At 35.8% G+C, this 72,089-nt stretch overlaps 2 protein-coding genes across 2 annotated transcripts; one reads left to right on the top strand and one right to left on the bottom strand.

Annotated features, from left to right (window-relative positions):
- Nucleotides 1-5,877: 5,877 nt before the first annotated feature.
- Nucleotides 5,878-6,780, bottom strand: CAPZA3 (capping actin protein of muscle Z-line subunit alpha 3). Its single transcript, XM_074869457.1, is given in 2 exon segments — nucleotides 5,878-6,300; nucleotides 6,303-6,780. Coding segments are annotated over 2 exon segments (876 nt in total). The 3' UTR covers nucleotides 5,878-5,902.
- A 337-nt stretch (nucleotides 6,781-7,117) lies between these two features.
- Nucleotides 7,118-59,565, top strand: PLCZ1 (phospholipase C zeta 1). The gene is made up of 13 exons (XM_074869458.1): nucleotides 7,118-7,131; nucleotides 7,769-7,892; nucleotides 11,750-11,984; nucleotides 19,219-19,420; nucleotides 21,033-21,177; nucleotides 24,165-24,317; nucleotides 34,675-34,902; nucleotides 37,072-37,228; nucleotides 38,854-38,970; nucleotides 51,349-51,521; nucleotides 54,547-54,679; nucleotides 56,174-56,323; nucleotides 59,483-59,565. Exons 1-13 carry the CDS (start codon nucleotides 7,118-7,120, stop codon nucleotides 59,563-59,565), a joined length of 1,914 nt encoding a protein of 637 aa, XP_074725559.1.
- Nucleotides 59,566-72,089: the final 12,524 nt, after the last annotated feature.

Below are 72,089 nucleotides of genomic sequence, written 5' to 3' on the forward strand. Positions count from 1 at the left end.
GACAGACTATGTCTCAGAAGTCAGATAACAGTGAAATTACATAAACAGCACTGTAGTCAGTGTCTTGTCTTCCCTGGGCCTCTAAACTTCTTGTGTTTAAGAATAAACAATATGTGTTTAAGAATAAACAATGATTAAGTGAATAAGCAGAGACTTTTGATCCCTTGCTTCACCGCCAGTCTGCCCCTGAGGGCTGTTGCTACCTAAACACGAGCTCCCTGCCAGCGAAGCTTGAGATGAGCATACCTAAGTAGCTGTAGGCTTGCAAGGGCTGGTGCACTGATCTGTGATCTGTGTAGGTAGATCATGAAGCTTTGCTGGTAAAGAAAGATGTCATACATGAGAACACAGCAGTGTGCTTGGGGATATAAATTTATAATTCTAAATTTCAATAAGGATAGAAAATATCCTGTTTCTTAATGCTTTGTTGTTTTGTGCAACAAACTTTTATTAACTATGAGAGAGTTTCATTTGGATTCATGGTTACTTTGCACACATATCACATATAATTCAATTATTCCCTATCTTAGTTATTAAGAGCCAACTATTGTATTATTTATTTACCATTTTAACACACTCTTGTAGGTTACCTATGAGATCGGGAAGAAATGTTAGCTTTCCTGGGCACAGAAACACTGAAGATCTCACATACTGGAGTACTGATTTGAAATCTCTAGGAATCTAGATCCATGTGACTTTCCCAAAAGTTAAGGAAGGAAAGGCAGTGAGGGAGCTGAGATTTCAGTCCTACTCTTCTGGACAGTCTCCTCAAGTTCCAGAACAGTGGGATTATAATACTGGTCTCTTTTTTCTTCCTTTTTCCAATTGTGAATTTGCTTTATTCACATTTTTCTTCAACATTCCCCCACTTATGCTCTTTCCCTTATTCTTCTTGTTCCAGGTTGCTAGTTCTCCTCTAATGTCATACTAGACACTGGACTTCAATTGCCCTAAGGAGAGAGATTTGTCTCATATGCAATTCTGGTGAGATACATAGGTAGAGCCTTACAAAGGTCTGTTCTGCAATCTGTATTTTAAAACTCTGATGTTATATCACTATCAGCAAACTTTGAAGAGATGACTATGATTATTGTCATTCAGACTTTAAATTTTCAGCCTTCTGATTCTGGAAGAATATTTAGAAAGGCTCTCAGCTGCTCTTGCTACCAACACAGTAGTTATGAACGCCATTTAAGAAGCAGTGTATATGAGTTATGTACCTTAGCAAGCAAATAGAAAATACAAACCTTTAATTATGTATAAAGTTCAGGACTGAAAAGCCTATACTTACATCTAGAAAAAAGCTAGGACCCATACACCATTTTCTTCCAAATGTGTTATATGAACAATAATATAAAAAGCCCCCACCAAAACCAATCAGGTCCTATTATTAGGATCCTGTTATCTCAGGATATTTTCTGGGTGTAAATTTAAGGATGTGTAGTAGTTCCTGCTCCATTCAAAGATAATCTGCTACATAGATGACTTAATATAACATGGGTCATCTGTTTTAATTAGTATTATTAGGTCTCTTATTCCCTCAGTTTTGTATGGTGACAATTCATAAGTTTTAGTATAACCAATATCACTTGCAGCTTTGAAGAATCCCAGGATACTATGATTTGAATAGTTCATAATAGTTAATTTCTGAAATAGTGACTTTTTGAAACTACTCCACATTTTTAATAACTCCAAATCTTTCATTAACAAGAGTTATAAAATACACTATTTATGTAAGAATGGCATACTGACATACAGACTTGGAAGATATCTTGCACTTGGCATGTAATAAATGTGCTTTTTCATATTTGTTGAACATACTAAGCCATTCTTACTGTAGAAGGGAAAATAATCCTTGAATTTGGTCTTACTATAGCTGGATCATTAATGCATTGGTTGTTTGAAATCAGTGAGAAATACACTTGACAGAACACTCATTGTATTTCCTTCACTTACATTTCCTCTGTTTCAAAATCATATTTTCCTTTCTTCTCCACAACTTGGTAAGGAATAGGGAGTAATGAGTACAGTGAAGATTTTAACACAGACTACAGTCTGGAAAACATACAAGTAGAAGTGTTTTTTTTTTACAATATTGTGTTTTCAATCCATGAATGAAGCAAAGAAAGAATTAGTACTGCTTTTGGATACTGTAAAGGGGGAAAACATGAATTTCTTCCGATGACTAGGAGTATTGATAGACCTTGCTTTCTGCCAACAGATGACTTGAGTCTTTAGTGACTGTTAAAGATTTATCCATTCTGAAACTACAAAGAAAGTTGCTTTCAATTCAATACATATATTTGAAAATGAAATTATGAAACTTGTTTTGCTAAGTGTCCTCATTTTGAAAGGTTTTTCACCTGCTGCAGTACTAGCAAAACATGAAGTAAGCTTTATAATGTGAACATTAAATATTCAGCCTAAATACTAATATTAAAGTGCTGATTTTCTTCCAATTTTAATGCAGCTGGAGGCTCACAATGAAGTCCAAGCTAAGCTCTAATGTTACTGGTGTAATAAAAATGATAATTTTCTTTGCAGTAACAATTAATGTTAGATAGAAAATTATTTTCAGACATCAAAAATTTGAGCCAATTTGGCTCAGGTACATTTGTGCCAATTTTATGATTCCAATGAGTCTGCAAGTCTGTAAATGGAGGCGCAGAGTTCCAAGAAAATTCAGATTTTGTTTTGAAAGAAAATTACATCTCATTGTGTAAATGTTCTGAACTGATAGAGTAGGTGATCTTTTCCTTGACATAAATAACCATGGCTACTCAGTAACAACCAAAGATAAGAAGAACTTGAAAGCAGTACTGGAAGCATACTACAGAAAGCTACCGGATGATAAGGTATTTTTGCAGGCACAAAGCAAGTCTTTAACAGTACATAGTTATGATTGCAAATAAGTAGATATAGCTTTAATTCTAGATATGCAATACTCCTGGCTGCAGTAGAAACCTATTGTAAGATACAGTTTGACAACTTTAACTTTTGTTTTAGTTATATATGCCTATTCTTAATTTATTTTCTTAAAATATGGGGTACTGATGCCAATAAGAGATGGATTCACAGGCAACTATAAGAATGTGAGTGGTTTTCGAAGTAATAGACAGAAAAAGAAGGGGATTTTAAGAATAAAGAGAATGTGAGTTGGAATGTATTCCCTATACAACAAAAAAATTCTGGTATGGGCAAAAGAGTAAGAAGTTGCAACTAAATGTCAAACATATTTGGAGTCATGGAAGTGTATATGTAAAAGTTTAGTAAAGTTTTCAATGGAGTTGCACACCTTCACTTCTCATAATGCTTAATTCCTCCACAAGTTTCAACTTTCCAAAAGAAAAAAAAAAAATCCAAGCCCATCATGGAAAATGTAGAGGGAGAATTGACAGTCTGTATTGTAATTACCTTTTCCAAATTAATTTCATAGACCTTGCAAAAAATGAGTAAGCGTTTTCAGCCAGATCAGAACATTTACTCTGCCCAAACTCCCTCCCTCTGAGCAGCTTTTGTTGCAGATTCTGGTATCACAGATTCCCTCTTTTACAGAGAAAAGAAATTGAAGGAAAATGGTAAAGGTAGACTGATAGGGAAGATAGCAAAACTACTTAATACTACAATATTAAATGTTTTTTTGCAGTCCTTGCTGCAGTTTTGCCATATCGAAACTCCATTTTAAAGAAGAGAGAATTCTACATAACAGAATAATATATTGAAAAATGTCACGTATTTGCATCTCATAAGGGATTGATCTGGTGGAATAAATGTTGAGATTGAAAGTTATCTGACTGCTCAGTCTTTTCCATTGCTGTCTACTGTTCCATATTGTTAGTTCATGTTCCATATTTTATTTGAATAAAGTGCTTTTTTTACAATCCAGAGTTTCTATTGCTATGTCCCTGTTTCTGTTAGCACTTAAATTTACATCCAAAATTTCATCTATTATTCTGTACTGCAGACATGAACTACACTCACAACAGGCGATCTTCATTATAGCAGCCCTGGGTTGTATAACATTTTTAATACAATCACTCTTATTTTCAAAAAAGAAATGTTCACATATTCAAATAAATACCATGTAAAGACAGCTGCTTGCTCCTTGAATGGTCTCCAGCAGCAAGATAGGCACTAAAAGGGCTGGATGGATCTCAGTAGCAGCTGTGGGGTGAAAAGAGAATGTCCCATAGGTAATGCAGCTTTCTGTGAAAAACTGAAGGACCACAGAATATACTCTCCATGATCCATCATTCTCCCTCTTCAAGTGCATGATGCAGATTCTGTAACAAATGAGCAACTGTAAAAGGCATTGTCAAGGGACATTGTTACAAGGGCAGCAGTCTGCTTTCTGCTTGTGGGAAGGAAACTGCGTGATGAGTGCCTTTCTGCACATAAATTAGTACAACACTCCCAGAATCTTTGTGCTGAGTGACCATAAAGATGAACAACCACATGAAAAATGTGCTGTAGTCAATGGAAATCTAAAGAAATTCAGTATATATCAAAGGAGCTACTTAATTTATTTCTATTTCATTCAAATATTTGCAACACTACCACCTCATCTTCTGCAATAAAGCTTTGTAAATTAGTATGCTTATTAATAAAAACTGAGCATATGACTATCATCAGCAATATAGAATGATGTAGAATGATGGTTTTTATATTAGACACTTTTTTGTTATTGATTTCTCTGGGTAACTAATTACAATATCCAGATGTATAGAGTAAGGAACCTCCCAAATCAGGTGTGAGTACAGATGCAAAATCTTAGTTTTGCATCAGCAGAGTAATCTGAAGATGGCATTTTTGCACAATGTTTGTTATCCCCAAATCCATAACAATGCATAGTTCTTTCTTTACTACATTTTAAAACAAAGACAATGAAAGCAATCATGGCCAGTCTGAGCAGTGAATCTATAAAGCCACTGATCAGTATTTGTAAAAGGGCATGTTCAACCCATGTGACAATGTAATCGCCACCAACAGTGATGAACAAAAGCAAAACCTTATGTTTACATTATATATATATCTAATATTTGTAGGAATGTTTAAATTTTCATGTCAATATTTTTAGAAAGTTTAATGGTCACATTATGGCTTGAAATCAAACTTTGTTTCTAATAAAACTCTGATTAAAAGGTATGTTTACAGAAAGCAGCAAGTGTGGTAGGCATTTCATTTATTGTAATAAACGTGTTAGCAAAATATCACTGTCATAGTTTGAAAGTAAAACAAAATCACATACATTCCTTTGGCATTAGTAATAAACATTGGGAGAAGGGAAGTAGCATTGTTTTATTTTGTAATGCTGCAGCTCCCAGTGTACATCCCTGGTCAATCCTGAAATATCTTCTGTGCTAGCTATAAGAAATTTATTCCTCCCATGTACTGATCTCCCTTGTTCATGTGACTATGTTAGGATTGTCTCTTGTGCATACAGAGAGGAATGCAAAGCAAAGCCTGAAGGCTGAATTTCCTGGGTTTCAGTATCAATGAAAATATCTAGATATAATGCCTCAATATTTTTGCCAAACTACCTTACCAATTTCCTTGCCACCAATGCTACATGTAGTGTGAAGTTACAGAAATAATATTGGGCAAAACTGCAAAGGGAAGTCGGAGTATGCTTGTTAGCTCACCTGTAGCACTGTACTGCTTTTGATATTTTGATCATTACTAGAAGCAGTTGAAAAGTACATGAAGAAAACAAAAAAAAGACAGCAGATTATTTTCAGTCACTACAGACTTGAATTATTTTCAAACTGGTGTTTGACTAATGACAGTTTCTGTGCTCTCCTGAGTAATTCGGAAATAAATCAACTGAACACCCCCATTTCATCTTTTTCTTCCTTTTTTTTTTTTTTTTTTTTTAATTTAGGCCACCATATCAAATAGTGTGTTACAGAAAGCATGGAGGCACATCTGTATTGCAGATATTGGTGTTCAGATGCTGATCATTAAATAGTTTATTCCCGTTCATAAAAATGTGAGTAACAGGGAGTTTCTTCTGCAGATTTTCCCCCCATATATCCTCTGACAAAGCCTGAATGTTTTCCAGAATGGCAATATGAAACTTGGTGTCCTCAGCTTTCATGAATTTCACAAAATGTCTGGCAAACTGACTTTGGTCTATCACATTTAGAGTCTCACGCACAGACTCACTGACAGCTACATGGAGGTTGGCATCTTTGAAGTAGTGTATCTGGAGGAGAAAGATCCCTGTACCCTGAGTGGTAAATGCAGCCAGGGCAAAAGTCCAGTCTGACATCCAAAGGCTGTTCCAGTGATTTGATGGTACTGATGAGCCTCAATGCAGGCCACAAACAGCTGCCTCTCCCCCAGGCTTTTTTTGAACATGCAGCAGTTCCCTACAGGAAAGTGGCAGCTCACACAGGCCTTCAAACCCTTCTGGAGAGCCCCTCACCACAGTTTTCCCACATCTAGAATCACACTGTGCAGCTGGGGTTTGATGGTTACCCCACACAGGTGGTCAAACTCAACAGAGAATTTGTCCTGTGAGTCAAAGAAGCTGTTTCCCCCTAAATTGTTGTAGTGGGTCAGTAGCACAGTGCGCCCATTTATTTGGATGGGGGTGAAGTTGTTCTTGTTGTGACAGGCTCCCACGCAGGCAGCCTCCTGCCTGACCGGCTTGTCATCTCTGACCAGAGCAGAGAGATCTTGGACAACCTGGCCAAAGTCCCCAGGAGGAGACTGGCACAGTAGGCTGCAAATGAGAGACGCCTTCTCCAGTTCGTGCAGCTCCTTCCTCATGCACATGCTGGGGTGAGGGCTACCCAAATAGCTGGAGACTGCAGGCGAGGGGAGGGCATATGGGTCGCTTTGTGCTGAAGGCAGAAGGCACAAGATGGAGGCAGGGGTTGTGGGGAGCCATGGGGGGATGGGGCCTATGCTGGGGCCTGCAGTTGGTGACCTCACAGTAGCTCCGGGGCAACGTTGCTAGGGGACCAAGGTTGGGGACTGCTGAGAGGGAGTAGGAGGATCGAGGGTAGGGAAAGGTCCCTACCAGGAACCAGAGCAAGCTCAGCTGATGTCCTGCCAAGTGCTGCCAGCGACACTGCAGTGAAGAGACCAGACCAGGCATTTCAGAGGTGCCATGGAGGAGAACAGATATCCTCCCTTTGCTCTACCTCCTCCTCCTTTTGCTGCTCTACCTCCTCCTCCTCTCCTCTCCCTGCCCTTCAACACCTGTCATGGTGTGACCTCCCCCTGCATGGCTCTTTCCCCACAGGCCTGGGCCTGGTATGCATGAGACACCCCAGATGGGTGGCAGAAGAAGGCCTGGGGCAATCAGTCCAGTCTGGTCTGGCCTGGTCCAGCCGGGGCCAGTCGAGGCTGGTTGGGTAGGCACAATGCTGGGCTCACTCACCTTGCTGAGGTTTGCTGTCGGCAGTCCTCTTCCCGCCATTGCCCACAGCTCCTGAATCCCCTCTGCCTCCCCACATTTCCTTTCTCTCACTGCTCCCCTTTCTTCACCCTGACCACCCCTTGTTTTCCTTCACACCCTCCACTTTCACTGGCTATTTTGTCACCTTTTCCCTCAGAGTGTCTGGGCATAGAGCAAAAATATCTTCCTGCATGCCTCAGAACCTGCTCTGTCCTCAGAAATCAGACAAGGATGTTCTAGAGTATAAGAAAATCAGAGTGCGAGCTTTTTAGGTTTAGAAACATTAAACCTCTCCTCCTCCCCCTCTTATTAAAAGGAAATGACATGGGCCAGAATTTTCCTTAACTTGATCTCTCATACGTGGTTTTTGTCCATGGTTCAGAATGAGTTCAGGACTGGGAAGATTGATTTAGACAGCACAATGAAGCTGCTTGAAAAATTTCATATACCTTTTGATTTTGAACATGTGAAACATGTTTTCAAGGTGAGGAATATGTAGATTAAGCAATTAAATATGTTTAGAAGTCCAGTTACATAAGTGTTTTATATCTGCTGACTTTTTCAAACTAATGTTTTGAGAAATTAATATCATGCTAGTAGGGTGTGCAAAATCAGCAAGTAATTTGGCTCATCCAGGTCTTTTGTTTCTGTGTAAAATAGATAACTGAGTTGTTGCATTAGAATCATAGAATAGAATCATAGAATCTTTTAGGTTGGAAAAGACCTTTAAGATCATTGAGTCCAATGTTAACCTAACTCTGGCAAATCCACCACTAAATCATGTTCCTAATCACCACATCTACATGTCTTTTAAATACCTCCAAGGATAGTGACTCAACCACTTTCCTGGGCAGCCTGTTCCAATGCTTAATAACCCTTTCAGTGAAGAAATTTTTCCCCAAATCCAATCTAAACCTCCCCTGGCGCAACCTGAGGCCATTTGCTGTTGTCCTATTGCTTGTTACCTGGGAGAAGAGACTGACACCCAGATAACACCATTTCTTCACCACACCAAAATAGTGTAGGATAATGGAAAATATGTAGATCTTGATTCCCAAATTTTTTGTAACATGGCCTCACTTGAGAAAAGTTAAAACATTCTGGCTTCATCCCATCCAAGTGCTGTGACAAAGCTAAGGAGCCCAGACATGCCTGTCTGATGCTGGCAGAGCCTTAGAGTGACTTCCTAAAAACCCTTTTGCCAATATGAGGACAATATGGAGTTGTCCGATCTGCTCAGGCTTCAGGTCAACATAGATCCAGAACACTTGCTCATTCAATTTTCCACTATATCTCTCCTCTGAAGTATTTAAGGGGTATGTCCAAATGGATGGGAATTGCACTCTAACCACTGGGAAAGGATGTGGCCATGAGATATGGCAATGTTTAAGAGATTTCTATGAAAGTTACATGATACAGATAGAAATTGGACTTACTAATATGTTAATTTAGTGTAGGTAAGCAAACTACCATCAAATGGATGCAGTCCCAGTGAGGAGCAAATACTGCAAAACTGAGTGCCTTTGGATAAATTGGGTTTTCATGTTCTTCAGGTCCCCCCTAGTAATTACTCAAAAGATGTATGATTTTTCTTTTTACTTCTTTTTTTTTTTTTTTTTTTTTTTAACTAAAAATAACTTTGGTAAAGCTGTTTTCTTAAGGAAATGAAGCCAAGTGGCTAGACATATATGTGATTTCTTTGAGAATTTTGTAACCAGATGGTTGACTCTGTTCAGATTCAACAGAAGAGAATTAACTATGGCAAGTCAGAAACTTTTAGATCACATGCTGACAGGAAGGCAGGCAGAGGGAAGACTTTAAGATTTCCTCATTCTATTGTGATCCTCTCTCATTGTTCTCTGTCTTGTCAAGCCAAGGTAAAACTGGCAGTGTGAACTCAACCCTTCTTGAAGCGGTTGCCTGTGGTTTTTGAACTTGCACTGCAGTGAGAGAATTGACAACCTTGAAGATCTCATGAGAACTTGAAATTTTTGTTATTGTTTCCTGTATTTTCTACCTACTTGGCTTTATGACAGAAATTTGAGAGAGATGATCAATTGTGGGTAGAGAGGAGAGTAACTATTTGAGGACGTGACCTGCATAGAACAAGTCTGATCTAGTTATATTTAACAATATAATATGCTAAACAGTTTGATCTAGTTATTTGTAGCAGTACTGTTAGATATTCTTTGCTATTTGAGAGACATTTGAGTATACTCAGTTTTGGGGCTCAAATTTTCATCAGTATAATAATATGTAAAAATGCAGAACAGTCTGGAAGGAAATCTTACTGGCATCGTCAGTAAGTATACATCAACTGTTAATTGAGTGATTATACATGACTAAATTTTATAGAAAACAGTTTTTAAAGAATAAGCTGGTTTGTTCTTGTCTGTTCTCTTTGAATTTATTTTACTGTAATGCTCCTTTGAGCAATATCAGAATAATGGACATTAAGTTTTTTAAGGAATAATACATTTTTATATTATTCCTCTGAAGACTGTCAAGGTACTTCTTTGTCTGAATAGCAAAGATTTGATATTAGCAAAGAAAATAAAGATCTACTAACAAAAATTTTATAACAATCTTTTTTTATATCAACATGATTTTCATAACTTTATTTTGAAAAGTTTTCCTGTGTAGTAGTATTGCCTGTATTTCATCAAGCTATAACCAAGATAGAAAATTTAATTTTTTGCCCAGCTTCACATTGTGCTAATACCTAAGTGAATGACTCTTGAGTCCTGATAGATTGTTTAACTCCAAAATAAGTTGTTATTTTCTCTTTCTGTTTAAGTTATGAGTAAATTTGCAGTTTTCTTAAAGATGTTAAAAATTAGATTGAGGATATCAACCTTAGATGTGGGATTTCTCAAGCAGTAATGAAATGTGTATTATTGGCATTTACATTGAATTATTTTCTTGCTGGTAATTTCTGTTAAAAATGATCATTACAATTCTCTTTCACAAACTCAAAGAAAATACTTAAGTAAAATTTTTGCCTAGAATTCCTTACAAAATTTACTTTTGTACTTGTTTTGGTTATTTAAGGTACTGCTTTTATTGTACTTATTCAGACATCTCTTAGTAGGAACTGTACTGCATAGGAAGAAGCTAGTAATGTATCGTTAAGCTTTTAGCTTTTATGGCATCTTTTCAAATCTAATCTAATTTAGTATTGATCAAGAGTCTTCATCAAAGAGTAGCCAGAGCTCAAGTAAGTCATTCCATATTTATGGACACTTTTGGGGAAGCTCTACTAACCGTAGTAGGTGCCATGTCATTACGTGCTGAGATTTAACTTTTTGTAGTCTCAGTTTAAGGAGCTAACAGTTATGAATTTTGATCAGTTTACAGTGATAATAAATGATGCAATGAATCGCCATTTATTTCTGATTTTTGTAATTTTGTCAGTAAATTTCCAAAGTTTATCTTAATTCAACAACTTTTAAGAATAATACAATCTGAAATGTTAGAAACTTCTATATTTCATATGCACAATTACATATTTCATGTAGAAAATTTTAAAGGATAAATAAAATGGTTCAGCCTGAGAAAAATGTAAATGGCAGAAATGGCAAAAAAGTATTATTATACTCAAATTCTTTTGCCCTTTTGATTTTTCTAGTGGCTTTTATACTAAAACACTGAGATTAATTAATGTGCTAACATTTTGTAAGGTCTATGAAAACAAGCTTACAGTTTAAGAATTCTGAAAGTGTGAATAATTAATCTGAGTTAAACATTCTGGCTTGTTAAGAATAGAACACAATGTCATAGGTTATTATAAAGTATCTTGTCTTCAAACTTTAATACTGTTTCTTATTTGATGGATTGAAAGACTTGGATCTCATGATAACTTGGTCATCCTTATTTCATTTCTTAGATTACTGTTTTCTGTGTGTTGTATGTAAATTTAACTGACAGTATTTACAATACAGTTTAAACTGCTGTTGGAGAGGTATTATATTAAATATATTTTCCACTTGATAATTTTTATGCTGCAGATTTATTTTACTGCATAGCATTTTAGAGATTTTAGATAATGAGTTTTAATATTACATATGTGTTATATAGAAATTGATTGTAATTGCTTAAATGCTAATTATGTCATATGGTACATTTTAGTTTGCATAAAATAGTTTTAACACAGCAAGTCAAATCTAAAAGTTGCAGATAGAAATAGAAGAATATAATTTGATAATGTATTGCAGTCATTGTTGCCTGAGGTTTTCTCTATTATTCTCACTCTTATGATCAGTTATAATAGTGTTTTGTGTGTATCTTTGTGTCATTGCATATCTTTGTATTGACTGTTTTGATTTTTTTTTTTTTTTTCAGAAAACACTTGACAAACGTAAGACACATATGATTAACATAGAAGACTTCAGAGCAATTTATCGAGCTCTTGTACACAGATCTGAATTTCGTGAACTTTTCTGTGCATATTCTCCAAACTGCAAAATTCTAGCTACCACTGACCTCATTGAATTTCTCAGAAGAGAACAATATGAAACTGAAGCTTGTGAAACAACTGCCTTAGAAATTATTCTGAAGTATGAACCCATTGAAGAAGGTATGCATAGTTCAAGCATTTGGTTTCTAGCTCTTATTTATTGTGCTTCTGTCAGTGACTGCCTTTATATTTTTGAATACTCATCTGACTATGCAAATTGAACATTTTAAAGAAAACTAATGTAAGCAATTATAATTATGTATGTTGTATAATATCTTTTGTAAGCACTTGTACCAAATGTTAATTTTTTGAAATTCAGATCTTTAAACATTGTGAATGTAATAATATAAGAAACCGTTAATAAAGCATACACAGCATATTGCTTAGTGATAGCATATTACATTACTTACCAGATCTGTCAGTCCTACTCCTTGTTGCAACAGGCTGGTCCAAAACTACATGTAGATTGCTTCAAACAAAATACAATTTTCATACTGTAGATGAGCTAATATAAACTGCACTAAATGTTTTTAATGTCCACTGAAACATGTGAATGACCATTATTAGGAAGCCAGACTGATTTTTTTTTTGTTTAACTAAGTGTTCAAAAATAATTTTGCTTAATTAATTAGAGGAATATAAATATTGCATTATAAAGATAAAAAAAAATAGAAATTATGTTTTGTTAGCAACTGGTCTGTTCAGACCAGGATATTTCTCTTAGAAGAAATTAACTATAATTAAATCAGTAATAATGGATTGATTTGATTTTTTAAAAAAAATTTCAGTATTAAAATCTGAAGACTGAGGACAGCATTTCTGAAGACTAGAAAATCTCAGAATTTAATGTTATGTAATTTAGTTTTGTTTAACTACTCAGTACTGTGATTCACAATTGCAATAAAGGGAAAGAAGTTTATTTAAACCTATTGCATTTCAAAGCACATTTTACACCATGATTGTTCTAATCCTACTTGGGGGTCATGTTAATTGTTACAGCATTGCTGATATAGTCAAGCTTTTTGCTTAAAGTTTATTTTACAAATTGAAAGAATACATGCTACTAGAGTTTGATATAGTACTTCCATTTCATACTATTTAAACCTATAATTTGTTTTAATAGAATGCTCTCCATGAATCATACTTTTTGCACTTGATATGTCTATATTTGAGTGTCATATGGCAGAAAGTTTAAATGTAGAAGTCATCTAATAACAGAGATTTCACAGAGGAAGACAACTTCTAAGGATGTAGCTAAACCTTAGATAGTTACACTGGTTTTCCCTCAGCTGGATATGATTGGTAATGTTATCAGGGATGCATTGAAGCAGTCTTGCAAATATGGTGGATCCTTAGCATCTTCAGCAGGCATGGAGTCTGGTTATTATTCTTTTCCATCATGTGTCTGCTGATGTCATTCTCCATGTTATTGGGGCTAAAGCTATAATTAATAATTATGCTCTCCCAAGCTGAAATGCCATTTCTATTTTCTTCTCTGATCAGCTTCTGAGAGTAGGTCTCTAAACACAGATTTCTACTGTCACAGAATTATGGAACAGTTCAGATGGAAAGGAACTCAGGAGGGCAGCTACGTCAGCCTTCTGCTCAAAGCAAGGTTAATCATGAATTCAGAATAAGTTTCTCAGTGCTTTTTTTTTTTTAGTCAAAACATGAAAACCCCAAAGCACAGAGATCCACAGTCTCCTTCATGTGCCCAGAAATGGCTTCCAAGGGTTCTTGCATCATGATTTTCACAGGGATGAAAGTGAGTCTGGCCAACCTATAGCTCTCTGAATTGAATCATAGAATCAGAATCATGGAAAAGTTTGGGTTGGAAGGGACATCTAGACCAACCCCCCTGCAATAATCAGGGACATCTTCAACTAGATCAGGTTGCTCAGATACCCATTCAACCTGACCTTGAATGTTTCCAGGGATGGGGCATCTATCACCTCTCTGGGAAACTTCTTCCAGGGTTTCATAACCCTCATTGTAAAAAATATATTCCTTACATCTAGCTTAAATCTACCCTCTTTTAGTTTAAAACTGTTACCCCTTGTCCTATCACAACAGGCCCTACTAAAAAGCCTCTCCTCATCCTTCTTATAAGCCCACTTTAAGTATTCAAAGGCTACAATAAGATGTCCCCAGAGCCTTCTCTTCTCCAGGCTGAACCACCCCAACTCTCTCAGCCTTTCCTCATAGCAGAGGTGCTCCATCCCTCTGATCATTTTTGTGGTCCTCCTCTGGACCCGCTTCAACAGGTCCATGTTTTTGCTGTGCTGAGGACTCCAGAGCTGGACAGAGTACTCCAGGTGGGGTCTCACCAGAGTGGAGTAGAGTGGCAGGATCATCTCCCTTGCCCTGATAGCCACACTTCTTTTCATGCAGCCCAGGATACGGTTGGCTTTCTGGGCTGTGAGCACAGAAAGTCCTTGCCCTTTTCAAAAATGAGTGCAACATTTGTTCTTCTCCAGTCATGGTGGCCTCCCTTGATCTCTATGGCCTTTCAAAGATGATAGAGAATATCTTTGCAGTGATATCAGCCAATAGTCTTAACACCCTCAGATGCATCTCATTCGGTCCCATGGATTTTTATGTGTTGAGTTCTCTTCAGTAACCTCTATTTCATCTTAAACTCTATCTGCTGGTAGTTTCTTTTCTCCCTGAACCCTCTCTGTAGGCACAAAGCCTACAGCTTGTTGATGAAGACTGAGAAAAAGACAGCACTGAGTACTTTAGCGCTATCTGTGTTTGTCATCACTAAACCACCTATCCTATTCAACAGCAGGCCCACTTACTCCTTTTTAGATGCAGCCAGTACAGCAATAAAAGTGCTCCATGATGCCACTGATGTGCCTTGTCAATTTCAATTCTGGTTGATTTTTGGCTTTCGGAACACCATTTTGTCAAGACTGAGCACTGTTTCTATATTCCTCCCCGTAGCCTGTCCACACCTTAAACATCACTTTTATAGTTTCCTTTTTATGCTGTTTAACTTTTACTCTATCTCAGTGAATCCATGACATTTTTCTTGTTGCAGTAGAAGGGAAGCAGCTAGCACCATTATTCAGCCTCGAATCTGGAGCTCAAATTGGGTTCTTCCAGATTTCAGTAATACTTTGCAGACAAAATATTTTTCTAACCAATAAGTTCTTCCTATTGAGTCAGTCATACCTACAGAGCTCATAATTTCTTCTTTCTTTAGCTACTCTGGAAGGGTTTGTGTGTGGTTGCCGTAGTTTTTTTAAAGAAAAGCTTCAGTTATATTTTGATGAGTGTTTAAAGTAATCAAAATAATATACTGAAACCATTATGCAAAAACCTCATACATTTATTACTTTAAGAGCCTTGTTTTATTTTTTATATATTTATTACTTTTTTCTTTCTGTGTTTTAGTTTGTCTATTTTCATGGTGCTCACTTTTCTCTGCTTTCTTCTGTCATTTGTCTTTTTCCCTTGTCCTATATATTCTATTCTTCAACTTGCTGTTGGTCATTACAAACCATTTCTTATTTTTCTTAGGGTTCTTATCTGCCATTTTGCTTGGCTGCTTATTATAATGTCTTCTCCCACTTGAGTCATTTAGTGATAATGCACAGCCCCGCCCCCACAAACCCAAAGACTTATATGTCCCCTTGACTTACCTGAAGAAGAAGTATTATATAAGATCTTCATAGGTGCCTGATCACCCTTTTGAATCATGAGAACTCTGAAATGAGTGGGGGTTTGTTAAATCTGTAATATGGATATTCTTCTGCTTCATGTTGTGGTGTAACATTTCTGCTGAGTTTCTGTAATATGCATATTCTTCTGTTATTGAAACTTGCTTCAAGTTGTGGTGTAACATTCCTGCTGTTTCACTGAACATAACTTGAGGCAAAATTTGCAACTAAGGTAAGAAAAGGAAATCAGAGTTAACTGCATTTTACTGCAAGCTGTTACTTTGTTCTGTGGAACATGAATCTCAGATGTTTAACTTTTTTAGTTTCCTTTGGTTCCCAGTCTTTGATAATGGGTGGAACTGATAACTGGTTAAGAAAAATAAACCTAAGAAAGAGAAAATCTTCCTTTTGGGATAATAACCCTGGAATATCAATGCTGTTCATTCCCACTGTGGTGGAAAGAAGAAACTGGACCACTCTTTCAACAAAAAACAGAAGATATTTTGTGTTTCATTAAGAGTCACTGTCCAGTAATAGCTACAAAACCTTCCATTCCTTATGCCATTACTCTCTGAGGTTGCCTTTCAAATTAGAAGATATGTTATTGAATATATCTACTCTTTTTGAGAATGAATATGTTTACTAATTAATTATAAATTACCAGTTTAAAAGGTTTCTTTTGTTTTATCTATTTTGATGGGAAAGTTAAAAGCTATAAAGCAGTTAAACAATGAAGATTCTTTAGTCAGTTAGAAAACACATTTTAAATATCAACTAAAGTTTCTATTGTTTTAATTTAATGTCTGGTTTAAATTTCAGATGCTGAGCCAAATACTTGTTTGTTTCTTCATCTGTGATAAAATTTTTTGTCTTTTAATTGGAAATAATCTTACTGAATGAAATAATCGTTGTATTGTTCATGCTCTCTTTAATGAACTAATACTTCCACTCAAACGTATTTCTTGGAAATTCCAGCTATGACTGACATGATAGTTGGTTCATATGGTGTTGTGATAGACCATTTTGTGTAACTGTCATTCTGAATTTGGTATAGAATATTCTTCATCAGGATAATTGATTGGACTCATCTGCCATCCTTGTCCTGTGTATTGAAGAAAGAGAAAAGGGCAGATTTTGACACTTGGTTGACTGGTTTGCTAATAGTAACAACCGCTATCTGATAAACTTGCTAGCACTAGTATGTCAAAATTAAGATGAAAACTGTGACTAGATTTTATATACAATGTTGATAAGTCTGTTTATAACATTTAGTGCATCCCTAACATTTGTGTGCAGAGACAGAAGCCTTTTCAATGTTATTGAACCAGATAATCTGAATTAACTCTCTGAGTGTACTGTGGCTAGTTCAGGAACAGTATGGAATACATTACTCTTCCATTTTTACTGTACAGTTTAGATGTCTAATGGCAAAATGTTGCATACCATATTTTTGGTGTGTGCTAAAGCTTTCATTTTTGGCTTGAAGGAATCATTTGATGGAATGAAAGTGGTAGATATGTTATTCACACCTGACAGTTGTGTCTTACTAACATCCAAATATCAGTTTTGTTCTACACAATTTGATTATCTCAATTTTTTATTAATTTCGAATAGAAGTTTTGAGTCATTAAATGAGATTAAAGAAAACATGCCAAACAAATGCACTTTATTTTTTTATGCTTGGTATATATCTCTTTTTTTTTTTTTTTTTTTTAAATATTGTTAATTATTCAGTACTTGCATGGATAGGATTAGAGGCACAGTGACGATAAGAAGGTGCATCCTGCTATTATTTACAGTGTAGTGCCATTTGATGACTCTGCTTCTGTCTTTGTATTTTCCTGCTAGACAGTTCTTCAGTTATGTCATTGATAAACTGGATGACGGAATATAAATTAATTTTATTAAATTCAAATTTGACACCAGGACTCCAAGTATAATAGGGAACAAGATTACAAGTCAGAGTGATTTGGCAAATTGATGATATAAAAAAGAACAATGTAGTTCAAGAAGGAGAAGCACTGCATTCCATTTAGGGCATCAAACATGAGGAAGGAAGTTCACTAGATGGAAAGAGTTGTAAAAGAACAATGTAAATTATCAGAAGTCCAAGAAAACCTAACCTAAAGAGAAAGATGCACTGAATTTGATTTGTTTCTTGCGGAAAGCAATGGAGTGGAAGTGTAATAGCAGCCTTCATATGTGGATAAGACTGTGAAAAAAAGGAGAGGAATAGTACAAAACAGGACAAATATTTTGGACAGCAAGGAAGATTCAGGGTAAACATTATAGAGAACTTTCTAACAATAAAATTACTTAGGTGCTGAAACGGGATTACGAGGATGTCTGTAGATTCTTCATCAATGGAAGTTTTTAAGTATAGCTTTGGCAGACTTCTGGTAGGAATAACATTTTTATGGTTAAGGACAACAATGTATGTATGATGTCTGGATGGTCTTCATCCTTATTTTCTATTTCTGTTTAGCATTTTAAAACATTGCAAAGTTTTCTCATTCAAAAAAAATTTGTAATATAGAAATAATTATTTTCTTTGTGTTCCTATCATCAGAATGATTTTCATAAATTTTCATTCAAATAGAAATCTTTCAGTCTGTACACATATTGAACATTGATAATTGCAATTCTAACCTGTAAATTGTGATTCTTATCGCTGTATTGAGAATTAACAGATCAGATAAGTGCTTCGCGTTTTGGTGTTTGGGTTTGGTTGGGTTTTTTTTTTTGAGTCGAAACTCTGTATACATTGACCTCTTTATCATTAACAGAAAAGAATCTTGGATTACTTACTGTTTAATTATCACTACCCTACCATGGTGACAATAATAAGGTTATTTTAGAGCCAGAACTAGGCAAAATCCCTGACTAATTCAAACTAGGTTATGTTTTGAAGCAAAGCTGACTTCTGAGATTATATCATTTACAAAATTATTACATTTGAAGCATGACATTGGAGCAGCAGTTGACAGTATAATGGATCTGTTTGTCATTAAATCAGTCAAAAACAAAACAAATGGGATGACTATCACTGGTAAGGAGGCAATTAGCACATTTTGTTATAGATGCAGTAATATAATAAGCTTGATTTGCAATTCATCTTTGTGGGCAGTCATTTATTTTGCTAAGATACTATTTTTATTTCAAATGCTTCTAATTTAAACATTATTTCATCAGTATTTAATTGGAATTTTCCATCACTCAGGAATATATTTGGTTCTAGGAATCATAGTTTCTGCAAGATTATTTCGACAGTCTCTAACTAACATTTTGGAGAACAATTCCTGTTTTTTCCGCAGAGAAAAGAAGATCCTCTGTGCATTGACTGGCATGTTACTTTTCAAAATTAAACAACAAATATTTTCTTTTGTATTTATTTAGTTAGGGCTACTGCAAACTCTTCTTATTGGTGTCCATAGAAGAATAAAAATGGCAGAACACATTTATTTCCTCTCATTTCCTCTCCAGAATTGTACACATCTGATTTTTGTGTTTATATTGTTTGTTATGAATTTTAAAATTGCAGGAAAATGTTATGCTGTATAACCTTTAGCAATGTTCAGAACTGGCTATTAAAAATTATGGAAAGCACACAGATATAAATATCAGTTATATCTTCACATATATAAGTTATAACTTCATACCAGAAATTTTTTGCTTTCTTTTTTGTTCAGTGAGGAAAAGAAGACAGATGTCATTTGAAGGATTTATAAGGTACATGAGCTCAGAAGACTGTTCGATATTTAGAAACGACCACAAGACTGTCTACCAAGATATGAACCACCCATTATGCGACTATTTTATTTCATCTTCTCACAACACCTACTTGATATCTGACCAACTAGTAGGGCCCAGTCATTTATGGGGATATACCAGGTATTTAGATACCGTTTTTTAATATTTTATACATTGTCTTTTTTTTTTAATGAATACTAAGTCACGTATAATCCTGCTTAGCAATAAGGAACAAAACCATCACAAATACAAGTAGAAAATGTGAGAGTTTTATTTCATTTTGTGTGTACACTTTTCAATATATTTGCCAAACCATCTGTTCACAGTCTGGAAACAACCTATTTTTTCACTTACATCTCAAAAATCTACCTTGCAGCAAATTAAATCTATAGTATGCTGCATAGTATATGATTAAATCAGTTATTAATCTCAACATGCCATGCAAAAATAAATAACTCCCTGAAATAAATGTAAAATTCCTCAGCAAACTCTAATCTGATCAGTATACAGCACATAAGGGCACAGTATGGTGGAGTATGTCAAGGATATCTGTGATTGGTGTATGTTGCAGTGCGGTTAGTTTAGAAACAGCAACAACAACAAAATGTGGGCACTATAGTAGCCAGGAGGGAGAAGAAACTTTGTCTTTGACTACATAGCATATGACTCCAAGAGGAGACGGAAACCAGAATGCCTTATTGCTGAGACACATTTAGAAGAAATGATCAGGGAAGGAGCAAATGAATTATGTAATAAAGGCAATACAGAGAGGGACAGAAAATATGAAGAATTTGGAAGACAGATGTCCAGCATTCCTATTACTTTGTACTACTTTAGTTAAGTGAAAGCAGTTGAAACCCTCAGTTATCTGAACTTTTTTTTTTGGTTGTTCTCTGGATATTCTAAAATGGCTTGCGACTACCAGAACCACTAGTGAATTTATTTCTAACAGTATTTAAAATATTATGATATTAATACTACATTGCTTAAAGTAATTGCATAGAGGGTATAAAACCCTCTCTGTTCTTCTTTATCTACTATTTGTGTAAGGAAAATATAAAATGCTAAAATAAGCTAGAAGCACCTTAGAGTCATTGTTAGTGTGTAAGGGCAGCATGTAAAAGATTGGTAATTAGGTAAAATAGTCTACAAGAAATGTTTAAATTAGTACAAGCCAAATATTAGAAACCTAAGACCTTTAAGGGGTGCCATTAACATGTTTAAAAGTTAAAACAGAGGCATCCAAGTAATTTTAGCACTCCCTCTTAGAAATAAGGTAGGGGGAGAACACTTGAATTATATAAAGACTAAGCACAACCTGATTCTGTAAGTGCAATGCTGTTATTTTTAAATATAATGATTCTCAAAGTTGCATACAAACCCTGGAATAGTAATAAAAAGGCCATTTCAAATATTTCTTCTTCTATTTTAAGCAACAATTTGCCATCTTTCCAAAATTCTTTTATTTAAATCTTTGACCCTCATTTTTAGTCTTTTAATGAAGGTTATTCAGATAAAACATTTTACTCCTTAATGCTATAATAAAGTTTATTACCTAACATGCCTAAGATAAACAACAGAAAATATAGCTCTGTCTCATATCTGTATAATTCTATAGGATTTCTTTTGTGATGAAAAAGTAGGGGGTTTTGTAAATATTAAATGTTCTTGTAATCAGAAATACAGCGACTTATATAAGAAAGTGTGGTATCTTTCTTTTGACTGTAAAATTGTTTCTCTTTTTCTTTTGAAGTGCTCTCTTAAAAGGCTGTCGTTGCTTGGAAATTGACTGCTGGGATGGCTCAAACAATGAACCTGTTGTGTATCATGGTCACACTTTAACGAGCAAAATTCCATTTCATTCTGTAATTCAAGTGATAGACAAGTATGCATTTGTGGTATGTACATATATATATATACACATAAAAATATATGTTGGTTAAAATGTGATGGTGGCTTTAAGAAAGCCCAGGGACATGATAGTTGTCAGAGATTCATTCTCCAGGGTAAAAGAACATAAAACAGAGATGGTGCGTGTGGCAGTGGGCATTGTTGAAACAAATCTGTTCTTAATATATTTTTTAAATTTTATTTAAGGAACAGTAAACATATTTTGCTGATAATGATTATAAACCAAACTTGGTGCGAGACATTCAGATCTTAACTCAGCCTCTTAGGTGGAATTCTCACCTGAGGTCATTTAAGCAAGAGCTGAATATAAAATGAACAACTAGCTTCAGAATCAGTTTGATGTTTTACTCCTTTTATTTAACTTATTCTTCTGTTGCTATCAGTCTGTGTTGTATCCTGTGCTTAAATTTATGAAATATAGAAAAATGTTAGATTATAGCTGAGTTTGAGACTTACTCTGTTTTCCATTTTCTCTCATTTTATTTTGAATTCAAGGCCTGATAAAAGTTACCATCTACTGCTGCCTTTTTGTCAGATGACTCATTAGGGTAATGTCTCTTCTGCCTACCTCTGGCAAAGCAGTGAAAGCTGAAAAGCTTTTGGCACTGTTTCAGTCCTTTGTATAGGTTTCTGGCAAAGCTCCTGTTCAGATGAAGTCCTGAATGACTATTAAGATAACTCTTGTCTTCAGGCCAGCATTATGTGTGTGAATATATATGCCTATGATCATACAATTATAGGGATTTTTACACATATATACTTATAGCCTTCTCAGAGTTAAGAAAGCTACATTCTTTCTGTTGTGATTTTTATATAAAATTTGATTTTAAAAGATAATGAAAACAAAATTATGGGGTTATTTCACTATTCTTCACAACTCATTAGATATAACTCTCTTGGTTTTGCTAATACACAGCGTATTGTGCATAGGTATAATAAAAACTTCATTTAACACAATTTACAATAAGATACTAAAATCACAATAGGTAATTGTTCATACCAGTTGTCTATCCAGACTAAAGTATGTTTCTATTAGTGGTCAATAGCAAATGCTTAGGGGAAAAGTGTAAAAATAGGGTAAACATAAAATGGAACTTCCCCTGGAAACTGACAACTTAGGTCCTGCCCAAACAAAGATTTTATTGACAGTATTTGTTTTTAGTAACCACTGTCAACTTATGAGGTTTTTTACACGTTCTAAATGGACATTTAAACTATTCTCTAATTTTTACTTGATTTCCCATGGTTCACCTGTCTTGCTCAAATACTGTGATGAATAAGGTGTAAAGAGTCCAAAGAAAAGTTTGTGATATTATAAAAAAAATGCATAGCTTGCACATGTGAAGACAATGATTTCTGAGCAAATTTTAAGGATACTGTCAAAATGTAGCCGATTAAAATCTGTCATAAATTAAAGCAAAAGACATTTAATCCTGGCCTACTTTGTCAATTGCAATTTTAGAATCTGATTTTACCTTTTCAAAACAAAATAATTCTCCCTTCTCTTAACAAAACTGTGCAAACAATAGAGAAAATTCTGTACACAAAATAAGCACTCTCCCCCACAAAACAGAAATAATTTAAATCTGTGTCTCTGACAGTAAACTGATGGCTAAAATTTATATTTAGATGAAAGCCAGTTTTGCCTTGCTTATCATTGTTTTTTCATTGCTCTTTAGGATAGATGCCAGCCACTAAAGGAGCTATCACTAAAATATATCACATGTAAATTTAAAGGTACACGATTATGTCAAAGCTTCCAAGTTCTTCCTATAGGTACATGAAAATTGCAATAATTTTGTTTTCTATTTTTCTTTTCCCTTATTTCCCCTTATTGAAATTATTTTTCACAAAACTTAGTCATTATTCCTAAAAAGTTAATCTACCCAATGTGATAATTCCCTGTTGGGATGACTTAGTCAACAGAATTTCAGAGCAGTTGAGATACAACCTTTAGGTGCAAAAGAAAGAGCAGATATTAGGTCTGAAGAGATGAAGAATTCTTTGATTTTGAAAAACACCAAGATGGTCAACATTGATGTTTCTAGCATTTGTAATGTTTTAAGTCTTTTTTGAAATTAAGTTTCCTTTGAAATTTTGAAGTTTGAAATTGAAATTAATTGAGATAGGCAGAAGGGACATTACCCTAATGAGTCATCTGACAAAAAGACCGCAGTAGATGGTAACTTTTATCAGGCCTTGAATTCAAAATAGAAAGAGAGGAAATGGAAAACAGATTAACTCTTCATTTTTTATGCTTTAGTGTGTCTGGGAGGTTTTACCCCATACTCTTTTTTTGGCAGAAGAAATTATAATTTCTCTTTGTTCTTTGTAAATTCATTTGTTGAGAACTGCTGTTTCAGACACACAGTAGCCAATGTATCATTCTTTAGAAGCTCTGTGTATCAGCTGAGCCATTAACTCTCTGAGAAATTCTATGTTTTGCTTCCAGGTTGTACTCTGCCTTGTGTAATTGAATCAGCCTGATTTTGGGCTGATTTAACACTTATTTTCTCTCTACTTTCTTTACATCCAACATTAATCAGTATATTAAATGCCTCTGATAAATTTTTTTCTATGGGTTATTGGAGAAATACACTTTAATATGTGCTTTCCACAGATCAGCACAGTTATTACCTGGTTTCTCTAATGAAGTATTTTGACCTTAACTGACCTTCATTTGATTACCCTAGTAGTTTGTTTTCATCTCTGTATATGTCTAGCCCTGTTTTAACCCCCCTGAACTTCCTGAGGATGTATTTTTTGCTCTTTTTCAATTGTGCTTTCTCTTTTCCATAAATATTGTGTACATTTTTATGGTGTTACTAACCTGAAATGACTGACATATATTCTGAAAGTTTTGCAAATAAAGGAAAATCCAGATTACAAAGGGGACTTTAGTAAGATATTTTGGAAAACCAAGTAGTCCTCCTTTTATTTATTAATAATAAAAGCCTTTAAATTGTATTTCCAGGCTTCTGACTATCCAGTTATACTGTCTTTGGAGAACCACTGCAGCCCTAAGCAACAGGAAGTAATGGCAGACTATTTAGGAAGTATTCTAGGTGACAAACTTCTTACTTCAACAATTGGTGATACAGTGGTGACTCAACTACCTTCTCCTGAGGTAATAACATTGCATTTTTCTCTGTGAAAGAGGGAAAAAAGAAAAGAACTGTGGTGGTTCTGGAACAGAATTTATGAAACTGCTCATCTGGTGTCTGAAATACACTTCAGGTGGTAACAAAAAATAATTAAACAACACAAAAAACTACATGACAAAATAAAGAAAACAGAAAAAGCAAAAATTAATCATGTGGATTGATGTGGAAGTTTTTGTTTAAAGGAAAACTGTTTTCAGTACAATGCTGAAGCATATATTTGTTAAAAGCTAACATACTAACATTTTTACAAAGCCTTAGATCTTGCAGTTCACATCAGTCCAACTTCTAGTGCTTTGGATGCATTGTTTCAGTCTATTTTATATACAAATTCAGTTAAGTAAAGTTTGTGGGTTGCAGTTTATTTTATCCAGAAACATGGCAGCTGTAGTAACCCGTGTTGTTATTTTGAACCATACTTACTAATACTGAATAAACCTGCGTATTAAAAATTGAGTATGATACAGAAATCACTATGATTCTTTTAAATTATTACTTAATATGAATTAAGTTGTCATAGTGTGGTTCATCTACTGTAGTCCTATGTCAGATATGTGGTAGCCTAAACAGAGAAAAGAGCATCTGCCTTTAAAGAGGGCAGATTTATACACAGGGAATGACTTGCCAAAGATTGCAGAAGAAAGTACTACTGAATCTGAACTCTGAATCTGAGAGCTATGCAAACACCTGATTAATTTAATTTTCAAAATTTCAAGTTATTGAAACATTGTTATAATGAGCAGTTTCAAATTTTCTGTTGACCTATAAAGTCAACATTTAGAGGTTAAACTGAATAATCCTTCTCCTCCTCTCCTCTCCTCTCCTCTCCTCTCCTCTCCTCTCCTCTCCTCTCCTCTCCTCTCCTCTCCTCTCCTCTCCTCTCCTCTCCTCTCCTCTCCTCTCCTCTCCTCTCCTCTCCTCTCCTCTCCTCTCCTCTCCTCTCCTCTCCTCTCCTCTCCTCTCCTCTCCTCTCCTCTCCTCTCCTCTCCTCTCCTCTCCTCTCCTCTCCTCTCCTCTCCTCTCCTCTCCTCTCCTCTCCTCTCCTCTCCTCCTTTTCCAGTGTTTTAGTTTTGAAAGAGGAAACAAAGTATAAATTTTTAAACAACATTTTGCTTTGAACCAAAATTTAAAAATCTTCATGTTAAACATATTAACGTATCTGTTTTCTGCTAATTTGTCTTTTGTTCCTTAGATTGAAAGAATTTCCTGAGGTTTAAATATGTTATTGAAATGGAAACCTGGATCTACATTTTTTGTTAATAACAATGTTGATGGAACTATTTCATCAAGTTCTGTTACTGCAAAAACGTTCTCTCTTTCTCAGTGTGTTTCTCCCTGGGGTGGTGTTTCTCAGCTGGTGGCTTGAGACCCCTGGGATATGAAGTCAGAAAAGGCAATTAGATGGGTGTTGAAAATTTTATTGCAAACTAAACCAAGTAAATTCCAATTGTTCCAGTCTTTGCACAGAATTTTATTTCAAGGACAGAAGATTTTTTTAAATCTTCTCACTGTTATCAGTGATATATCAGATATATTTAATACCTTTTTTTTGGCACACTGAAAAAGGAATAGTGCAAATGAAAATGTGGGGAGGAAACACTGTCATAAGGAAAGACAACACTCTAATAGATGTATTTTGTAAAGGATTTGTCATGGAAAAAAATTTTTGAAGTGGCGTATCCAAAAAACATGCTAAAGTATTACCATACTGTTATATTTTCATAGCAATGTTGTAAGTATATAATAAATTTCTCAGTAAGTCAACATTTTTTTTTGATTGTAACATTATACTTTTTATATCACACTGTCCAATATCACTTTGCAACCTTGAAACCTGCTCTGTAAATGAAAAAAAACCCCAAACTGTATTAAACATGAGGGTTGTTTTAAAGCTTCTCAAAGCATAGCTGCATTCAGTCTAATAGATGTCCAAGGATCATATGTCCTGTGTAGCAAACACAAAATCAGTATACTGCGTCTGAATCATGGAGTCACTGAATCACATACTTAAAAATACTGCTTTCTATGAGATATGTCCCTTACCATGTGTTTAGTGTGATATAAGGAAATAGTATTTTCATAGCTTAGAGTTTTCATAAGTCAGCTCTGTAAAATTTTGTCTGAAAATGCATTGCTAGTCCCATACTTATTCCTCACTTAAACGCATGCTGTTCAGGTGAGAGTCATTCTATTGAACTTTTAATCTTTTAAGGTTATATGAGATGTATTCCATACCTATATAAGAAGTAAGAGTTACCTAAATAATACCACTGTCCTCAGCTGAATTACGAAAGTCTGAATTTGCTAAATCGTTATGTTGAGAACAACCAAGGATTAGGATCATCTCCATTTCTCTTAGCTGCTTTGATCAGGCACATAAGAAAACTTATTAGGATTTTATTTTGCAATGGAAATATGTAGTTACGACTGAATTTGTAAATAGAGTAGTAAGCTTGACTTTTGGCTAGTATCTGAAGAACCGCTTTTGGTCTGCATTCAAAAGGAGTTTAGTGGCATCACATCCTTAAAGCATGGGACCTTGTTCGTATTCAAGGCCTGGGTAAATTCATTATCATTTGAGTAAGCCAGATGCTGAACTGCCAGATGCAGTCTTAAGCCTGCTTTACTTAAGCGATGCAAAAGAGATGTTACAGAACCACAAATGATGAATCTAAAATGCTGTTCATGAGAAGGATTCTCAGTTAGTGTAAAAAAAAAACCAACAGTTGTCACCTATATTGCATATGGTTCCACTTTTTTCAAGACCGAGCACTAGCAAGAATAGGGAAGAAGCTATCGCATCTGGTATGATTCTACGGGAACCCAACATTCCATTACGAAAATTGTATCAGAAGTGTTAACACCAGTAACAGAGTAAAGGCATTGGTCTTTAAACACAACAGTCTTCTGATTTCTAATACAAGTCCAATAAAATATAATAAGTGTCAGCATGATTAAAGTTCACTGTAATTGCTCAGATATGAGATTGTTCAACAGACTGATGTGTTCGTTGGCACAGCTCAAGCACAGTAAATACATTTGCTTAGAGGCTGGTAAGACCGATAGCCTGATAACTCATTTTGAAAAAAATTACTATGAATAATGCATTCAAGGGAATTGGTGTACTTGCCTACATGAGTATTTTTACTAGAAAAATTCTAGTGCAACCAAATTCATATGCAACAAAAAGGGAAAGCTTTGAAATCTGTTTCCTCTTTTGAAACTTTCCTGTGGAACTGATCTCTATTTATATATGTACCCGTATCTTTCAGTGAATATTGAAATTAAAAAAAATAGAAAATATAGCAAAAAGCAACATTTTTAAAAGAAATCATTATATGCTCTAATTTAGCCTACTAACAGGTCTTAAGTTTTCTTTGTAGAGTTCAGCATGTTCTGTGGTAAACATACATTCCTTTCACCTAGATTATTAGCTTTTTCCTTAACATGTTTTACTGGATATGATTTTAAAGTCTGTTCTAAATATTAATATAGAATTATAATATCTCTAATGTTGCATCTTTTCTTTAGATGGCTACACTGTCTTATGTTATAGCAAAATAAAATAGGTGATAAATTGCTTATATGGTAAAATATTTACTTGATTATAAAGTAATATGAATGTCATACTAAAGTATCTCAGTATTAAGGTGAATATATTTCAAGTCACTTTACTATGTGTGTATATATATATGAATTGAATTACTCTGAGTTTAAAAATTAAGGTATTTGGATCAGAGTTACAGTGCTTTACCTCCATTTTCCCTACGATATTGTTTACCTTCTTTTGTCATCTTCACCTACCTTGAGCTGAGCTTCATCCTCCTCCCTTCTGGTTGGATCTTAGCAAGGAAGTTGGGAAGGATTGAAAGGATAGAGACTCTTTCACTCTTCGCTGAAACTCACAATAACCACAGAGACTTTTTTTTATAATATGCTTTGTTAGAAAATAGTCCAATCTAACAACATCCCTAGGGACACAGCACAAACCTTTTTTACTGCCACACCTGCCTTACACGCCTATAAATGCAATGGGCATACTTCTGTCCCTCAAGTCCTCTGATTGTCTGTGTCACAATAAGTTATTGATCACTTAATTGTCACCTCTTGTGTTTGTGACCTGTGTTATTGCCTTCTTTGCTAGGCTTTTTTTAACAGTCTGCTTATAGGGTCCCTCAAAGTTTTGACTCTGGACTAACCAGTTTAGCCCTCTTTCCCTTTTCTCTCAGATTTCTTTGGCAAGGACCTTCAACATCCAGCTTCTCCCTGTCACATGAGACTGAAACATGGTGTTTTTTGAGTGGGAAATCCTCCACATCTGACAGCTACTGTTGTTCGTAATTTTGCTCCTCTTATGAAGGAGTACGTGTAGCTCATGAAAGGCTTCCTTTTAATACCCACTTCTCAATGTTCTTCGAGATCCAAATCAAATGGTGCCCTTGCCTGTACATGATGTGGAGTACCACATAGTTTCTCCAAACACTTCATAAAAACATTTTCCAGTTACAGTTTCTTATTTAGATCTTGGAGACTTGGAGATCTCCATGGAAATTATTTTCTTCTCTGTTGTCTGATCAATCTATTTCCTTTCCAAGTAGGTTTTGAGCTATAACTTTGTCAACTGAGATGACTCTGTGTGTCTGGAAGAAGTATCAAAATGCAGAGCAAACCCATTCTTAGGTGCTTCCTTGGACCACAGCTCATGCATGATGTACCATTGACTTACGATTGTAAGTCTAAGTGAAAATCACAAGGAGATCCAGAAAAGAAAATTGGATGGTCACTGAAAGCTATTGATCTCTGCTTTTTCACATTGACTTGCCCTGAAACACAAACCCCAGAAAATTTCAGGATGAGTTTTTTTTAATTCTTTGTCCTTAGTCATATGTTCACCCTGTAGTTGATTATACTAGTCAAATTTTCTAGGTTCTAGTGTGCACTTACAGAAGTCTCATCTGATTCCTACACTGTTTCTTGGCATTGCACTCTACAGCATTTTAAGGAAACATGGTTTCCCCAGAAATGTGTTGGAACATACGACAGTCACTTACCTGTTGTTAATAACTTCCCCATATTTTAAAACTTCATAAGGTAATTCAAAACAAAACACTGCCATACTTTATATCATCAACCAGGTAGGTCTTAGGTTGATGGTTTAGTGCATAAGAATCAGATCCTTCTTTTGGCAATGTATCATCTTGGAAAATTGAACAGTGGTAGGGAATCTGTGCATGAGGGCCCTGAGTACACTGGACTAATTATCCTGACCAGCCTGTAACCATCTTTCTCTGTAATCTTCTTTTAGATTCCCTTCCAACCTACCCACCAGAGATTTAGTTGCCTAGGTACAATGTCATCTCTGATATGTCGTCTCTGATATAGCACAGCTGTTTAGCCTTGGACCGGACTTACATGAAAACAGCTAAATTGTAGGCAAGAGCCCTCATCTGGGGCCTCCACCTACGCACTCTCATACTTTGGCGTGAGAGCTGCATTTTACTTCATTCTTGTCTTTGGTCCTTGCCTGAGCTACACTGTATGTAGTGCCTGTCCTTGCAAGTTGCTATTCCTCGCCTTGCCTTGCTGACAGTTCTGCATCCGGGAAGGAATTGCCACATGCACCAACACAGGCTGGGAGATGGCTGTCTGGAAAGCAGCTTTGCAGAAAAGAACCTGGGAGTCCTGGTGGACAAGTTAACCATGAATCAGCAGTGTACCCTTGTGGCAGCAAGAAGGCTAACATTATCTTGGGCTTCATTAGGAAAGAAAGATGGGCCCAAAGTTTTGTCAGGGAAATGGCTAGAGGCAGTGGGAACAAACTGAAATACAAGAAATTCCATTTAAACATGAGAAAAATAATTTTTACTGTGAGGGTGGTCAGGCACTGGACCAGGTTGCCTGGAGAGATTATAGAGTCTCCATCTTGGAGATACTCAAAACCTGACTGGACACAGCCCTAACTCTTATTGACCCTACTGTGAACAAGGAGGTTGGACTAGATAGTTGCCAGGGGTCCCTTCCAAAGTCAGCCGTTCTGTGCTTCTATGATATGGCTTCCTGGGTTGACCTTGGACCTACCTTGTGACTTGTCTGGCAGTCACTGGACTGCTTCCTGAACTTGCCTACCATCACCAGACCTGCTCTTCTTGTCTTGCTGTTGCCCTGGTTGGTGAGGTTATTGCCCCATGCCTGCCCTGCAGTCACCCTCAGCTCCTGGGTCACCTTGTACAGCTACTGACCCTTGCTACTCTCTGACTCTGAGCTGTTGCAGATTCTTGAACCATGAGTGGCAGCTTGATTAACAGTGTTATTTGCAACATATTTGGAGATCAGTTACACTCTAATTTTTTGCCTTAAAAGTCTCTAAGAAAGGCAAAATCATCTGCACTAGAACTTTCTCCAAGACTACTGTCAGCTGTATTTTTAATTGCATGGTTGGGAAAGTCTATGTGTATTTTCATATTTCTCTAACATCTGATGGAGTTCTCAGGTAAAACAGGACAAAGCATTACCAGCTAAGGGTCCTGTTTTTCAATGGGATCTAACCTTACTGCCAACAGTTATAATAGGTCAAGCCTCTGAACCATTAGCAAATTGATTCTCTCTTTATCTTTAAAGTTTGGTTCCTGAGTAGGACTCTTTCTGGTAGATGAATGAGAAACAATATCTTGCAAAATTGTTTTTAAGGATGGAGTGTTTCTTAGCACATACAGACTTTTAGCCAGGATTTTCTCAGGTTTTCACTACATCCATAAAATTAGCCTGTCAGTGTCAGACCTTCCAATTGCCTTCTTTAGGCATGTTTTGCTTTTTGGTATTTTTAATAAAAGAACATTTAGAAAGATTATCTCATGTATTTTGTGTCTACTACAGAGCACAAGACAATTGAAATTTTCAATGTAAGGGATTTTCACTAGATAACTGTATGGTATGAAAACTTGCTATGAGATAGCTAAAAAGGTACTCCTGATATAATTAATTTAACTAGACTTTTAACTAAAATTTAGCTAGAGCTCAGACATCACTGGTGGTATTGATTTGAAATGTCTCAATAACTGTGATTTATAAGGCTGACACAAAAACACCCATTCACACTTTTACTAAGCATGATTCTCTTCTCGAATCATTGGAGAATGCTGGTGTTGGGAGTTTTTTAACAGTTGTATTTAACAATAGTGTCCTGTTCTTTTCATTCAGGATAAATTGTGTCGATGCCTCAAAGTCTTCCCTCATGTTAGACTTCACAGAAGGTGTGGCATCTTTACCCTATATCAGTATTTAAGACAGTAATATAATTCTTGAAATAGAAAATTATGTTAAAGTTTCAATTAATTTTAACATTATTACTTAGCAAGATTTTCAGGATTTGATATTCCTCTTACTAAGCACGTACAGCTGGTCAGGAGAGGAGAAAAGAGAAGAACATGTTAAATTTAAATAGGGGAAGATATTATCTTTTTACTAGTCATGACCCAAATCCAGGGTGTCGTGGTTTAAACCCAGCTGTCAGCCAAACACCACAAAGCTGTTCTCTCACCGTCCCCTCTCCAGGGGATGGGGAAAAATTAGAGGGGACGGGGAGACTTGTAGGTTGTGATAAAAACAGTTTAATAATTGAAATAAAATAAAACAATCACAATAATAGAGAGTACAAATGAGTAATGTACAGTGTGATTGTTCACCACTCACTGACTGATATTCAGCCTGTTCCTGGCTAGCAATTCTGAAAAGACCAAGATCCCAAAAACGCAATCCCTAAAGCAAGAAAGAACTCCCTCCTTCCCAGCTACCCCTCCTTTATATACTGAGTATGATTTTACAGGATATGGAATATTCCATTGGCTAATTTGGGTCCAGTGCTCTGGCTGGGCTCTTGCCCAGCTTATTGTACACCTGAGCATGGACAGGACATGGGGAGTTGGAAAGTCCTTGATCTCTCAGTAACAACTGAAAACATCAATGCATTATCAACATTCTTCTTATACCAAATCCCATACTGAATCCAAAACACAGCACTATTCTAGCTACTAAGAAGAAAAATTAACTCTATTCCAGCCAAAACCAAGACACGGGGCTTGTTCTCTACATTTCTGAGGACTGAATTTTGTCCCTTTTTACATTAATTGCAGTGTTCAATAGGTGGGTTTGCCTGATCCATTCCAAACTGCTCGTAATTTTGTCTTGGAGTATTGTATTCCTTCAGCTGTTCTGATTTGTGTTGTACGTTACATTATTTAGTGCAAGAACTAAGTTCTGTTCCTTTAATCATTTGTTCCAATTGATTTTACTTGGAGGCTTTTGCTTATGCCAGCCTTGCAGTTCCATTTTGCTCTAAGGAAGTTTTATTATGTTTTACACAGTTAAATTTTTTAGTATGCTTACAGTTTGTAACAGAGTAACCATGTTTTTTTAAAAAATATTTTGTATTTTAAATTTAGACTAGAAAAGAGAAGTTATAGTGAATGTTCAGACTTTCAGCTCATTACCTGCTTAAAAATTTAGACATTTGTACAAAAAGATGCCACGTGTTTAGCACTGCTGATTACTATTTAAAGAAGTCAAATTTCACTTAGTCACTGATTCTGTAACCATACATTTGTTATAAGTTTTTTTGAAGATCTATTTGAAGCTCAGACTTAAAATCCATGGTAAGTCTTTTTTCAGTTCATGGTTCACTTTCAGTGATTTGGATTAACTGTTATTGGAATCTGCTTCTGGCCAAAATATAGCAAAATTTCTTCTTGCTATTTTCTGTAACGGTTTTATGAACTTATGAACTCTAAGAGTTCATAAGCAGAATTTTAGAAACTATCTGACTTAAAACATCATGGCCCATTTTTATATGATGACACAGACTATGGTCTTTTTTTACTTAAAGCAGGTTTACATATATGAGGCAGTAATATACCCACTGAAAGTTTTTCTTCTGTTATATGCCAGTTTGATTTTTTTTCATTTGTAGAATTAAATATTATCTATGAATAACAAAATGCAAGACCAAAAATTGATAGAATTGCTTTTAAATATTGGGAAATATGAACATGCAAAGGAGAATTCAGAACTTTTAAAAAATGTGAGTAACATTACTCATATTAAAACTCTTCTAAAAATATCACAGAAAAAAATGACTGCATCAATAAGAAATGAAGGAAATGTTAAAGGATACCCTTATTCTGCATCACCAGTGCAGAGAGACTAATCAAATCTTACACTAGCATGGCATTGATAGATACTAAGCATAGGATATCTCATTCCACTGGTGCACTGACAAACTACTAATATATGATCTGAAGTGATAGGAGATTATCAGCAATGGAGATTGCAATGTAAAAAAAATGGACTATTTCTTTGCCTATGGCTCTAGTTTCTATTATAAAGCTTTGGTTTTATGTATATGTTTCTATCATCCATGCTTTTCATATTTGCTTAACGGATACCTTAAAATACAACATTTCAGTTATCTTTTATTTAATGTGTAAGTATTTCTTCTTTGTTTCTGAAACCTTCCCAGCAGCATAGCCTTCCTTTTCATATGAAACTTAAGGAATATTTTTGTGCATCATTTTATCAAAGAACATATGTCAGTCCTCTTATTCACTGGCAGTTCTTGTGTACAGAGGTCGAGATGAATGTCTGCTACATAAGAGCTGTTTTACTATGAATATTATTTCATAAATCTAAGTGAAATTTGAACTCATAGGATGCAAGTACATAGATGAAAGCCATCTTATTAGAAATGATAACATTAATGAATTTTTACCAAACTCTGTTAATTTCCCTGACCAGGTAAGATCAGCATGAGGATTCACTATATAATGACATAACCACAAAAGTTTGATTTGGTACACTGGACAGATGTGCACAAATGTACTAATCAAATAGAGTAACAGATTTCCCGCAGCTGCAATGATAGCTAAAAAAAATTTCAAATTAATATCAGATAAATGTCTATAAGCCTATATATAAAAATTAATTCATGCATAGTAAAAAAATGTACCTCATATGTCTTATCTGGCCATCACCTCTGACTCTTAACTTCCTACCTTAATCTTGTTTCAGCATCTGTGTGTCTGTGTGGTGGGGAGCATTTTTTCCTGTCATTAGATATTCACATTCTGATGTATGCTTTGATTCCCAGATTCTGTTTGTTTTACTTGCGTTTGACTTCTGCTTTACCGATATCTATCTTTACTTCATTGTGTTACCTCATTTCATTATACTTATAAACATCTTTGAAAGTGAGTTAAGCAATACCTAGATATGAAAACTTACAATTAATCCATACATAATTCTAGTTACTACTGTTTAACCTCTTTTCTACAGGCATTAAAATTCAAAATTCTGATAAAAAATAAAAAGGTTGGAACAATTGAGGAAGGTATGATCAGGAGAAATAGTGACAGTCATGGTGAGACAGGAGTAATTTCTGAATTTGAATATCTGTCCGACGAAGATGAGACTGATGAAAAAGCCCCTCTTTACCCAAGGAGTCATTCCTCAAAAAGAAAACGTGAACACATACATTCACCCTCACCTCGAAAAAAGGCAAAGGTAACTTTTGTCTCTATTGAATTTAGAAAACACATAGACGTATGACAGCTTTTTTTAAAAGAAAGTAATACATCATCTTAAAATAGAAACTAAATTTAAAAGGTAGGCTTTAAAATTACTTGGAGCAATATATTTTGAGATAATATGTTTTAGTTCAAGGTTTCAGAGTTTTCCTGATTCTTACAAGACCCTTCCCTGTGTTCCTATCCTAAACTCCACATACATTTTTTACTTTCAAGTCTTGTGCTTGGCCCAGGTGCTCAATACCACAATAGATCTAAGATAAAGTTGCCCAACTATTTTGTTGGTCTCAGATTCCTCCTGGAGCTATGCAGGGAGAACACTCTTAACAGTTCCTGATGATAAAGGACAGAGTTAATATTTCTTCCCACAGTCCACCAGTATATCTTGGAGATTTTTAAGAGTTCCCATTCCCCTATTTGCCTCTGTTCTGGATTTACACACAAAATTTGGTGTAGAGTTCTGGTTGCACTAAAACATTTTTAAGAACTTATAACAGAAAAGTATTTTTACATTTATCATGTAGAGACTTGACATTAAATACTAGTTCTGAAAGTGTAAAAATTGGATGTAATCTTCTTTCCGATAGTCAAAATGAACTTACTTTTTTAACCAAGTAGTAATTATCTGCCATAGAAATCTGTTGGTCCATCAGGGTATGAAATCCTTTGTTCCAGTTTTTTAAGCAGGCAGAAGGCACCCAGTATCCAGTCATTTTTGCACATCATGCTCTGAATTATCTGAGTGCAGGTAGACTAGCAATGCTCCTCAGGGCTCAGTGTTTTAGCCAAGAGGCAGTGTCCCTTCCTCTTTGTCTCTTCTCTAAGTGATTTGAAGGTCAAGATCTTTGTTTCTTTCTCTTTCCATCTGGTATAGAGAGATTAAGGAAAAATTCTGAGGAAGGATGGAGTCCTCTTTGAAGAGAAAAGCCCAGATTTCCAGATAATAGGGTCACATATAGTTGTAACATTACATTACTGTACAAAACATGTACCACATACATCTTGATCAACAGCAGCAACAGCAGATGTCTGGTCATGTTTCACAGGCAGAAGAGAAAATGGTTTCTGGGGTTCTACTCTATTGGAGTGGGAGTATTTCTTCTGAGGTCCCACTCTATTGCTCTATTGGAAAATGGGAGAGCATTTGAATCAACACCCAAGATACCCTAGTGATGCTGTTGGCTTTGGCTGTGTCACTGCCTTCCATATGCAGAGCGCTGTATTATACAGGAGTTTTGTGACAGTGTACTCCTATTGCTCTTCATGGTACATAGCCCCAGAATAATTAATGCACTTGAACTTCAAGTAGTTTAAGAGTCACGAACAGGTAATCCCTATTATTTTGTCAGCTGAGAATTAGTCTTCAAAAATTTTAATAGAATACAAACATTATTAACACCATCAGCTTTTTGCTGGCTCCTACCACTAACTAGTTAAAAAGTTCCTCAGTTTAAGAGATAAGACCCTTGTAAAATTTCAGTCACTTCAATGTACAGCAGCCTTTGCTTTTCCTTGCTTTAGTAATGGAGCAAGACTAAACAAATAACTTTCCATCTTAATTAAGAAGAACAGAGATTTCCTAACTTTAGAGCAATGCTTGGAGGAATATACCTATGTTTGATTTGCTTGGCATGGTAAACTGTTCTCCTCAATCTACATTTTGTAGTTGAGCTTATGCTATTGATATATAGATTCTCGTGTTCTTTTTTTTTTTCTCCAAGTACTTCCTACCAGTATACCTTTTCTAGTACTTTATATATCTAGAAATATAAAGTTGGACATATATTTTAAACGAGAAATGTTTAAACGAGAGCCATGATAAATTATGTTAATTTACATAACAGACTCAGAAGCAGGGAAATGATAAAGCTGTCCAACAGAACACTGTGCTAAGAAACAGTGAAAGCATCTCTCCATTCATCCTACAATTGCTATGCACATAAAGACAATAACCATAATTGTCTCTGACTGGATCAACTCTCACTATCAAAATTCATATCTTAAGCTCAAATGTTCATTAACTGTGAATTTCCCCATGCTTTCTGCATCCAAAACAATAGTTTCTTCTAATGGTTAATAATACTAATGAAATATGTGTTATTGTGATTTTTTTTCTTCCATTATTTTATATTATTATTTTTATTAGATGAAGAAGATGAAAATTGCCATTGCTCTGTCAGACCTTGTGGTTTATACCAAATCTGAGAAGTTTGTGAGCTTTGAGCATTCCCTAACTAATCAGAAGTGCTTTGAAAATAATTCCATTGGAGAGGTTCGAGCACGGAAATTTGTAAAACATTCAGGTAATTTCTTTTGATTTATTCAGATAAAAGCTACAATGTTGCTATAGTTCACTGCTTAGGTATTGGAAGGGGTAAAATTTTATGAAACATGCTGTCAAATTTTATTTGGTTCTTTTTATAACATTATGTTAGAAATAGCTTGTCATTTTCACTGCATTTTTTTTATTTTGGTTGGTTTTGTAAGGAAAACGGAAACTCAGCTTTGTTTTAATTTCATGTAGTTTTATAAGAACAAATATCAGCATAATATACAAGATGTATTAATAGCTTTTGATTCATTATTTTTTGCATTAAATAATTTAGAAGTTACAGTCAATACTTGAAAATGTATGGAATAGATTTCACACCCCACTCCATGTATGGTCTGTAGTACTCACTGGAGTTGGGCATGCAGTACCCCTGGCTTTGATGACAACTGCAGATAAGAGAATCTGCATTGACGGAATGAATAAACCCCATAGCAGGCAGTTTGCTCCATTGGACCAGATTTTTCATACCAGCCAAGCTGGATTATTCAAAACTCATTCTGTGTTGGAGCATCTCCAGTTGGTGCAGCCAATACAGTGCACTCTTCTGCTTTAACTCCAGCTGTCTGCCAAAAGCCTTAAGGGATTGTTAAGAACAGAGATCACTGACCATGAGAATGAAGTCTGCCACAGACCCATTCATTCAGGGCCAGCCCAGCTGCTATTCACCACTTTGTGGAGATGATTCAATGGTTGGTTAGATGAACAGTGCTGGATGGCATCAAAGCAAGTAGGCTTTTGACACCTGTCCACAGTCAGAGTCCTCTCTGGTCTCTCTAGCAATCTAGTGAACATAAAAGTAGATCTAGTTAAAAAAAAAAAAAAAAAAAAAAAAAAAAGAAAGGGGGGCAAGGGGAGGATGGAAAGGATCAGAGTGATTTAATTACTAAACAGGAATAGTGTAGATAGAAGTAATCTGAAGTTTTCCACATCTGTATAGTTTATGTCTTTGTGGAAGGGGAACACTGCTAGGTGGAAGAAAATCAACTTACTTGAATAGTTAACATCTTCTGAAGATTATAAAGGAACCAATTAAGCATCTTTTAGAAATGTGCTGTTCACTGGTTTTGAGATTATTCAGTTGTTTTATTTAAACCTTAAAACGGCAATCAAGCTAAGATCATTTTAGGATTTTTTTTTTCCTATTGAACTATTAAAGAATGAGTGGGCTTTTTGATCAGTTTTCTGGTTTTTGTCTTTTAATTTTCCATGAGAATACATCATGCTTTAGTGTAAAAATCATATATTTACCTAACAGAGAGGTGATGAAACAGAACATTTCCATGAAGGAATCATTCTTGGTTATTGAACCTTTAACAAAAGTCTGCACTGTACACACAAATACTATCAGATTCAAATATACACAAAATATTGAGGTTTTAAAATAGGATTTTAGCCATATCTCAAAGTGGCCCATATGTTAATTTTAACATGCATAAAAATGTCCTAAAGTAGAAATACATTGATACGATATACTCATTGTGTGAAAAAAAAATAATTGCTGTATCAGATTATTGTATTTTTACTATTATTTATTCAAATAGGAACTCTTTATTAATAAAGTTTTTCTTACCAAGGTTTTATCATTCTGTTTTTCAGCTAAAGAATTTGTTTCACATACTTCAAGATTCATTACAAGAATCTACCCCAAAGGAACAAGAGCAAACTCTTCAAATTATAATCCACAAGAGTTCTGGAATGTGGGATGTCAAATGGGTATGTGCATTTGCAGAGAATGTTGTATTCCAGGCTTTGCAGAGACTATACAGATATGAGAGTTTTTCCTTCCTGTAGTATTATTTTGTGTTATGTAAGTTACATATTTTTCCTCGGTGGTATGACTTTCATTTTGTTATCTCAACTTCTCCTTCAGTCTACATATTCTAGTAATTTTTCATCCCAGAATCCAGGAATTTTGGTATATAATAAATAAGGGGAATATTATTTTCAACTATTTACTTTTGTAATTAGTTACAATTAGGCCCTAATTATCCCAAATATCCCAGTTTATTATAAATCATTAATTTCTTTAAACTAACTTTTTTCCTATTGGATAACAAGAAAAACACTAGTAAGAACAATACATTTTTAAGCTTTGAATCTTATTTTGCATTACTTCTAGCCATAAAGCATGATTTTATCTTATGAATCAGTGTAGCAAAAGCACAAATATAAACAACTTCCAACAGCTAAACCAGAATTTTCTTCTTTTTCTTCATATGTTATCTCCTTTTTTATTGATAATTCTATGATATTTATCTGTGGGTGTCTGTAAGGAGAGTCCGAATTATAATTTCTATTTTACTGCCTTTCTGTTTGGGCTGAAATGATTAACTTTGTTAACTTAGGTTTTGAGGTAAAAACGAGTGTGCTGTGCATTAAGCACAGTACTGCAAAAAACAAATTTGTAATACACCTTTCAAGAAAATCAAAATAGATTATATTCTTTCACATGCTGTGTTAATCAAATTACATAACCTCCATCCTTATTTGTTAGCTGTAGCTAAGGTATAAATAGAACATGTTTAAAAGGGAAAATAGGAATGGTAGCTGCTGCTGCTTTTTTTTTTTTTTTTTTCCCCCCTTTATTTATTTCTTTGTTCTCTTTTTTATTCTCTTTTTTTAAAAAAAAAATTTCAGCTGAGGTCTAGCACTCTTTATAGTTACTTGTAGTTTACAAGGGAATAGAAGCACCTCCCTATTTAACTAAAGGTGTGAATTGTTAGAATGCAATTGCACTTGCTTTTTCCTAAGGTTGCCCTGTAGCATTGACTTAGAAGAGGTGATGGAAGGATATATATGTGTGATTTAGGAATTTTTATACAGCAATGGAAGCCTCATCTGAAGGATCTGTGGGTTTTCAATGGTTTTGTGCAACTGGGGTGACACACATGCAGGAGATGTGGGCATAAAAATTAATATCGATGCTAAGAATTCCTGGATTATCATATGCTACTGCAAAGAAGCACTCAAATGCTCCTGGTCAGTAGAACATGCAGGTACAGTTGGGCACTGTTGGGAGTCTCCAGTGACTGCATAGATGCAACATAGGTTAACAACTTAATTTCCAGTACAAAGCAGATTAGTTCCTTGAGCAATGAAATAATAATAACTTCTGTTTTTCCACATTTCAAGTTAGTTTTTAATTTGAAATTGTTAAATTTTTAACAAGCATGACTTCTGTACTCAAAAGAGGTTTGAAAAACCTCTCACCTGTAAGCACTTTCCCCTTTTATGGCTTTAGACACAGTCTTGCCTTCATCTTTTTATTCTTCAGTTTAAAAGATTCTCAGTTACAGAATATATTTCTACATTCATTTGCTACACTTTCTTCAACCTTAGGTAGAGAACAATATTTTTTGCATCCACATATATATTCTCTCTATTAATTCTTATTCTATACCAAGGCCACCTAAGGGAGATTGTGGGGTGAGCAGGGCAGTTTGCTGTATGTTCCCAGTTTTGAGAGATGAAACGTATGGTCTCACCTTGTTATATTACAATACACATACAGAGATGGGCACAGATATCACTTTGCCTGTAGGGTCCTGGAGGTTCCTGGAGACTCAGCTCCCGGAATATCTTCCGTTTCAAGTTACCTTCTCAGTGTGCTATTTCCAATCAATGATGCACATGCATATTATCTATTGTTTAACCCCCTAATGTATCCACAGCTACTATCCTACAGTTATAGAGCTTAGAAGGAGCATCATGCCTCAGCTTCCACTGAGAGATATCACTGTTCCCACATCTGTGGTCCTTACCACAAACGGTGGAGGATATACCCAAGCCTAAATTTGTTACCATTTGGTGTTCCCACACTCCGAGCTATGACATATTGTCAGTGCCACACATTGAGGCAATGTAGTAAACAATGGGAAACTAGGGAGAGTGTGTGAATTTGGCCACTAGTGCTGGCTGTTCCATGAAAGAACTGAAAGGTACTTAGACCCCCTCAAAATTCTCTCATTGTTACAAATTCTGCTTCTCATCCTGACTGTTGTATTGAGGTATAGTTTTACAACTACACTAGGGTAAAAAAATCACTAGTTAGTGTAAATTTTGTTTGTGTCTGTGTAATTATAAATGCACATTTATAGTACAGATTTGGACTTTGGCTAGGCCATTGCTAGAAGTATCTCTCCATTACTATATCATTTGAAATATTCTGTTGTCGTGATTGATCCTCACTTAGCTTGATGTCATGCTATTGCTGGATTATTTACCTGGGGTGGTGCACTCTCTGTATGCTGTCTATATTGCTATTAAAAGCTAGTAAACTTGTTTCATGCTTAGAGGAAACACTGGCCAGAGGTCCTTAATTTAAAATTGAATTAATCTCTCAGGTTTATCATACTGCAGTTTTTCTAGTTTTCTTTCTAGCCTGTAAATCTCCACCCTGATCTCTGCAAAGAATATCCATTTGTTAGATCTCAAACAGGACTGACATCTTTCAGAATGAATACATTGACTGTTGACTCACAGTATACTTTGATGAAAAGTCATTCTAAACCTTAGTATACAAAGCATATGATTTTTTCTGTATAGAGGCTTTGGGCCCCTTCCTGGAAGAATTAAAAATACGCAGGAAGTGGTTAGGTCTGACCTCTTGGTCACATCATTTGCATCTTCATTTAAAGAAATATTTTTCTCATGAGAATAGGCTGATTATAAGCAATTCTCCACATATATTACTTCCAACCCATGTCAGATCTATTCTTGATTCCCTAATCTGTTTTTGATAACTGTTTGGCAGAAATATAACTGCGCTTCACAATGCAACTCCCAAAGCTCCACTCAGTGAATCTTCTGCTGATGTTCTCCCACTGATTTAACACAGATTTCTTAATTTTTGTGTCTGTCCTGTGTCCATATAGCCCACATACCCTCCCTGTCTCATTGCCATTGCACTCTGCAAACCAGATCCCTTCTACTACTTCCCTAAAACTGTTCATGGGCTTCTCAGATTTCTCCTATGTCACCTATTCCCCTTCCTCAGATCCTTTCACCCTCCCCACACCTGCTAGCATATCCTCACCTACCTTTAAGTTCCTCTAACATCCATGAAAGTTCTGCCTGGGCAAAGAAAATATAGGTTCAAACCTACAAACAATACTCCCTGCCAGGCATCCGCATCATGTAAATGATGAGAATTGAGTTATTCGTTCACTTCCCTTAGTGATAGATCCAAAACAGTGCTCTCTTCTGTACCTTGCCAGCAATTTTCTCTAAATTGGTTAAAACATATTAACTCGGAGCAGCCTGGCATTCAGCTAAAGCAGGATGAAATTGTCCTACAGGCTCAAGATTTGTTGGGGGTGAGAATGAGAATTATGTAATTGTGTAAATCTGATTTCCAGAGGAAGGCAAGTTAAAAACCACAGTAAAAAGTACTGAGTTTTCACAAAATCACTTTTGGATATCACTGTGCACTCAGTGTCCATTCTCTGAAAATTGAGACTTGTAAGAACAGGATAGGTTTTGTGAACAAAGAGGTCTTATGGAGAAAAATACCTACAATAATTTTTATAGTCTAGGAAAATTAGTATGCCTCCTGCATACAACTGCAGTGTGGCATGGGAAAGAACTAATTTGGTGTATCAATATCTCCTTTTTATTTAGTAAATAAAATGTAATATAAAGATTTATGCACAGAAAGAAAATTCAGGACAGTTATTTAAATAAACAGATATCACTTGTATTATATTGACTGAGAAAAACAGAGCAAAAAAACCCCAAACCTCAGTGAAAATAAAAATAGAAGGACTTAATATCCTTTTGAATACATCCTTTACATGCAGTAGAAAACATTATCCATGTATCAAAACAATTTACAGGAATGACAAAAACATGTCATAAGTTATATGAGAAAGATATGGTATAGCAGGTACAGAATTTTGTTTTAGAAGAGGCTATATAGAGCTTATGTTTTCTGGAACACTCATAAAAATTTATATGCTCTTGTGAAGTTTCCACTATTTGTATGATGGATCTTTTCTTACCATAGATTTTGTTTTGGCCTGTGACATTGAAATGCAGCTTGGCAATTTTGTCACATCTCTTTTGTGGCTAAATCTTGTGTACAATAACATGACAAAAAAAATGCATAAAAAGATGAGTGATAAAAAGTTCTGGTTTTAACCTCTGAAGCTACCTAGGAAAAAGAAACCCACTTATTTAGATCTTGGTATGCCTCACCTGTGCAACTTAAAATGACCATTAAGTCTGACCTTGCTTGGATTCTAAGTGAGTGAGAACTTAAAGAAGAGGCAGACCTTGGAAAGCCTCATTAAGAAAGAGAGAGCACAGGATCAATAATTTACTTTAGAGTTTTCAGTTGTTGTACGTTTTCTGTGAAACTGTGTTTACCTTTCTCGCTGGACAAATGGCAAAACTAGATACAACAGGACTGATTTTTTTTTTTCTAAATAAACATTATGTTTGGTCATGGGAAGTTTAGGTATTCTCACAATCTTACTGAACACTATACTTGTTGGAACATGTGATGGAGTGTCAAATTTAGTAAAGGAATTTATGAAAAAATGAAATTGAGTTTAAAGAAAAACACAGGCTCTTCTATTAAAAGGTGGTGGAATACTACTTTTTCTTATAGATTTAATTAGCTTTTCAGCATGATAATTTTATACTCTTGGTTATTATTTTTACTGGAAGTTTTTTTATAACAGCAAAAGCGTAAAGCAAGCATTTTCTATAACATGTTTTTTTTTAACAGCTAATGTAATATCTGAAACAAACAGAATATTCATTACATTATAGCTTTGAATTGTTGCTTGAATTTCTAGCGAAATTTGTGAAGTGACATGCTTTAATGTTTTTATTTTTATGTCCAGTTAGGTTATTAGAATACCTCAAAGCTCTTCACAATATACATTATTGCAGTTAGATATTAAGTGAGCACTCTTAATCTAACATTGTGATCCTTAAAACCTTGCAGATGACTTACCTAAATATTACCTATGACATAGAAAAGACAGATACATCACAGCATTTTATCTTTCTGCATCTAAAAGCCTAATAGTTAGTCTCCAACCATTAAACAGAGCTTTGGCTATCTTTGCTATTTTGTCCCAGACTAAAATACCTCTTCTGCTCAAAGGCAGGGGATGAGCCTGACACATCATAGACCCCATGGCAAAAACATGCCCAGACTGTTCTGTACAGCTATCCTTCCAGTCTAGAGCTGACTCTTTGTTTGGGCTTGTTGTGGCCTTGTTCCACAACTGACTCATGGAGAATGTGTTATAATAAAGACAGGAAAGATTTCCTGCTAGCTCCCAAGCCAAGCAATGCCCTGGAAGAATGAAATGAGAAGACATAGAAAAGTGTCTCTTGGTTGACCACTCCCTCTTGTTGAGGTGTGAAGGACAGGACTAGTCATCATAGATCAGCTGCAGAAAAGGCACAGGGGTCAATACCTTATTATTACTGTCTTCCTAGTATGATTTTAACAGTCCAAAAATTCATTTTTGGGAAGTGAAAATTAGATCTTGCACAACTGACATAAATCTTACTAAACACTCTTGAATAGTGTGTTGTGGAAATACTAAGATGTCAGACAAAGAAGTGTGTTTATTATTAACAAAGTCATGCAGCTGGAAAAAAATCCACAACTGTAATAGGCCACATGGCCATCATGGTTTATGGACCCCCCAAAAACTGTTGCTTACCTCTGTTTGCTCCCGTAAGACCCCAGCCCAAGGGGACAGGTACTAGAATTGCATAATCCAAATCTCATACTTAAAGTATAGACCCATTTTTGGTTACATTGTCCCTTCAACTTCATTGATTAGATCCTCGCTAGCTGTAGTGGGGCAGCTGACTCATGTGTAGACATCTACAACTTAGGTGGGACAATACCACCCTGATATATGAAGCTACCTAAATACACTCACCTTTTCTTTGGAATGGCTCCAAGGGTTAGGAGGTGTTTTGAATAAAGGTTTCATGTTTCTCATGCAGGAATGTCTCTAACTGCCAGGTTTATGACAAAGGTCTTGGACTACTCTGGAACCTCCTTCTTTTTAGGTAGCTTTTTTTTGGTGTGTTTAATAATTACTGGAATTTCACTTAAAAACAAGGAAACACAAATTTCATTTTATCATTAATTTGTCTAGCTATCTTCACTAAACCCACAACTGCAGACAACTAATAGAATACTAAATAATTTATTTGAAATCTAGTCAATTTTAAAGAAAGACAGAAAAAATTGCAGGGACACAATTGTCTCTGAACTCCTTGCTAACCTGGTTCTAAATCCTGTGTTAGAGACCCAGACTAAAACAGGAAGGGGAAGCTGTTAATACATACTGTTCTGTCAATAAGCACAAGGCAAACAAATTTTAAAAAATTATTTTTGAAACGTATCTGTTTCAGGTATGAAATAAGTGAAGTGACAACCAAAAGGTGCTCAGACTTACACTGAAGTGTAACTTTCAGACCAACACATTAATTAAACAGCAAAAATCTATTTAGATTTTAGATTTGATAGTTTATCAGAAATGGTTTAGGTACTTTGTCCATGAGAATCTCACAAAAGAAGGTCCTAATTTAAACTAGTTGCAGATATACTTGGGCACTGGATGATTTTTAATCACCTGATATAATTTCTCCAGTAGAGCTACTTGTAATTAAGTAGGAACAATGTCAGCAATTATGAACATTAGAATGAATGAATTCTTAACATTTCTAATGACAGTGTCTTTAGAGAAACAGTATTGAATTGGCCCAAAGACAGTAAGGACAGACTGACTGCACATGCTGAGCAAACAGTTATGCATATTACTCAGTTCTCAGAAGAGTAGTCCCTCTTAGTACAGCAGAATACCTCATGTTCTAAGTCATTCATGAATTAAGTTTCTGTAGAATAAGAGCATTCATTTCAAAATGCATCAGTGATAAGCAAAGCCAGAAATTATAATTAAGCTTTATAAAATTTGGAGTCTGAATAGCTAAAGACCCATTTTATTTTTTAAGGAGAGGAAAAAAATACATACAATTTAACCAAAGTTTTTGGTCAGAAACAGAGATGTGAGACAGTTAGTATGCCAAAATTTATACCAACCCATTAAGTCTGCTGTGTGTTGTAAGTGAACCAATCACTCTATACTTTTTTTTTTTTTTTTTTTCCTGGTAGACGTAATTCCTTATTCATAAAGTTTGAGTGAGATCTCACCTGCTCATTGGCTTGGCAAGAGAACTAAAGCTGCATAACTATATAAAAAACTCATAAAGTCCAAGGCAAAGGGGATGCTAAGGACACTTAAAAGACTTTGGACAGTATGTCCACAAGCCTGAACTAACAAGCACCCAGAGATGTCAGTGGGGATCAGAGTGACATGTCAAAACAGGACCAGAACAGCAAGTAATGCTCAGGCTCAGAGCTGCCCAAGGAGGTTGTTGTAATTTGGCAGAGAGTCTTAATTATGCTGCAAGTCTTTCCAAGTTTCTCAGACCCAGATGAAAAAGGTATTTAAAAACCACCATGTTCTGCCATTTTTCCAGGTTACATGTTCTGACCACTTGGTGAGAGAACACATTATCTTCCTTACATCTGCTGTCAGTGAGAAGAGTTTACAGGGCACTACAGTATGCATTGGATTTCTCTTATGCAAACTCCATCAGACAGGATAGTAGATTGAATAATACTGAGAGGGAAATATTATTTGTACTTGAGGGTATTATGATAGTTAATGTTTCCACAGGGCTTAGAAATTAGTGTTATATTCATCATTCAGATGATGAAGGTATTATCATATTTTAGTTTGATAGAAATTGTTTACTACTGATAACAGATCCTCCCGCTGCTTCTATTAAATGAATGCTTGCCTCGTGATATATGTAACAGGTGACAATTTGTCATCATGTTATAGTTTATCCTTCCTTCAGATGTCTCCATTTGGTTTCAATGTAATCTGATGACTGAATACACTTCCTTTTCATCCACATTTTGAGTCAACTCATAATCAGTTAACATGTCCTTTATTCAGTCTGTGGATGAAATTTTTTAAAAGCCACCTACGTACCTTTGAAAAAAGTAATGTGGACTACCCAGTGATGTAAGGACTTCTGAAAATATTTCTGGAAATTTGGGCAGTCATGGGTAAATTTGGATGCAGATGTGACCTGCATGTGAGAAGAAAGGATACACAGTCAATGCCCAGCTGGGAGTGCTAATGTTGAATGAACGCAATGTCTTCAAATCCAGTCACATAGACCATCTCATAACCAATGACAAAATACGCCAGATCATTAGGATATGGTCCTGTTTTCATAGTGTTTTCCAGTCTGTGTGGAATTCAGTTCAAATTTTGGATATCCAAGGCACAGAAGATGCATTGCATTCATTGTGAGCTGTCCGTTTTAAGAACATAGACAACTGGAAAGAGCTGGGAGGATGGCAACAAGACTGATCAAAGGATTGGAAGTGTGATCGATTATATCTCTTTAGACTGAAATGTGTGAAGTAAATCATGGGGATAGGAACATTGGCACTGAGTGCTTTTTGCATATGATATTTTTGGAGACTGCATAAAATTCAGACATTTTGAGATGGATTTTAAATGGCATAAAATGCAATTAAGTGACTCATTTTAAGGAAAACTGGTGATAAATGTGTTCTTATCCATTTTCAAATCTTCCCTTTTAAATGCAGAAAATATATTAAATTTTAGGGTCATAATATAGCTAATTGAACTAGGAAGCAAAGAATAAAGAATAAAAAATGACAATTTATAAGTCCCAATAGGAATATTGAGAGGCAGCATCACAGACAAAAGACATGCAGTTTTCCTTGACTGCCTGCAAATCACAGTCACTTTGAAATCTAAGAACCCCAGTGCTCCCTTTGGTTTTCAAAAGCTTTTGCCTTCAGTCTAAAAATCAATTTTGCCTTGAATGGTAGTGCTTATGGAAGGTACTGTATTTGAATGCTTAGAATGTGGCTAGTTCTGCAATTAGCTGTGGGACTGACTTCAGTTAACTGTTTGTGATACAGAGGTTTGGGATGAAATATACCCTTTGTATTCCTCTGTGCATTATGGATTGTTTCATCTTTTTGGAGCTAGACTATTTCTTAACTTGCATTTGCTATATCAAGTTATTTACAGCTGGGACCAACAGGTACAGCCATGGCAGCAGTGGCACTTTGAAAGAAGACTTGAATATTAAATACTCTGATCTGGGGAGATTTGGCATCATGGTTCCAGGACGACTTGGATCCATTTCAGATGCCAACGTTAAAAGGCTTTTGGTGCCTGATGGAAGGACTGAGGAGAAAGTTTTAACTTACATGGTGCTAAACTTCAGGTGCCTGTACTTTTCCATGAAAACCATATGTTAAGATTATGTTTCATAGTAAGCATAGTAAGTTAAGATGGTTTCATAGTAAGCATATTTGGGCTTCTTTCCAAAAGGAACCATCAGTTTAAAGTTCTCTTCGTACATGCATTAAATTTCTACTGTTTCATAAAACAACAGTACAAAGCATGTTATTGACAGTTCTGTTGTTGAATTCAGCAAAACAAAAATGAAACATTGTGTAGAAATTCAGTCTTCCTTGCAGAAAGATGTTGCTAAGATCATACTGCTAGACAATGGAAAACATAGGTTTTCATTTATGAACTTTTGTCTTTTCTCAAGAAGTGTAAGGGTTATAACTGCATCTAATTAAAAAGAAAAACTGTGCATCAACAATATACCATAAAACATTGCCCTAGGAGGCTCCAAGCAGCTATGAACCTTGTAAACAGTTGCATCTCAGAGAATATAATACAAAATTTCATAGTCACTTACCTTAATTGTGTTATAACTTGCAATACCAGGAAATCAGTAGGTAAATTAAAACTACTGTTGTGTGTTTTTAACTTATTCTAAGGTAAAATTAAATTAAGCAAAAATACCGTGTTGATGTTTAAAGATATCAACCATAATAACATTGCCCTTCACTTGTGTTCCAAATGTAATTTTCCTAATGTGATAAAATGTAAAGTATTCTCCTTTGCTTGTTTCTGTTGTTAATTCAGATTTTCTTGCTTAGTAGCCTATGAAGCTTGGCAAATTTAGCAACAGTCTCATTATGTGCAATCATGTAATTTGTTTCATCATGTGGAAGCTGCTATTTGAAGCTATGACTGTTCGATTTGCCTAATTTCAGTTACACTTTTAAAACCACATATTCTGAAAGTATGGTATAGAAATTACCTATGGACTGAAAGATCGTGGGTTATCTGTAGATCATTCCAGGACCTAGGCTTCAAGGGGCCTCAGGGTTGCAGCTCTGTAGCATTCTTTGCAGTTCTTGAATCAATGTATTAAGATACAAGAAGGGTCATATAGCACATTTAGGTCTATTTCTGGATGATGTGTTGAGTCATACAAAACAAATTGTGAACCATTACTAAAACTATATCAAGAGAACACCTGTGCTCTTTAAAAAAGGTAATGGTGTGGGATGGGAAAAAAACATTTTGAAGTTTGATTTCTGTTGTCAAAGATAAAATAAGCTTAAAGATCCTTTGCATATTCCTTGACACAGAACCTATGCTGGCACCTATGTTAACATTCAGTTCAAAGCAGGAGTGCATGCTGTGTTTTGTTGTTGTTGGGTTTAGGTTTTTTGTTTGTTTGTGGTTTTTTTAGGCAAGGTTCCCAATTGTTCCTACTTTCTGCACATTAGTTCATGTTGCAGAGCAATCTTAGCTAATGTATATGGGATTCCTTTCAGATGAAATAGAGGGTGTACTCTGGGAGCACTTGATGTATTCCAGCCATTAATTGGTATTGAGATCATGGGACCAGGCTAGAGGTCTTCTGAAGTAACCCCACCAAAAACATGCGTAGTGCAAACATTAGGTCCATAGTACCAGCTGTTTCACTCTACAGATCTGTTCCTACTTGTGTCGTTTACTACAGAAATTTTTAAAAGGATCATCAAAGCAGTGAAAAAACAAGTAATTTTTGCACTGAAACATATCCAAAATTCTTGCATTTGATAAGGATACATGAGATAAGGATATCTGAATTCTGCCAAATACTCATTCAATACATTTATATTATCTCATAGGAACATGTAATAAGGTCCTCTTCCTGAATTATTATGAGGAGTCACTTGTGCTCCATAAAGTCTTAATATTTTTTCCTACCAAGCCATCAAGTAAATGACTTTTTATCATTTTCTATTTAACACATGTCATGTTATCACTTCGCTGATTTGACTTGTGCATTTTCTGTTTTGAATGTGACAGGAAGCTCCAATATACTGGAATAGGGGAAAATTTCATTAAACAGGTCTATTTCAATGTTGGCTTTATCTCATGAATTACAATATCCTGTTGATGAGAAGTGTGTTATTTTATTACTGCTGCTGCAGCAAACCAAAAATGTTTTGAGCTGCCGAGGAAAGGAAAATCTGTCAGGTGTATACTAACAATAAACACCAGTACTGGAGGATTAAGCTTGAAGAGAGTTTGCTCAGATAAATTTAAGAATACTTTTAAAATTGCTTCTACTTCTATAAACTTACATGTATTTGCACTGAATATTCTAACTCTTAGAGTTAAATCTTCTAATGACATCTTCTAAATCTTCTTGATCTTCTGGGTGACATGCTTTTGTGATGTATTCTGCACCATAACTAAGGTTAGCTACAATCCTATATTTTTGCTTTCTGCACCAGAACTTTGTAAGCAGGTTTGAGGTGCAGGGTCTTGCTGCCGTAGAGAAAATAGTGTAAGAATATAGTCCTTATGGAGAAAAAATATCTCTAATTTCATATTCTCCAAGATCTAATTTAGAAAGAAAAGGGAAAATGCACAACACACTGCAGTGTCAAAAAGATCTATAGGTTACCTCTTAAAACATGGTGTAGTTGTAAATAGTGTACTTCTTTTGTGCACGAATCATTCATTATTGAATACTGCTACATTTAAGAATAATAACAGGATCTTACATATGAGTTGAAAGATATACATATTTTAATCTCATTTGCTTTTGGTTTTACTATTATCGTCAGAGACCTGTTTTATAAAATGGTATCAACTCTAATTCATTAAAATCAATATTTATTTAATTTTATAGTGGCCTTAAACTTCCAGACACCGGGACTACAAATGGAATTGCAAGATGGAAAATTCCTAGACAATGGTGGTTGTGGCTATATTCTGAAACCAGAATTCTTGAGAAACCACAATTCAACATTTACCCCACAAAATGTTGGAAGATACAGTAAACCAATGTCTCTGTCAATAAGGGTAAGCTTAGTTAATTGTTGGTTTGTTCCATAAAATCTGAAAACAAATGTTCTGTAGTTCAGACTTATTTGTTATCTATTATTTGTTTCTTATTTTACCCCCATTCCTGGTTGTTGGGAAGTCTAATATAGGTTTTTTTTAACATGTTAAAATTCTCATATAGTATCTCCTGCTGCTTGGATGGTTTCCCATCTGTAGTTCACTTATGTTTGCTAAAAATATGTAGGTGTTCAGAAGTTTTAAGAGTTTGTAAAAATACAAAATTTTTCACAGTGTTTTGATCAGAAATGTAAATATTACTTGCACTGTGTCACAAGTGTAGCTGACAAAGGGACTTGTCAGTTACGGTTGTGAGGACTGCACTCTGAAAACTCAGAAATCGCATGTGCAATTTTGGTGCTATTTTCTTTAAGTATTAGTAATACCACACGTGCTATTATAATGCTGATTGACAAATGGAAATGTTTAAAGGTACGATAAGAAGTCTTATGCTTCTTTTAATTTTCATTATCTCCCTATACATACATAAAGGACTACCATCCTAAACTGATATAAATAAGTGTAAAAAGGGGGATAAATAAATAAGACTTTAAATCATTTCTACTTCTCCCAAGTTAAAATTTGATTTACTTCTTAAAAATATTAGAAATGCATGTCATTTAAAAATAATTGGTTAGAAAAACCCTTTTTTTGAAGTCATGGTTCACTACTTAGAAAACTACCTTTTCCCAATGAAAAAGTGCTATTTCTGATTACACAGTACACTACTTGCATAAATGCTGTTTAATTAGCATAAAATTAGTGTATAATTGCTATTTTGATCCTTTCAGAGAAATAAATAGTGGAGATAAAACATTAGCTAATAACAATTATAAAATACTTACATAATGCATGCACCGAATCAAGAACATTTTAGTGTCCTAACAGTGAGCATACCAATTATGAATAGACATTACTGGATGATTTCCAGCACCCATGCATATACATCAGTTATTTTAGCTCTTATTTATATAAAGCTGGAGTTAATTAAGATGAGGAAAAATCCCCAATTGTAATGCAGGAGACAGACAAAATCATTGACAATGGGAAGGAAATGTCTGAGTTTGGAAGAAGTTGCAAAAGAGAAAGGCAGCTTTTTAGACTGAGGACATAGACTGAGACAACAGACTGGGTAGTGAAGGATACAAAGAAACTGAGGGACTGTAGGGTGTAGAAAGCCCCATTCATAGAGTCAGAAGCAAAAAGCAGGAAACAGTGGTTGAAGACAAAAAGAGTCAGGAGTGGGAGTCAAAGAAAAAACAGTTTCTGCTAAAGAAGAGTTACTAACTTGACTGGAGAAATTACTTAACAGAGGGCAAAGATAAAAAACATCTGTTGGTCAAATCTCTCAGACTGACTGTGAATGAATTAATGAATGAACGAAGAGAAGAACATAAGTGAACACAAAAATCACGCAGGGCCCGATTTTACTGAATTCAGTATCCTTTGTAACCTGATGTGCCACAATTCCTATCAACAAGAAGCATATAACCTTTGAAGCAGAAATACAAATATTCAAAGTATTTCATGTGTAAACTTCTGAGCCCACCATGTTATTTACTACTCTCTCTGTATGTCTTTTTCACCTTGGGCCTCAAAAATTGGATATATGGATTTGGGTCATAGTGTGCTGAAAAGATTTTGCTCTTTTCCCACCCTGTGGGAGACTTAGACTGGGTCTAGCAATGGCGTAAGAGTGGGAAACAGGACTTGGCCAATGTTGCTGAATTCTCATCATATCACTCAGGGCATGTCAAAGAACCTCTCCTGGTTCTAAGTGGGCAGTTCATCAGTGAATGCACCTTACAAAGCTTTCTAGTGAAGGCATTTTCTAGGAAGACAGGGGACAGCATCAGTGTTTGCTAAGACACTGCTCTTCAATGTTTCAGGCTAGAAATTTTCTTGGAGCAAGGTGTTACAGAAAATACCTAAGCAAAAGGTGGAATTTGTGGGGTTTGATTTTTTGGTGGTTGACAGGGCAATAGGGATCTGTATCATGAGTTTTGATGCTTAGTCCTGAGATCTGAATCATAAGAGTCATATCCTTCACCTAGGCTTGCGGGCTTGTATATCTCACTTGATACATTCCATACATTGATTTCTAAAAAGCAGATTACTGTACAGATGGTTATTCTCTCCAATTATCTCCTAGTTAGAAAGCAGACAAAGTTGTGACTTTCATAAATCCTTTTGTAGGCTGGGTGCCAGATAACAGGGCAGTCTGAGGCAAAATTTCCAGGTAGCTAACTAAATTAAGGAAAAAAAAATCAGGGAGCCTACTAAATGCAAAGTTTTTATGTGTTACTGTGAAAGAGAAGGAACACAGGTGAAGCAGTCTGCTACTTACTCTGTAACACAATGCTGATGTCACCATAGGTGTTAGTGCTGGTCCACTAGACACAGCTTTAACAGGAATTCATGAGCTTGATCTCAGAAAATACAAAAATCATGAGACTGGTTCCTCCAACATTATTATTTTCATGGTAACCAAATATAATTTTTATGGCTAGTTACTGAATAAAAACTTAAATCTGAATATTATTATTTAAAGCATGATATCTTTTTTTTTTTATAATGAGGGTGGTGAAACCCTGGAAGAGGTTGCAGAGAGAGGTGGTAGATGCCCCATCCCTGGAAACATGCAAGGTCAGGTTGGACGGGGCTCTGAGCAACCTGATCTAGTTGAAGATGTCCCTGCTCGTTGTAGGGGGTGTTGGACTAGATGATCTTTAATGGTTCCTTCCAACTCAAACCATTCTATGATTCTATAATTCTGTGACATTAGCCAAGAATTAAATTAAATGGGAAACACCATCTTTTTAATTTCATTGTGTTTAATATGTATTTTTATAACAGTTTATGGCTGATATGTGCTTCTCATAGTAGTTTCTTATGGAACAGTTTTTGCTACCATGGTTGCTATATGGCTACTATGTAAAGTTCATTCTTATAGTTATTTCAACACATTACAACTTTAATTTTCCAGCTCATCAGTGGTCATCAGTTACCACCCAGTAACCTGTCGAAGACTAACAAAGCTGACCCCTTAGTGACCATAGAAATTTATGGTGTGCCAGAAGATCAAGCAAAAAAGAAATCTAGCGTTATAAAAAGCAATGGTGAGTATCAGTCCTATTCTCTTGACTGCAAAGAAAGAACAATAATATTTTATAGGAATTACCATTTTTTCATCCCAAGTCATTACGTACTTACAGAGACTGCAATTATTTCTCTCTAGACTAGGATCTTCTGACACAAAATCTGTAGCAGAAGTTCATGCTATGTGCCATTTTTGTAGACTAGTAGGTTAAGGAAGCACAAACTCTCCTAGTTAGTGACACTCTCCTAAAGGAAGATGGAATGCATGATCTTTAGTCCCTGTTGTGGGCTTATTCTGGACGGCAGCTCAGCCCCACACAGCCATTCACTCCCTCTCACTGGTGGGATAGGGGAGAGAGTCAGAAGGGCAAAAGTGAGAAAACTCTTGGGTTGAGATAAAGACAGTTTAGTAGGTAATGCAAAAGTCGTGTATGCAAGCAGAACAAAATACAGAATTCATTCACCACTTCCCATTGACAGGCAGGTGTTCAGCCATCTCCAGGAAAGCAGGGCTTCATCATGTGTTATGGTTACTTGGGAAGACAGATACTGTAGCTCTGAACATCTTCCTCCTTCTTTCGCCCAGCTTTTTTATGCTGAGCATGATGTTATGTGGCTTGGGGTACACCTTTGGTCAGCTGTGGTCAGCTGTCCCAGCTGTGTCTCCTCCCAGCTTCTTGTGATCCTCCAGCCTCCTCGCTGGGATGGGGAATGGAGGGTTGCAGCATGAGAAAGAGAGAGGTCCTTGTCACTGTGCAAGAAGTGCTCAGCAATAGCTAAAACATTGGTGTGTTATCAACACAGTTTTGGTCACAAATCCAAAACATAGCACCATACAGGTTGATATGAAGAAAAGTAACCCTATCCCATCCAAACCCAGGACATTAATTGGTAAATGTAAAGACATTTTTTCTGAAGAAATTTCTGTGATTTCATCACTTAGCTCATATGAAGTTTCTAGTAGGACTACTCCCTTAATTGCTTGACAGGTGAAGTGTGTACTCTTTGTAGTTGTCTTGGAGCATTCCCGTACCTTTGTCATAAGATCTTCTTGATGTGTCGGACTAAAAGTTCCCTGTTATCTCCCTTCTGTGCCTCTGTCTTCTATTTTTCCTTTTTCCTTTTTGTAGATGGTTCATGTTTCAAATCAGTCCCTGAATTTCTTATCTCTTTGTATGAACATTATTCAAGACAAAGCACCCACCTCCTGTTCCATATCCTCTTTTAGTACTTCTAGTCAAGTGATTGCTTGACTACCTTATTTTATTTAGCTTCTGAGGTCTCTGAGACCTTCCGTCTGACAGTTTTAACTCCATAATCTATACAAAAGATGTGACCTATATACTACTGCAGTCAGTGGAAGTCTCATAATTTATTTAAATGGGCACAGAAATCTAGGGAAAAAGAATGAATGTTTAACAGTTCAGACTAGTAATAGCAGATACAATAATTCAGATATTAAGTAGAATAAATGAAACGTTTTTTTGATACTGTGTATTTTCTCTTTTCATTAGCTTTGAGCCCTAGATGGGATGAATTCTTCTCTTTTACTGTCCAAGTTCCAGAACTGGCATTGATACGCTTCTGTGTGGAGGATGAGATATCTCTGGTTGCAAATGAATTCCTTGGTCAATACACTTTACCACTGCTTAGCCTGAGTAAAGGTAATATTTTTATGTGAGGCACCTGTAAGAGCTCAAAAAAGTCTACAACATTCTAGACTTTTATCATTACTGTAGTATTGATAGAGTACAGCATTATGTTTATTTCCTAAAGGAGAATTGTATAACCAGAGGGAAAAACTATGGTTTTTTTAGTCATTGTAGTCTCTGAATGCAAATCCACAGTGTAGAAATCAAAAATATTAATGACAGTTAATTATTTCTACTGCAGTATTCCTTTCTAGACAGAAAGTGCTCAGATGGTATTTCAACTCATTATAATAGGAAACAGAAAGAGAGATTAGTCAGAACTAGTATAAAGGCAACAGTTTCATGCACTTTCTACTCTGTTAGGCTCAAAACCAAATACAAGCAAAATTAAAACCAAAAGAACCTCGGCTAACCTATCCACAACTTTTCAGAGTGGACAATGAAGAATATAAATTAAGCAAAATATTTATGGTATTTTTCTTGGTAGTATTTCTTTTATTGTACCAATACAGCTTCTGGAATCTTATGTGATTAATAGGCTGCACATAAAGAGCAGACATTGAAGTCAGTAGGCCAAGGAGAAAGGCTTATGTAAAATGGCTGTTTACTATATTGAATTTCCAAAGCTATTTCTGACAAAACAACCAACCAACTTTTATTAGTGAATGAAGATGTGAAGGCAAAATGTTGGAGCTGTCAATGGGCACTGTGCCTTTTTTATTAAGCTTAACAGGATTTTTAATGTTTTTTCTATCCAGGTTCTTAAGTCATAAAGCTGTTTGTGATTCTTAGCTGAGGTTGAGGAGTTACAGAAGAACAAAGACATTACTCATAAAGCACCCTTGCTTTTCTCCAACATAAATTTTTACACTGATCACCTTTCACTTTCCTTTTATTTATATATTTCAGGATAATGAAAAAAAACCCAAACCCTGCCAACTCATGATGTCTGAGACAAATTTAAATACTAAAGCTTACATATGCTTGTAAAACCATCAATTTGGGCTTTTTTTTTTTTTTATGTATAATTTTTCAGTGTGTCTCTAATGTGCCTGTATGATTAATTTCGGTCACAAATGGGGATTCATATTCTGAAAAAGTAAAGAGCATGCAGATTCTACAGAAAAGATTTTGAGTGGAGTAATTCAAAATACTAGGAAATGAGTGTAGGTACAAAAAATATAAAGAGTCAAACAAATTGCCCCAACCCCCATTTAACAAAAAAAAAAATGTAAGATGCCATCAAGATGTGCAGAGGCATAAATAAAAGGCTTCTAAACAATGAACTGAAAGATAGTTTTAAAATTTACTGCAATGCTTAACATTGAGACCTCTGGATTCCAGGTCTGGAACTATGGTTTTGCTTTGGGTACCTAAGCTCCCTAAATAATGAAAGGGGAAAATAATTTGTTTTACAGAGGGAGTCACAACAGTCTAGATTTCTTAGGAAAGAACTGTCTAAACCATGCTGAAGAGTGAGTTAGGATTTAAATCTTACTCTTCACAGCTCTGACTGCTTTAATCTGCACTACAGGACTGTTCTTCCTTCCCTAGGATTCATATCCCTTAGGTGTCCTCTGAGGGCAAGTTGCTTCTAAAAGCTGAGCAGTGCTTACATCCTTTTTTCTCTGACAGGCAGTGGGAAAAAGTTGTGCCATTGTCACCCTCCCCTGCATTTTTTCTTGAAAGGATTCAAATGCATATCATCACTGCCTTCCTTTCCCCAGCAGCAACCTCCCAACTCATTTGTAGATTACACTGGGGAAGAATGCTTGCTGCCTGTCTGTAGCAGTATTTGATTTTTCATGCAATGATTAAACAGGTATACTCAGAGGGGCTGAAGGTGACAATAATTCCCTAGCTGGGTGATTAAAGGCAAGAGGAGGAGGGTCCTGGGTTATAGTCCATGCCCCAATGAGTCTGCCATGCAGAATACTAATACAGGACAAGAGTTCAATTATTACTGCTATTATCACTGGATCAATTAATAGTTAATTATTTCATACAAATTGGAACAATTTAAATAAAAAAGAAGTTTTATTTCTCTCAGGACACTTTGGAGAATATCCTGTAGGTAGGGGCTAGAACAGTCTTTAGAAATGAGTCTTAGTCCTTGAAGTGTATCTTTGGATAGGAAATAAACCAAGTCTTCCACATACTGTGTGCATGTTCTAAAACTTGATCTCAAAAGTATATTGCCTGGACTCAGCTTCCATATCTGCTGCCCAGGAGCTGAACCTTAGATGCCAGGTGAATTTTCATGTTGTATAAAAGAATCAAGAAAGCACAAACCCAAATAAATGAGGGGCCCAAAGACTGCACACACATCCAGACACACCTGAAGGAGGATTTTGAAAACTGGAGTTCTGAATGTAGATACTTATTCATAACAGATACTTAAATTACTGCAGTTGTATACACATAGATAAAACACAGAACCTTTTTTTACTCAATCAAGTGACATTGTGTATTATTATGGACTAATGGACATTTACAGTCATATAAAGCAATACAATTTTGGGGTTTTGGAGAGAGGATTATTTTGTTTTCCAAGCAGGTGAGTTAATTAAGTTTGAAGTTGAGAACTATAGCTTCTCCAAATGCTTCAACAACCATGTGAACATGTAGTTTCTGTGGCATGCCTTATCTCTGATACTGGGAATCACTCATATGTAAAAGAAGATCCTTAACAGACTTGAGATATCACAGTAGAAGATACTACACTACACTTTTTATCTGCTTCAGCTAGACAGTGCATTACTGCTGCAACACCATTCTTGTCCAAGGCACTATCACTGTTGATTCACAAGTTATTTAATTTTCAATCAGAACTATGCATGCAGCACATAACAGCTTTGGATGTTAAAATGTATGCTTTCCCCATGTTTAAATATCACTGGACTAAAAGCCTTCAGTTTGCAAAAACACTGCATCCTGAAAGATACTGCAGTTTTTCACTGTGTCTAAACATGCCAGAATTTAAATACTGTATAGGTAGAGGAGAAAACAGTAGCAATGGGATTTGGGTTCTGTATCCTTTCAGTTTATTTTAAACGGTTACTTAGAGAATCATAAATTATGCCTTATTTGCATAGTAGGTCATAAAAACACTCCCACCATAATCTTTGCATTTGTGCTTAATACACTAATAAAGTGTCATTATATTTACAGGTTACTGTAATGTTCCCCTGTTGTCGAAAGATGGTGGCAAACTTGAACCTGCATCGCTATTTGTTCAAGTCTGGTACTACTAATGATGCTCTGCAGTAGCAGTTGTTCTGGAGGATCACATCCTGCTCAATAAAGCAACATTATTAGTCTTGCAACAACCCAGTGGTCTGATTTCCAGAGTGGCACGTTCTTAATTATTTATTAAGCTAATGGGACTTCTTGTGTGAGTAAATGGTATCCTGAATAAGGAATGGCTACTGACATTGGCCCTACCATTATTTAGAACTAATTCATAAAGACTGAACTTTTTTGGATATTTTAAAAATTCAGTTAGCAATTTCATTTGCAGCCAATTTCAAAATTATGATTAATTACTGAGTGAGAATAATAGTCTAGTATTTATGATCTGAGACTGAAAAATTATGAGCGTGTTACATTGACATTTTTATTGAACAAAATTTCTTACCATTGTATCTTTCCAAGGGAACCAGAAAAATTACACATACAATGTACCCTTTAAATTTATAATAACCGCAGCTTCTGATTGGGCTATACTTCTTTAATATCCACTGTAATTTTGCTACCTGGAAAAAAAGTTTTGAGAAAAAACCCCACCTCTTAAAATGATAAAAAGTCAGATGCTAATATTGGTACCTATTCTTAGCCTAGTCTTGAACCTCCTGCTGCTAAAGAAAGACAAATAATTCATGGACTGATTTGAAAAGGGCTATGTTCCTCATAGCAGCAGGGAGCTTAGGATACATCTTATGGTCAACTCAGGAAATAGCAAGCACAATGCTTTGAGGTAGACTAGAAGAGTTTTAGAAAAGGCAAGAGTTGATTCTGTGATTTAAGATCTCTGGGGACAACTTCTTGCCTAACACAGCTATCAGTGTAGATCTTGCCCATAAGACACAATTCTCCCATCTTCCTTACAAAACTGAAGTATTTTTGAGCTTCCACAGGACTATATCTACCTAGTTAATTGCAGATATGTTACTCAAACATGGCTTTTTTTTTTTGTTTTTTTTTTTTGTTTTTTCAAAAAAGGATGTTATATTGATAGGTTTCTTCCTTTAATACCAAACAGTATTGCTTATGTTCGCAGACAGTTCTGGTAATATTTTATTTTAATGTTCTTTTTATTTAATGCTGTTTTAATGCTATGTTATTTAATGTTGCTCTAAAATGGAAAATCAGGGCATGCGGTAAACAATTATTATAAAATGTCACAGGAAATAACACTATTAGAAAATTGCATTATAGTTATAATAAGGAAACCAAGACAGTAGACTAAGAGGAATCTAAAATCAATATTGAACTGTAAGGTCAGGTAATTTGATAACATTGTAAGCTGACTTCAATGTGTTTTCTGTACTTGAGTGACAAGTCACTTGATTCTTTACCCAGGAGAGCCTATAATCTAAAATGTTAGACTCAGTGATCTTTGCAGTGATCATATCTGTATGCTAGCCAATATCCCTTTCACACGGTAAATATTTTATACCTTTTTTCAGCTCTGAAGAATACTAATATTAATATTCAAGCGGAGTTCCCCCAACCTCCCCTTACTGAGGAGGAGTTTAATTTCCCCAGGCAATGTGGTGTATCTATTCTCAGGTAAAAACTGACCAAGTAACATATTCAATTGGTTTGATGCTGAGAAAAACTCCAACTTGTTTAGTTTCCTAAAGAACACTCCTAGTCCCACTTCAGGAGCTTTGTACAACATTACATTCTGAAGACTGATTTGTGAGTGTCCTTTGGGAGAAGGCAGCAATTATCTTCAGCTTCTGGCATTATTATTCCTCTGTTGACCACTTTTCCACCGGGTAGGAAAATTTCAGACCTATTCAGTTTATGGTAATTTTAAATTTTAGAGCAGATCAGATCAAATCAACGTCTCCTGTGCCTTTAAAATGTGCCCTTGGTCCTGGAGAGGTATATATACATGGTCAGCTATGTGTGTATAAGAGCCTGGCCATAATGGACAGTTCATTATGTCTACTCACATGCTAAATGTTTAAAGATGTGCTTAAATGCTTCCTCAATTTAGGTAAAAATGCTTTGAAGACCAGAGCCCATAATTAGCCTCAGTGAACTCAAACTCATGTTCATTGTTTAATATGTATGTATACATTTTATAGCCCTGAGGTCAATGCATGTATTGACTTGTTTCCCTTATGCAATATGAGAATGCAATGTGGTAAAACTGGTGAACAAAGATTCCTTATAACATGATCTTAAATAAATACCACACGTAAAGCTCACATTCAATATGTTTTATTTCTTTGTGAATATTAGCTTCTCCCTCCTCCTCTCTTCTCACAAATGACCAGTTAAAACTGCTTCTTGGATGTCAGAATAAAAGAAACAATGACATATCTTACTGACAAATTAATATCCTGATTTGAATGTCCCATTATACCAAAAGTTAAAAGCACACCAACATATACTGCTCAAAATGTGTAAAGTGCAAAGCTTTTAAGTTCTTTTTTTAAAAAATTGTATTGATTATATAAGATTTAACATCAAATTTGCTAGACATCTGAAATGTATTGGCACCCAGAGAACCATCACACAGTTCTCTGGTAAAATCATCATATGCAGTGGAGTCATACCAGATGCTGATAAATTAAACCATTATCAGCATTGTTTCAACAGTCAGTGGAATTAATGGGCAAAGGATTAGGCCCCACACTTCAGTGTGTACAGAATTCAGTATTTTTACAGTACTATTTAATATGAACAAAACAAAAATCTTTATTGCTGTCATAAGAATCACCTGCATGCTGCTACAAGTTCTTAGCATGTGATTTCTTAAACTCACACTGACAGGAATCTGTTGCAGGAAGATGGTAGCAATTTTAAGACAATAGCCTTATGATTAGAAATGTTAAGGTATGGGATCAGCAGATGACTGCATATTCTCAAGGGCATCTGAGACAAAATGTACTGTGGGAAATGGGATAAAGAAACATTAGTAGATAAATAATTGAATTATCTGAGACAACATTTAAATTACACTGTTTCCCAGTGGATACCACTTTTCTTCATTTAACTGGACGCTGCTTAGCTGAATGTTAACAGCTCCCATAAATGCTGCTTTGCTTTTCACAACAAGCTTCAGTATATGGCCTTTGAGCTCTGTGACTTTGTCATACACAACCTGAAATAATATATAGTGAAACAGAAAAAAACCATACGAATTTGTGAAACTATTTGACAGGCAAAACACTTCAATATAGCATTCAGGATAATGATTACAACTTTGTAATAATTATTTTAAACTGCCCTCCAGAATTACAAACTACTAACTATGAGACAAATTCACTTAACTTAGTGAATTTACCTCAGAAATATGTTTGACCTTATGTAGTATAAAAGATTCTGCCAGTTTAGGCTTATGAAATCTGATTACCAAGCATTCGTAAATATATTTGAAACCTGCGTTGTGCAAAGCTTGAGAAAAAAATAAGTATACATAATTTTCCCTATGAAAACTGAAACTAACTTAAGCAGAGTTTTGAACTCAAATATGAAGAAATATCAGATCCTCCAGGGAATGATATGGTTGATTTTCTGGAAGAGAGATTCAGATGGAGGGTACTCATCATGGACAGCAGCATCTAAACACAAGATAGGTAATTCTGTAAAAGTGTAGAGTATTATAATTTTTAAATCTCTTTCCATAGTAGATGCTTTGTTCTTCTGTATTGTTCTTCTGCAAAAGTCAGGAAAAAACAGGAAAACAGTTTTGCTGTAATTTTTTTTTTAACCTGTGTATATTGTATTTGTTACATGTTCCTTAGTAGTGCCTTAAAGCAACTTCATGTTGCACTGATACATCTTATAAAGGTGTATCACATCAATGCACAGTACCTCAGATTTTTTTCTCAGTGCTGTAGTTGTGATTAAATTTGTTCTACATACCAGAATTAAAAAAGACCAAGACAAAGCAAAACCAATTTTTCTTCTAACCAAGACTTCCATAAGATATCATAGCTTTTAAAGATCCAAGAAACCCACATCATAAGAGAGATAATAATTTTCCTTTGAAAATTGTCTGTATAATTTTATTCTTTCAATACAAATAACTTTACATATGATTCTGGATGCTAACTGTATCCAAATATGCCCATTATAAAAATGCTTCCATTTTTTAATGGAGTCATCAAATATTAAACATGACAGAAAGCTCAGCCCACTCAGCAGAAGTTGTAGATGTGGAACATCTCTGAGATTGGACTGCTGGATGTTTCTGTTACTCAAGTAGTGCTGTAAATACTTCTCAAATTAAATGAGACAGCTTTCTTAGCATCTCTTTAGAAAATTACTAAGGCCTGTAGTTTTTTAAATATCCTTGAAATTACCTTAATATTATGAGAACACACTGAGGTTAATTATGAAATGTAAATGGTGTATTTTCTGAATTTAAAAAAAACAGTCTGGAGTAATAGGCTAATAAGAATGAGCTGCATTCACAACAGATTCCTGTGTTTCAGTGTCTGCATTAATCATAAACTGCTGAGTGAACTGCATGTGGGTTGATAAAATGTGAAAGAATGCTCTCAGCTAGTTTCAGGCCTGAAAGCTAAGCTTTGTTAAGAGAAGTACATTTACTCTAAAATGTGTATGGCTGGAAATGTTTTTACTATTTTAGTTGCAATGGAAAATGCTTTAAATTTTAATATCTCTGTGCAGTTTAAAAAGCAAATGCAGTGACATGTTGTCACTTCAGGAGAACGGGAAAGTGAAACTGCCTAAAAGACGTTTGCTATGCAGCCTGTTTGGATGAACTGTGCAATCTGAATGCAGTCTATACATATGGCACTGCTGAGGAAAGTCAGACTGAGTCCCCTCTAGCTTGGATCTCTGCAGGCTGGACTGCTGCGCCCTGTCCTCTCTGTACCTCCAATTAGAAGGAGCAGAAATGGCCATGGGAGATGTCCTTCAGACAGGGATAGAATTTATGAAGGCTCAGCCCCAGCAATGTTCCTCACCCTGAGTGCCAAAAGAAAGGTGGTTCTGAACTTCACAGGTGTACCCAGGAGGCAAAAAATTGTTGGTTGTCCCAGACAAGCCTAGCTGGCCTCTGCTGACCCTGTGGGACCACAGAATGATTTTATCTGCACTGGGAGCTGCAGGGATATGGCAGAGAGTGCTAAACAGACAGGACATCGGGCTACTCTGGCAGCCAGCACCAAGAGACAGGACACCAAGCTCTCTGGTGTAGGGGGATAATCAGTGCTGTGGGGATAAACAGCCACTGCCACAGGTTGTGGGGGAAAGAAAAACTGTCCCACTCACTCTTTTTAACTGGCTGTTATTAGAAAGGTCTTACCGGGAGCAACATTTCCTTTTGCACTTAGAAACCTTTGGAAATCATAATTTGGAACAGCTGTCATGAAAATCGCACCTGGTGCTTTTTGGTTTTGATGTTTATGGTGCCTATTTCATCAAATTGTATGTGAATTAAAAATTCCAGCTTCTCTGTCCCTCAGTGGCATCTCCCCACCAAAATCAAAGTGAAATGATGTGGAAAATACAAAAAGCAAGGACAGATACGGTAAGAGATAACATAATTTGGAATAAATCTGTGATTCGATTACTGAAGTGATACTAATATCATCATAGAAAAGTGCCTTGTTTCTTTGCCAGTATACTAAAGACAACATCTTCAGCTGTTGCTTTAAATCACCAAAAAGTGTACGTGTAAGCTGTAAGAGCCATGGAATCTTTATTACAGTGGATCACAACAGGCATGAACTGGGGTAATGAACAACTTTCAATCTCTGGACAAAAAGAAGCTTTAAGCTTTGAGCAGTGACAGAACTTACAGTACAGGGTGGGCAGTTTTCAAATGATTCCAATAAACTGTTTCTAAAATGGTATTGCAAATTTAGCTGGAGCAAGGTATAGATCATCAGGATGTAGGGACAGAAAAAAGGTCTGCAGATAGCTGAATTAGTATGTGGATAAAACAAATGCCACCTGCCAGAATTTCACAGTCAGAACAGTTAAAACCTGAAATGATTGTGTAGTAAGAATACTTGCCTCTGATTTATTTATACATCTAGATCAAATGGAGGTGAGTTATACATGGCCATGCAGCACATCAGTGGGACAGTTAGGGCTCGAATTCAAGTATTGCTGGCTCCAAAATAAGAAGCACTGTTGACCTACAGGAGTCTAATGACATTTTTATCACATATGTGGGACAGTTGCTTCTCCTTAGGTAGTCATGGCACAATTCCTAGATTTCCTCTTAATTGTCCAAATTAGCTTTGACACATGGTGCTGGAGGGAGCGGCTATGGCTCCTGGTGCAGCTCCCCTCCTCCCCCCTCTCAGGCTTGCTGGGGCTATTCTGAATGGTGCAGCCAGCATCACCTTTGCTCTGATGGCAACTGCGATAGCACTAACAGGCTGACGCGCCCAGATATATTTGCTCACATTTGTCTGCGTCCCAAGGGCAGGATGGAGAGAGTTCCCTCTCGTTCTGTTTCATTATGGCAATGCACACTCAGCTTTGTCTTGGAAGTTTGCTCATTCCATGAGTGCGTGTACATGCAGGCACTTGAGGTAAACCGAGGGCAACTGAGACCTTGAAGCATGTCTCAGGGCAAATGCTACACATGTGAGCAAGACTCCACTGCAGTTGGTTCTGGTTACTGTGACTTTTCTGGGCAAGAGTTTAAATTTAAATAATTCAGATTTATTTTCAATTTTTTAATTTTTGTAGTTTTGACTAAACTACTCTGGAAACTCTTGAGAAACTCCTATTTATTTCTGACAGTGTTCTATAACCAGATATGTTATTCTTTTTCTCTTTACACTTCATTCCATTTTTCTGTGTTCTTTCTCCTCTTCTTCTCAACCATCATTTTTTAATGCGATGTTATATCAGTGTGAATGCAACAAACTCCAAAATCCAAATAAAGGAACAAGAGAAAAAAGGAGTGAGTGCTTGTTAAAAGCAACTCCAAAACATTTGGCATAGTTCATTCTATTGTCAGCCCTCCTGGACTTTCACATCTTTACTCTCACATACATGAGTAAAAATCAAAACTAAAATGCACTTTTGCAAGGCTGATAATTTGCTGTAGGCAGCCATAAGCAATAAAAGTACAAAACTAAAAACAAAAATACCCAAGAGAAGTACATTTCAGAATTTTCTCAGTCTCAGACACAGAGGGAAATTAATATACAGCTTCCTTCCAGCCATTTGGCTTTAATAAAAACTTATGAACTCATAAAAAGGCTAGTACATTTCTGTACACAGCGTTTTAGACAGTAACTAACTTAAGAGACAGCTGACTTATATTTTTAGTAGCTTTTCTTCCCTGGGGCGGCTTCTGCCTCGGTCTACCAGCCTTAGACAGAAAATGCATACAGAATGATATCACATATGGAAGAACAGAGCTGCTAACAGCACAAGCATCGGGTTTGAAATGTCCAAGTTCAATGGAACCATATGTCCCCACTGCGAGTTCCTGGTGAAAAAGACTGAGCATCTGTGAAGAAGGCTGTAAGTTTTGAGTAAAGGATATAAAAGTTTTCATGAAATTTCTCTTAACAGCAGTGGAATGCGTCTCCACCACAATTAATTCTCCTCCCAGTGACTACTGTCTGACTGCAGACAGGATTTCAGACTTTCTTACATTCAACTTGATCTAATAATGATTAGAAAGATAATTGTCTTCTAGTGTTGCTGTCTGGTTCTTGTCTGTAGTACATTTTTGATACTTCATAATGAATGTTATTATATAATATTATATTTCTTAGCTGTAAATATCCTTCAAATATAAAGGAATTTCTTTAAACAGTCCAGTTAGATTCATTCTACTGTCTCTTTGATTGCAAAAAAAGGAAAGAACATAACAAAAATATAAAGCCTTGTTCCCTGTTATTCCACTGCAATACCATAGGGAGGGAAATCTGTCTCAGCTGTAAGCAGCAATACTACTCAAGGAGCCTCCTTACAGAAGTGGTGGAATTCATCAGTGTAAGTAGGTAACTTCTGTAATCAAATACATGTAGGAAAAGAAAAAGCAAAATATTAAAGCCCCAGGACTGGGAAACTAGGAGATAAGGACTCTTAGCCTCAGCTGACTAAAGCTTCACCATATCTTATCTATGGAACAGGGTGCAGTGGTAATATTTTCCATGCCTTCTACTTTAAAGCCTGCTCAAGAAGCATTTGTAAATTGCTTTGAGATCTTTAGCAGATCTGTTATATGTAATAATTATAATCTCCAATCCTGCCAACTGTTTGAATCTCATTCACCCTTACAAAAGAATACAGTTTATGCCACTTCCCATTCTGTTGTAAATGTTTCTCCATACAAATATTTCTTTTCACCCCAGAGGCAGGAGCACTTCAGTGGTGTGTGAAATAATTATATATGGCTGTGAACTGCTAGCATTTTGATGTAAAAAGAACTTGGCTATTGATCATTGTGTTATCATTTAGGACAGTGACAACTAATTTGGTTGTCTGTTTTCAAGTGTAAATTTGAATAACAGCATCTGTTCAATTCATGCTTTTGATGTTATATAAATTTACAATCAAAACAGCCTAGGTTTTGGTGCAACGCTGCTTGGTCTCATTTGGCTAGTGTGTACCTGTGGTTATGGTGTAAGTTAGAGCACTGTGAATAATCCAGCTGCTTTCCTGAAGAGAGAGGCATAAAGAGACTGTTTCACTTCTGAGAAAGATGCAAACCAGAAGATTGTCCCCATTTGTGGTTCAGTTTATGTTATGTTCCTTCATTTTGATCGTCCTTATTGCAACAGCTCATTTCATTTCAAGAGTGGGCAAAGAAAAGCAAACAAGCAAGAGATGGTGGAGGAAAGTGAACGGTATTCACAATTTCATTGTACGTAGGGTCAGAACTTTTTGAGCTGTTCTTGTTTTCCTTTGACTGACCTCATAAGGATCTGGCAGAAGATAGAATTCAGCGTGTGCACTTGGGGCAGAGCCATCTGGGAGGCGCTGAAAAATAAAATGGTCATAAATATGAATGCCCATGTTCTAGCAATGAAAACAAATAAAAAGTACCAAATGAAATCTGGACTTTAAGCAGACACAGAAACATATTACATTCTCGGTATTCTCTTGGCTAAATTGGAGTGCTAGTGCAGTAAACAAAAGGAATTCTTAGAATTCAGCTTAATATTGAATCAGGGAAATAGAAATGAAATAATACAAGAACAAGGTAAAACTGCCTATCTCTAATATTTTATGTTCTGATGGAAAAACCCTTAAGCCTCAATCTACTTTAATTTAGCTTAATCTGACACAAAGTTTAGCCCTTCCATTTTCCAGAGCAATGCATAGAAACTGGGTTCTAGCCAGTAAGATCCTATTGATTTTAATCCTTAAGTATCAGTGTTGATGCTGGGGAGAACTGATTGTTTCTAAGGGTGTTTCACAAAGCATATTACTACAGAAGAGCCAGGAGCATTTCCTACAGCAATATGGGCAGAACAGGATTCTTATAACAACAGTCTTTCCGATCTCTCCCATCACACAGCTGCAAACTCTCTTTAATTTTCCAGTTCAGGTTACTGAACAATATTCCAGATATTCCATCTCATGGTAGCTACTCAAGATCAGAGCTAATCTATTAACTAGGCTCAGTCATAAGCTAATGCTGGTGGGTGGAGAGCTTTTTGATATCTTCTGAACAGCTGTAAGGTTATTCCTAAAGCAACATTACAGTTACTCAGAAAACACAGTGGTAGTATGAAAGTCTTTAAGAACACAAGAAACATAATAATGAAAAAATATGGAACAGGTATCTTGCCAGTGTATGTTACTTAGTGCTTGGTTTATAATTAAGCAGAAACCTTTGTGTTGGTAACACAGTACGCAATCAGAAAGCACAAAATAAGGCATATCAAAATATCAGTAATTTTAATTGCATTATCAGCATTTTAGGCAACAAGTTTACTTGACAGTTCATAGGTAATCCAGTGACAGAATACAAATGAAAATGCAGGCAAAAAGAAGAGATCTTAAAATGTTTGGAACCGATGAACCTATGTTTCCCATTGTAATTTTACCTGTCTCAGAATAAACTAGTTTCTCAGATTTTGATTATTCACAGTATGTGTCTAGAAATATGGGGGTTTCTACAGGCACTATCAACCACGTATCCTTGTGATAGGAGAAACTGCTGGTGTCCTAGCAATAAATAACTTCTCTATTGGGAAGAAAAACAGTGCTTGTGTGTGTGAGCAACGAGTTCTTGCAGAACAAATCTCTGGTTTTTGTTTTCTGAAATGATCCTTCAAGGCAAATGATGTGGTCAACTGCAAAGCTTATTATTGCTATTGTTAACATTATACAGCATCAAACGATGTACTACTCAAATCATTACATATTGTCAGCACTATCTGAACAATTAATATTACTATCATTAAGCTCCCCAAAGTACATCTGATTTAAAATATACATGGGATTTAGATAGATGGGATTCAGTGGCCAAAATAAGGATGCCATTAAACGGCAGTGAAACTAACAGGTATTTTCCTAAAACAGAGTACCATATTGTTAACACAGAATTTATAGTTTACACTGTCCATTTGAAAGTTCTCTGTTGATCCAGGACTATACTAAAACTTCGATCATGGATTACAAATAACAGTAAATTGAACAGTCTCTTAAAAATCAGGAGAAAGAAATGTAGCCTTAAATACTGGTCCAAGCAACCAGGATCCTAACTGTAATCGAGCTCTTCCCTTCTCAATGAACAGATAAGCGTCACACTAACTTGAAGGTCAACAGATTTTAGTTGTTACAGACAAAAAAGGGAACATGGTTAAAAATAAAGGGGGGGGGAGTGGGGGTGTCATTCTTGAAGAAGACCTTATCAGCTCAACTGCTGAGGCCCAAGTCAATGATCTTCACTATCTCAAGCATGGAAATACTGTACAGGGAGAGTCCTGTAAAATGTCAGGCTTTATAGATCATCCCAGCAGTGTATTGCCTAACCAGGGACCATGTCAGAGCTAATTTTGAAAGCTGAGGACAGCAGCAGCTGCAATGGGCACTGGTCTGAGGAGCCCAGATGGTAGGTAATGGACTACAAAGGCAACAGAGGGGGATGGCTGCATCTGTCCAGTTCTGTTCCCGTTTTTGCTGCCCAGATGGGCCAGGGTACAGTCACAAGTGCTGGGCCCCACTGCACACCTCAAGACAACAAAGGCACAGATCATGGCAGAGTCATTTGCATTTGAAACAGGCTCAGTCTGACATTCACCTGCCAGGGAAAGAATCCAAGTTGATTGCCCCCAGTTGTTTAACAGGTCTGGGGTATCCAGAATCCATTCGATGAATTGAAAAAAAGTCAGATAAAATCGTCACTATGCCTTTGAGCTGCTCCTTGTACCTTGCTAGCAATGCTGGCACGTTCTCTAGCCTTCAGTCAACCAGCTTTCCTCCATGAGCCAAGTCCTCCCAAAATCTAAGGAAGGCACTTTGCAGTAGCGCTGTGGCTGCATGAAACACGGACAGAAAACTACTTCCTCACTGTCCCTTCGAATGTAGTTAAATACATGTTGAAAGAGATGAGTGGGTGGAGAGAGTCAAGAGAGAAAATCAAAAAAGAGAATATTTTAGCAATTCAGAGAAGAAAACTCAAGTCAGAGCAGTTGCTCTGGGATCTTTCAGAACTAAAACAAAGTCACTTTTCATGAATAGTAGCAATCAGCAGCCAGACTGTTAGAGGTAATTTAAACTGAATTCCAACTAGATGTCTTAGTTCTGGTGATTGTTTCTTCCCACACCTCCCACACCCCCACCCCCGCTTTACAAATAACATTTTCTCACTTATCTGTTCTGGTGGGTCCATTATAAACACAGAGTAAGATGTCGAGCAGGCTTATAACTAATTCTAAAGTCCAGCAAAACCCTCTTTTGTTATTACTAATGGCTCAAAAATCACTGATTTCTGTCCATAGCCCAGGCCAGAGGGAAAATCAAAGGGTACCTTGGGAATGTCATTTTGCACTTTAACTACTCTGCAAAATCTTTACAGCTTGCTTGTACATACGATCAAGAAAACAGAAAAAACCAAAGTTTTATATTGAATTATATTTATGTTTAATTCTGTAGTCATTTCATTAATGCAAAAATAAAGGGAGTTTTCTTCCTTTAAATTACTGTCTTAAATCTTCTATTGTGTATGCTTGTGAATAAATTCAAACTATAAAAGTCTGTAAAGCTGAAAAGGTATAAAACAAAGTTCCCAACTGAAATGCCATAGCTCTCCTTGCTATGCCTATGGACAAAAAAACCCCAGTGGTTTTGATCTGCCAATAAAAAATTTTGAGTTGAATTTAGAAGCTGACTCCCTGTACTTTCTTCAAACACAAACAAGCCACAACTGAACAATTTTCTCAGAGAATGACCTGCCTACTTGACCTTGATAATGACTGATGTTTTTAAGGAACTCAGTTACGACTGCCTGTATATATGTTAAAAAAAAGCAGTTTATATTTGAAATGTTATTTTCTTCTAAAGTCAGGCAGGAGGTGATGAAAATATTTAAGAATGAGGGGAAGTTCTCTCCACATCTGTAATTCAATATTGAAAAACT

Source organism: Strix uralensis, chromosome 5, assembly GCF_047716275.1.
Source record: "Strix uralensis isolate ZFMK-TIS-50842 chromosome 5, bStrUra1, whole genome shotgun sequence".
NCBI lineage: Eukaryota > Metazoa > Chordata > Aves > Strigiformes > Strigidae > Strix > Strix uralensis.

Excerpts from the sequence above, each read along its gene's own strand:
- PLCZ1 (XM_074869458.1), top strand. Across the intron at positions 7,893-11,749 it reads ATGTGAAACATGTTTTCAAG|AAAACACTTGACAAACGTAA; the intron begins GTGAGGAATATG and ends TTTTTTTTTCAG. Across the intron at positions 54,680-56,173 it reads TAGCGTTATAAAAAGCAATG|CTTTGAGCCCTAGATGGGAT; the intron begins GTGAGTATCAGT and ends TCTTTTCATTAG.